This window comes from Cornus florida, unplaced genomic scaffold, assembly GCF_030987335.1.
Source record: "Cornus florida cultivar Cherokee Brave unplaced genomic scaffold, ASM3098733v1 CherokeeBrave_3.0.0_Hap2_Chr10, whole genome shotgun sequence".
Classification (NCBI taxonomy): domain Eukaryota; kingdom Viridiplantae; phylum Streptophyta; class Magnoliopsida; order Cornales; family Cornaceae; genus Cornus; species Cornus florida.
This window is the reverse complement of record NW_026775580.1, coordinates 34,550,105-34,622,193: the sequence shown is the minus strand read 5'-3', so window position 1 is coordinate 34,622,193 and position 72,089 is coordinate 34,550,105. Positions and strand designations below refer to the sequence as shown.

The 72,089-nt window shown below is 37.1% G+C and overlaps 2 protein-coding genes across 4 annotated transcripts; both read right to left on the bottom strand.

Moving 5' to 3' along the window:
• Positions 1-25,513: 25,513 nt before the first annotated feature.
• On the bottom strand, positions 25,514-30,857 carry LOC132278595 (NAC domain-containing protein 96-like). Of its 3 annotated transcripts, none has more exons than XM_059780424.1 (6): positions 30,773-30,857; positions 29,540-29,702; positions 28,603-28,829; positions 28,320-28,493; positions 27,500-27,833; positions 25,514-26,243 (listed from the first exon to the last, which is right to left on the bottom strand). In XM_059780424.1, exons 2-6 carry the CDS (start codon positions 29,694-29,696, stop codon positions 25,816-25,818), a joined length of 1,320 nt encoding a protein of 439 aa, XP_059636407.1. In that variant the 5' UTR covers positions 29,697-29,702; positions 30,773-30,857; the 3' UTR covers positions 25,514-25,815. The 3 variants fall into 3 exon arrangements, with proteins under 3 accessions (XP_059636407.1, XP_059636406.1, XP_059636408.1); XM_059780423.1 differs by having other exon boundaries at positions 29,540-29,788; positions 30,773-30,853; XM_059780425.1 differs by having other exon boundaries at positions 29,540-29,754; positions 30,773-30,838.
• A 5,138-nt stretch (positions 30,858-35,995) lies between these two features.
• Positions 35,996-41,982, bottom strand: LOC132277481 (uncharacterized). The gene is made up of 3 exons (XM_059779334.1): positions 41,839-41,982; positions 41,201-41,742; positions 35,996-36,398 (listed from the first exon to the last, which is right to left on the bottom strand). Exons 1-3 carry the CDS (start codon positions 41,980-41,982, stop codon positions 35,996-35,998), a joined length of 1,089 nt encoding a protein of 362 aa, XP_059635317.1.
• Between the last annotated feature and the right edge of the window lie 30,107 nt (positions 41,983-72,089).

Genomic DNA, 72,089 nt, shown 5'->3' with positions numbered 1-72,089 from the left:
TCAACTTAATCAGTCGATCCGACTACACACAAACACAATTAATCCAGATAGTCTTTCAACTTAATCAGTCGATCTGACTAAACAAGGTTTAGGATTCAATATTTTACAATCCATCCCTTTCATCCGATAGGTTAGGTATTAGCATTTTGAGCTAAACCGTCCCTAATATGCCACCGTCCCGTACCGGTGCATACAATCCTCCATAACCATATAATTGACAGAATATATTAATTCAGCAATTAAAATTCCACATATATATAATCCAAAACCAATATCCAAGCAATTGCAGGAAAACAGTTAAAGTTCCAGCAATTAAATCCAAGCATTAAACCATATAGTTGCAGATTGTGATTTCATAACTCAACAATTAACATCCAGATATGCATAGATCAAATCTAATATATCATTAACTCTATCACGTATTTAAAATCCATTCTATAGTCATATTATGGTCCAATAAATTGTTAAAATTATTTTAAGCAATTTAGTTCCTTCCATCCGGTAACAGCGAACTAAGTTGTATACTTGTACTCTGTTTTATTCCTTTCAACACAGGGCCATCCACTAATCCATAAGTCTAATTTATTAACTAAAATACTTCTTCATGAACCTAAAACTTAATTTAGAATCATGTTTTAGCATCCTAAACTGTCAAATTAAAACTAGACAATTTATTACCTTCCAGTCGTTAACCGCACGTAAGGTTGTTAATTAGTGCACTGTTAATTCCATTAATACAAAGAGGGTATTTTATGTAATCCAAGACCTTGATTACATGTCAAATTATTTATTTAAAACCCTATTAAAGTTTCAAAACTGTTCTAGAACCCCAAGTACCCAAACAATACCTTAAATCATAACAGTACGCACAAAAGAATGGAGCCTGCTCAAAAAAATAAAGGAGCAGGCTCCTTCCCCACTTGGAGCCGCCTCCAAAAGGAGATGGAGCGGGCTCCATCCACATGGAGCTGCCTCCATGTCCTATAGAGCCGGCTCCATCCTCAAATGGAGCCGCCTCTCTCATTAAGAGAGCCTGCTCTCTTCCGTTCAGCCTCGCTTCAGCACCTGCTTCGTCTCCGGTGAATCCCATTGATTTTGTCCCTCTCTGATACAGTCCCTAATGGTTTTAACTATGTCCAGTATACTCCCGAAGATGTACTTATAGAAGTTAAAAACAAATACAGAGTCTACAATTTATACAGATTCCCAATGCTTTAAGAACATAACTAAAACAAATATGGACGAACCATCAATAACAGATTTCCAACACATCTAGGTTATCAACATAGCATCTAAGATACATGTAAAACTCAGTCCAGTATAGTCCCAAGATGTGTTTACAGAACTTACAAACAAATTACAAATCAACAAGTTCCACAGACCACGCATGCTTATAACACAAGTACTGTAATGAACTTTCATAAACCCATCATCGAATTAATTCACGGCAAAGATTAGGTTAATTTGACATATAAAACATGCTTGATTCAATTATTATTCCATTAAAACCCTAGAGTATATCTAGGTGCACAGAACACAAGCCAAAGGGAAGGAGAAAGAGAAGAACTTGCCTGTTCAGCCCTTGCTTGTTCCGGCAACACAACCCTCTATCCAACCTTCTTCTGGTTCTAGGTAGTCCACCACCACTACACCTCCTTGGTCCTCCCTATTCTTCCGTTGACAACCTTACAATGCTCTGTCCTTACAAAATCCCTCTCTGTTTTCACTCTGTAACTTTGAGACGTGACAGAGCTTTTGGAAAATTTAAGACCCTAGGCTAAGACACAACAGAGTATTTATAGGCTTACCATTAAAACCCTAATCCGTGTATAATTATAGACAGAGCCCTAATGTAGTCGGCCCATAACAACACCTACGTTTTAAAATAGTGTCGGCTACATACGTCAATTCCATTATACAATTAAAACTATACCCTAATTTAATAACTAAAATCTTTAACTTAACTTCCTTAAATAAATAAACGCCAAATAAAAATACAACTAAATAATTAAAGACAGAAAATATATATCATAAAAAAAATAATTTACCAAATAAATCAACTAAAATAACAAAATCCAATTAGGTCAAATAAATCAAACAAAATAAGCAATTAAACAATTAATTTAAAAAAATGCACACAAATAATTTAAATTAAGAGCAATCAATCAATTAATCAAATAAAAACACAATTTAAACAATTAATTAAATTAAAATACTATTTAAATAATAAATTAAATACCAGGAATATCCTTTTAAATCTAGGGGTATTACATTCTTCCCCCCTAATAAAAGGAATTCCGTCCTCGGAATTCGCTCTGACCTTCTTCCAAAATTTCTGGAATCTGCCAGCGAATGACATCCTTCCGTTTCCTCCTCTCTATAGAACAAACAAGTGCTGGTGCCCCATTAGAACGTGGTACAGCGACTACCTACATATCCTGACCAGGTATGGTGAACACAATAAACCTCTTAGTAACAAAAACTTGAGCATGGTGATGCGATAAGTATCCCGTCAAATATGTGCATGTCCAGGACCATTAAATTAGTTAGAAATCTGAGTCTACCAATATCTAATGTCACAGACAAATCATTCCCAAATAAAATGACAACATTGCCTAAAGGTGTAGAAATACCCCGAGGTCTTGTGCATTTCCTCGTCCTCATCCCAGATAAAAATAAAAGACCGGAATATAAACGAGTGTGGGGCACTCGTAACAAACAAAACACGTCCTAGTAAACATGAATAAGAAACTTACCCTCAACAGCCTAAGGTGCCTGCATATCCTGTGGCATGGGGTTATACACCCTGCCATAATGTAACTGCTGCGGTGCCTGTCCCTGAGGCTGCGGCGGTGCTGGTAAAGCTAGATAAGTCTGTCCCTGAATCAGTGGAACCTGTGGAGCGGATAAAGGTATTGGCGCCCTCTGCCCCCGCTGCATATGTTGCCCCTGTCCCTATCCTGCTTTAGGACACTGCCTGGAGGTATGACCATACTCTCCACAAGTGTAGCAACTACCTTAAAAAGTACCAAATGGCCTCCTCTGTCTGTTAGCCAGTGGCTGACCTTGTCCTGTCTGTGGTCCCCCATTCTGCTGCCCCTGAATAGGTGACACATCCCTGTTATCATCTGAACCACCCTTGTGTTTCTTCCAAGGCTGCTGTCCCTGGAACTTGCCCTTGTCATTATGTCGATGACCATTTCCATTTCCCTTCTCAGCTGACTGATTCACAGAGTCTTTATCACCCCGCTTCTCACCCTTGGCCTGTCTGATGTCTACTGTCAGCTGATACTGCTGCAAAGCGGCGTCTACCACCTGAGCATAGGTAGTGTAAGCTGGACTGCCTATAATAGCTCGCTTAATCGACCACATTAGCCCCTTCACAAAACTATTGCGCTTCTTTTCTTCCGTATCCACCTCCTCCGGAGCAAATAGAGATAAGCGTGTGAACTGCTGCTCATACTCTGCCACCGTCATGTTCCCTTGTTGCAGATTGAGGAACTCCGTCTTCATAGCTGCCCTGACTGCATAAAGGAAATACTTCTCATCAAAGCGTACACTGAACTGCTTGTAAGTCAATTCCATTCTCTCCTCTGCGGTGGTAACTGATTCCCACCACTGTAATGCATCTCCGACTAGCTTGAAGGTAGCAAGCATCTGCTTCTGAACCTCCGTGCACTGAACCAACCGAAGATGTCGCTCGGTGTCCCGTTTCCACTGGTGAGCTACTTTCGCATCGGTGGAGCCTGAGAACTCAGGTGGACTCCCCTTTATGAAAGAACCCCTGGCCTTCTCCCAAGTATCAGTCTGAACAACCGGTGCTGGTAACGGTGCCGGCTGTACCTGAGGCTGATTCCGAAGTGCAGCTGTTACTCCTGCTTCTATGGCCTGAGCAACGAGGTCATTGATGTGAGGAGGAAATTCTTGATCTCTGACCTGATCCTGAGCCTGTTGAACCATCCCCTGCTCCTCCTGAAACTGACCCATTTCCTCCTGAAACTCAGGCCTTAGCTGCCCTTCCTGCATCTGTTGTTGCCGGAAGAGAAACTGTTGTTTCCTACATGCCTCTCTCTTTTGCCTGCTGTTCTGTCCTCCTCTCCTAGCGTTAACCAACTGTTAACACGGAAAGACAAACCTCAGTACAATCAAAACGGACCGTAAAGGAATACAATGAATCCTAAATTTAAGCTCTAATAAAGAGTAAACGCTACGCGGAAGTCTTAATACAAACACCCTAGAGACACTTGAACCTGGAGTGCTCTGATACCAACTGTGATACCCCTCGGATCCGAGACACGGATTGATCAGGCCCAGGCCCAAACCCAAGGGAAATCAAACAATTAAAGTATTTTAAAACGAACACAGATGAAAAAATGAAATAAGAATAACTATTAAAAGCTGAACAGAATACTAATATAAAATCCTCAATAGCCGGATAAAACTTAATAAAATCCAACTTCCAAAACTTCCATGAATTACAACTCGGGAATCCATCTAGTAGACCCCTAAATAAAAATCTCAACTGAAACGTAAACAATAGACATAAAACCAAATACTAAAATATGGAAGGACATCCTACGTCGTCGGTGGAATGAATGAAAATCCCTGCACAGCATGATCAAGCCTAAGACTGGAACCGTCTGATACCTAAAAAATAAGAGTGGGTCAGGCCCACGAATAAGTTCTAATCTAAATGCAATCCATACAGTGACCCGATACGCAGATACACCTAAATACCTCACAATATCAATCTAGTCCATACATAAATATATCCACACTAGAGGACCTTCACTGGACTATAATGGGGTCTCAACCTGAGTAGAAGGCAACATGCAAAAACGCACCCAAATGTGGGCATGAATACCTAGACCTAACAGGGTACACCTCAACCATCATATCCAGCTATGCATCCCAATGCATATACGCTCCCTAACCAACGACTCTGAGACTCATGCCCATATCGTGGTGCCATAACATATATATAAAGTCCGTCTAACCCAAGGTATGCCATTTTATTGTTTATTGAATTAACATAAGAATTTTAATCCAGTTTAGTCATTGAACTTAATCAGTCGATCTGACTTAAACACAACCAACATTTAATCCAGATAGTCATTCAACTTAATCAGTCGATCCGACTACACACAAACACAATTAATCCAGATAGTCTTTCAACTTAATCAGTCGATCTGACTAAACAAGGTTTAGGATTCAATATTTTACAATCCATCCCTTTCATCCGATAGGTTAGGTATTAGCATTTTGAGCTAAACCGTCCCTAGTATGCCACCGTCCCGTACCGGTGCATACAATCCTCCATAACCATATAATTGACAAAATATATTAATTCAGCAATTAAAATTCCACATATATATAATCCAAAACCAATATCCAAGTAATTGCAGGAAAACAGTTAAAGTTCCAGCAATTAAATCCAAGCATTAAACCATATAGTTGCAGATTGTGATTTCATAACTCAACAATTAACATCCAGATATGCATAGATCAAATCTAATATATCATTGACTCTATCACATATTTAAAATCCATTCTATAATCATATTATGGTCCAATAAATTGTTAAAATTATTTTAAGCAATTTAGTTCCTTCCATCCGGTAACAGCGAACTAAGTTGTATACTTGTACTCTGTTTTATTCCTTTCAACACAGGTCCATCCACTAATCCATAAGTCTAATTTATTAACTAAAATACTTCTTCATGAACCTAAAACTTAATTTAGAATCATGTTTTAGCATCCTAAACTATTAAATTAAAACTAGACAATTTATTACCTTCCAGCCGTTAACTGCACGTAAGGTTGTTAATTAGTGCACTGTTAATTCCATTAATACAAAGAGGGTATTTTATATAATCCAAGACCTTTATTACATGTTAAAGTATTTATTTAAAACCCTATTAAAGTTTCAAAACTGTTCTAGAACCCCAAGTGCCCAAACAGTACCTTAAATCATAACAATACGCACAAAAGAATGGAGCCTGCTCAAAAAAATAAAGGAGCAGGCTCCTTCCCCACTTGGAGCCACCTCCAAAAGGAGATGGAGCCGGCTCCATCCACATGGAGCCACCTCCATGTCCTATAGAGCCGGCTCCATCCTCAAATGGAGCCGCCTCTCTCATTAAAAGAGCCTGCTCTCTTCCGTTCAGCCTCGCTTCAGCACCTGCTTCGTCTCCGGTGAATCCCATTGATTTTGTCCCTCTCTAATACAGTCCCTAATGGTTTTAACTGTGTCCCGTATAATCCTGAAGATGTACTTATAGAAGTTAAAAACAAATACAGAGTCTACAAGTTATACAGATTCCCAATGCTTTAAGAATATAACTAAAACAAATATGGACGAACCATCAATAACAGATTTCCAACACATCTAGGTTATCAACATAGCATCTAAGATACATGTAAAACTCAATCCAGTATAGTCCCAAGATGTGTTTACAGAACTTACAAACAAATTACAAATCAACAAGTTCCACAGACCACGCATGCTTATAACACAAGTACTGTAATGAACTTTCAGAAACCCATCATCGAATTAATTCACGGCAAAGATTAGGTTAATTTGACATATAAAACATGCTTGATTCAATTATTATTCCATTAAAACCCTAGAGTATATCTAGGTGCACAGAACACAAGCCAAAGGGAAGGAGAAAGAGAAGAACTTGCCTGTTCAGCCCTTGCTTGTTCCGGCAACACAACCCTCTATCCAACCTTCTTCTGGTTCTAGGTAGTCCACCACCACTACACCTCCTTGGTCCTCCCTATTCTTCCCTTGACAAACCTTACAATGCTCTGTCCTTACAAAATCCCTCTCTGTTTTCACTCTGTAACTTTGAGACGTGACAGAGCTTTTGGAAAATTTAAGACCCTAGGCTAAGACACAACAGAGTATTTATAGGCTTACCATTAAAACCCTAATCCATGTATAATTATAGACAGAGCCCTAATGTAGTCGGCCCATAACAACACCTACGTTTTAAAACAGTGTCGGCTACATACGTGAATTCCATTATACAATTAAAACTATACCCTAATTTAATAACTAAAATCTTTAACTTAACTTCCTTAAATAAATAAAAGCCAAATTAAAGTACAACTAAATAATTAAAGACAGAAAATACATATCATAAAAAAAATAATTTACCAAATAAATCAACTAAAATAACAAAATCCAATTAGGTCAAATAAATCAAACAAAATAAGCAATTAAACAATTAATTTTAAAAAATGCACACAAATAATTTAAATTAAGAGCAATCAATCAATTAATCAAATAAAAACACAATTTAAACAATTAATTAAATTAAAATACTATTTAAACACTACATTAAATACCAGGAATATCCTTTTAAATCTAGGGGTATTACAAAATCCTTAAGGTCAACATCATGTTTACTGGTTAGCCAGTAAATCCTATAATAATACACTAGGGAAGGTTCAAGGCCAAAAGTTACATATCCTGATGTTGTAACTTTTTAATTATACTCTCTTTAATGTTTATATTTTCATCATTTGCCATTGACGCCAATTTTCATTCATGTGGGGGATTGTTGGTGTTGACCTTGAATCTAAGGCTTTTGATGATCATAATTCATTAATGATGTTCTATATACACTAATGTCTACTTGAGTGAAATTACAGATCAAAGCTTTCATCAAGTCGAGACACTATAATAGAAAAGCAAAACTGAAAAAGCAACACCAAGGCATGAGAAAAGGACTAAGGAATCAAGAGTCAAAGACAAGTCTTTAATATCTTATCAAAATGGGGTTAGTTAGGATTGTGAGCTCTTTAGGAAACCTTGTTAAAGTATATATGAACATCTTGAAGCTCAATCTCTCAAAATCATGCATAGAAAATCATTCATCAAAGTGAGGATCATTGGACCAAACTCAACTCATCAAATCATATTCCTAAGTTATATGTTCCATTTCGGTCGACCGAAATGGAAGGATACCTTAAACCGGTCGACCGATTCTATCAAAGAGCATAGGTTAAAATTTCTAAGAAATATCGGTTTACCGAAACTCAGGGCCATTCTAGTTTAGTCTACCGAACCTAGCAAATTTAAAATACACACTTGAGTTTCAGATGACCAAAACTAAAGAGGTCAATGAGTCAGCAGAGCCGATTCTCACAGAATGTTTTAGAGCTTTTGAGGAAGGAGTTTCGGTTGACCGAAACAGATGGAAGTTTTCATCGGTCTACCGAAACATGGCTAGTAATCAACTTCGAACCAAGTCGGTTGACCGAACCTCAAGAGAGTTCTATTTCGGACGACCGAACCTGCGAAAATTCAAATTTCAAACGGCCATTTTTCCTCGAAGTGTGTGTCCAACAGCTAGAATTCATATCAGATAGTTCTGAAAGTCTACATAATGACTGGTAGCCTTCATAAAAGGTCGTTACATTTATTGAGAAAGATCTTTTTGCAATCATAAAGCCTTTCATTATCATATACACACTTCTCATCATCAAAAGAGTATTGAGCTTTAATTTATTGATACATACTCTAGAGTGAGCTGAATCTTGTACTTGTAAGGGCTGGTCTGGCCCAAGAAAGACTAAGAGAAGGTGTTTCTCTTAGCACTTAGAAGTAAGGAAGAGCTTCTTATAAAAGGTTTACTCTCCACCAGCAAGGAGAAGCCATAGTGAATTGGGAAGTCTCAAGAGGGGTCTTGAGCCGAGGAGTAGGAGTTTCCAAACCTCGCTAAAATCGTTGAGTATATGTTTGCAATCTCTATCTCTATCTCTTATATTTATTGCTATATATTTTGTTTGATAAATATTATCCTTTGAAGTTCAAAATTCAGATTATTTTCTTCAATATTTATCAAGGAAGTTAAGCTTTGTTCTAGTTGATTAATTAAAACCCAAAATTGACCTTAGTTTGCTTAGACTCTATTCACCCCCCCCCCCTCCCCCCCTCTAGAGTCTATATCTGGGCAACAATTGGTATCAGAGCCAAAACTCAATTGAAAAAGCTTAAGTGTATTAGAGAACGATCATGGCAAACTTAAATGGTCATCTTTATCAAGAAGGCCAATCTAATACTAGACCTCCTTGGTTCGATGAAACAAACTACGGCTATTGGAAAAATAGAATGATAGACTTTCTTCAATCTGTAGACTATCAAATTTGGCTAGTTATAGTTAATGGACCTTTTGTTCGAAATGAAAATTGTTGACATAAGAAGATTCCCTAAAACTGAAGCTGAATGGGATACCGAGGATTATAAACTTATTTCTTTAAATGCTAAAGCCAAAGTCAATCTAAATTATGCTATAAGTTCGAGTGAATATTATAGAGTCTCTACTTGCACCACAGCTAAAGAAATCTCAGATAAACTTCGGGTTACTTATGAAGGAACTTCACAGGCCAAGGAATCCAAAATTGATATTCTTATGCATCAATATGAATTGTTTCGTATGAATGAAAATGAGTCTATTAGTGCAATATTTGTGAGATTTACTGACATTATTAATGGGTTGAAACATCTTGGCAGAACTATGACTAACTCTGATCTTGCAAGGAAAATTCTAAGAAGCTTACCCAAAAAATAGGATGCAAAAGCAACGGCAATTAAGGAAGCTCACAATCTCAACACACTTGAGTTAGATGAACTTCTCGGCTCTCTTCTCACATGGGAGATCATTCTAAAAGATAGAGAAGGAGATCATCATCCGAAGAAAGAAATTGCTCTCAAAGTCTCTCAAATAGAAAAGGAAGTTGCCGGCAACGAAAGTGAAGATGATGACTTGGCTCTTATCACTCAATCCTTTAAAAGATTTCTTCATAGGAAGAAATTCAACAAGGGAAGGTTCAAAAAGGGTGAATCATCTAATGAACAGAGCAAATGAGACACCTCTACCTGTCATTATGGAAAGCCGGGACACTTCAAAGCTGATTGTCATGTTTACAAAGAGGAAAAGAAAAAGAGAAGAGCAATGCAAGCCACTTGGGAAGATGACGACTCAAATGGCTCCGAAAGCAATAATGAAAAGGCAATCCTCTATCTCATGGCAAATAGGGATGAGGTAAACTCTAATTATGACTCTTCCTCTAAATGTGAAATGTCCTATGATGATTTAGTTGATGCATATAATAGATTACTTGATGGTTTTAAAGAATTGCATGATGAACTAGGAAAAATGGTCAAAAAATGTGCCTCTCAAAGAAAAGAAAAACTTATCATTGAAAGCAAATTTCAAACTCTTCTAAATGAAAATGAGTGCTTGAAAAAAGAATGCACTTTGCTTAAAGAAACGGGATCACCTAAACGCATCTCTAAAAATGCATCCTTGAAGTTAATCATTGAAGACCAAATTGGTGGTCTAGCAAAGTTTACTCAATGTAGCAAAAATCTAGAACTTATGCTAAGTGCTCAAAGAAGTGTCTTTTATAAAATTGGATTAGGATATGACCCTTTTGACAAGAAAGCATGTCTATTAAAAAAGAGAAATCCTTTGGCTAACTACTTTATTAAAAGCAAGAACAAAAATTCTAGATGCAATTATTGTAAAAGGATGGGTCATCTTATTCAAGAATGCTCAAAGAGAAAGCCTAAGTTCATAAAGAAGTGGGTTCTTCAAGGAACATATGTGCTCTTAGCTAACTCCCATGGACCCAACAAGATTTGGGTACCAAGTAAAAATACTTGAAATCTCTTTTGTAGGATGGTTTCAAAGTCTCTACATCTTCCAAGGACAAATGGTTTCTAAATAGCGGATGTTCAAGACACATGACGGGTGACCGCACAAAATTCTCCTCTCTAGAAGCATACAAAGGAGGAAGCGTAACATTTGGAGACAACTCTAAAGGCAAGGTAATTGGCATTGGGATCATAGGTATTTCTCCTTCTTTATCAATTAAACATGTCTTACTTGTTGAAGGTTTAAAGCATAATCTATTTAGTGTTAGTCAACTTTGTGATAATGGATTTGATGTGATATTAAATCGGATAAATGCATTGTTAAAAGAAATGAATCTCAAATATCTTGTGCTCCTAGACATGGTAATGTATACACCTTACTCTTAGGTGAACTTCAAGAACAAGATGTTAAATGTTTCATGTCATCCAATGAACATAGTTGGTTGTGGCATAGGAGGTTAGGTCATGCTAGCATGGATTTAATTTCAAGATTGTCTAAAAATGAACTTGTCAAAGGTCTCCCCAAGACAAATTTTTCAAAAGACAAACTGTGTAGTCCTTGCCAAATTGGTAAGCAAATTAAGTCCTCCTTCAAAAGGAAAAAGGATATAACCACTTCAAAACCACTTGAATTGATTCACATGGATCTTTTTGGACCGGAGAAAATTGCTAGTCTTGGTGGTAAACTATATGCCTTTGTAATCGTAGATGACTACTCTAAATTCACTTGGGTATTCTTCCTTGCACGTAAAAATGAGGCTCATTCAATTCTTTCAAAATTTTGCAAAAGAGTCAAAAACGAAAAGGAATGTAAAATTAAAACCATTAGAAGTGTTAGGGGTAGAGAGTTTGACAATCAAGAAATTGAAAGATTTTGCGATGAAAATGGCTACAATCACAATCTTTCGGCACCTAGGACTCCCCAACAAAATGGTGTTGTTGAAAGGAAAAATAGATCTTTTCAAGAAATGACTAGAACCATGCTAAATGAGCATAATTCACCTAGATCTCTATGGGCCGAAGCCATAAACACTTCATGCTATGTTATAAATAGAGTTATTATTAGAAAAATTCTTAACAAAACACCTTATGAGTTATGGAACAAAAGAAAACCTAATATAGGTTATTTCAAAGTCTTTGGATGCAAATGCTTTGTCCTCAATGACAAGGATAATCTAGGAAAATTTGATGTTAAATCCGATAGGCATTTTTCTTGGATATTCCTCTAGAAGTAAAGCATGTAGAGTTTATAACAAGAGAACCTTAGTTGTGGTTGAATCCATACATGTTGTGTTTGATGAATCCCCAACCTCTCTCATAAAAAGTGTGATGAGCAATGATGAAGAAGTTGAACTTGAAATGGGTACCAATGAACTTAATACAAATAGGTCCCCTATAGAGCTAGAGAAGAGTATCAATGATCTCAACATAAATGAGTCTCCTATTGATATCTATCAAAATTCCAATTCAAGTGATGATACCTCTCAAAATAAAACTATTCCAAATGAATGGAAGTTAGTTCATAATCATCCCATTGACCAAGTTATTGGTGATCCATCCAAAGCTGTTAGTACACGGTCACAATTAAGAAATATATGCAATTTTGTGGCATTTGTTTCTCAATTTAAACCTAAAAATATATGTGAGGCTAAAAATGATGAATCTTGGCTCTTGGCAATGCAAGAAGAACTCATTCAATTCAAAAGAAACAAGTTTTGGCATCTTGTCCCTAGACCTCAAAATAAAACAGTCATTGGCACAAAATGGGTCTTTAGAAACAAAAAGGATGAGTCGGGAACTATTGTTAGGAACAAGGCTAGACTTGTTGCAAAAGGCTATAACCAAGAAGAAGGTATAGATTATGAAGAGACTTTTGCTCCCGTTGCTAGACTTAAGGCTATAAGAATGTTACTTGCATTTGCATCCCACAAAAATTTCAAATTATTTCAAATGGATGTAAAGAGCGCCTTCCTAAATGGTTTTATAGATGAAGAAGTATATGTAGAACAACCACCAGGCTTTGAAAGTTATGATAATCCAAATCATGTTTTTAAATTGATTAAAGCTTTATATGGTTTGAAACAAGCTCCTAGAGCTTGGTATGAACGACTTAGTGGGTTTCTACTTTCATGTGACGGCCCAAGTTTTTGTAAACCAGGTGCGTCAGTGATGACCAAAAGATGACCCGATAACAGATCTGAAATGTGGAAGCGAAAGGTGAAACAACGGTCTCTAGAGATACAATGCGTCTCTAAGACACAAATGCGGAAGTGTCGTTTCAAAATGGACAAAAAGGAACCTAGGGGCAAAATGGTTATTTTGCAAAAAAGTGGATTCAGGTGTTATCAAGCACACCGCTGGGAATATAATGAAAAACTAATCATGATAGACTCAAGAATTGCATTATTCAGAGTCCGGACGAAGGAGAAAGGTCAAAAACAAAAATGATGTCGTGGCGGCCCGACGAGGACAACCCACCACTGCTCCAACTGAGAGTAAAAACGGGCATCTAAACTGACTTTTTTGGAAAAACTCAAAGAAGAAACCCCCCCTAAAATCAAGTTTTCTACCCCGAACCATAGACGGAAACAAAAAAAATGCATTGTAAAATACCCAAAATACCCCAAACAAGTTTGGCGCTAACCGGGGCCAGAAACCCTGAAACTGGAAAACAATGACCAAAAGGAATTTCTAAGAGTACACGACTTGATGAAAAGTGAAAATGAATCTTGTACGAGGATTCAGGCTCAAAACAAGGCATTTAGCAATAAATTTCATTAATTACACAATGGCCCCTCCAAAAAGTGAAAACTACACTGATGGCCCAGAATGAAAATATCTTCCAAAAATATTTTCTTTAAAACCCCTGAAATAAAATATCTTCAAAAGATATTTACGAAAAATACCCCAAGAAAAGAAAATAATTTCAAAGAACTTTGCATCCATGCCCTTATGGACACCGGGAGCAACCAGAGTACTTTCTTGCAAAAGTAAAGATACGTATTTCATGAAAACCACTCAAGATGGAGATACATGAAGTCAAAAACCAACTTCGAACACAAGAAGTGTGGTTATGCCAACAAAGTGTCAAACGGGGAAAAGACAAAATAGGGAAAAGGACGAAATAAGGAAAATGACGAAAAATGAATAGTGTCGAAAAACGAAAAATGTGGAAACGACTCGGTCCTCAAAGGAAGTTGTCAATCCACGGAAAAGAGTCTCGGAAATCACTCCAGAGCACTCGAGACGACACTAAGTGAAGAGGAACTGAACTTAGAAAGGAAAGACAACAGAAAAAAAAAAATATATATATATATATATATATATATATATATATATATATATATATCCGTGAAAATCCGGGTCATTACAACCTTCCCACCTTAAAGGGATTTCGTCCCCGAAATCCAGCCCCAACCAAAACAAAAAGGCGAAACCAAGATAACTACGGAGTACATCTCCGAGTATCCCACACAACGCGATACAAAAGCAATCCCAAAGCTGAAAGACAACGCACAGACCAATGTCATTCGCACCCACGTGCTAATAACAAGACAACCTCTCAAAAGGAAAGTGAGTAAATGGCCACCCAACAAGTCGGAACTCACACACAAAACCCAAGGTGAGACAAAGGAACGGAAGACAACAACCGTAAACATCCCTCTAGATGAACCATCATACCAATCCAAAAACGACCACCAAAAGATCTCCAAGATAACCACGTATCATATAAGGGTACCGAACAAGACGATGCGGCAGTACGAATAGCGACCAGAACCCGCCCACGACGTACTCAAATGTGTGGTAGCAATGATAGTGCCTAGTGTCCACCCACACTTACTTGTCAGTAAGGTAGCATCGACGGCAACTAGTACTCACCCACAATACACAACTTTGTACGGTAGCATGGCAATATAAGGTACTAATTCATAACCTGCCCCCCACTAGGTCTACCCAAGGAACCTCTCGATACAAATGACATCAATATCAAAAATGATCATTACCAAAAGCACTACGGGGACCAACATTTTATACTAGAGTTGAGATATGGTCCAAAGATGTCCGGCCAGACCATCCTAGCCAATCCCAAAACTCTGACAACAATGCTATAGGTACCGCTATGCTTAAGGCCTTAAATCCTCAATACAACAAAACCAACATCTCCAATGTCTCAAAATACCCCTATTAACAACATTAATCAGCAATCCAAAACCTGACAAGCAAATCAAGACCTCCAAAATAAAAACGAACCTCAACTCAAGACATTTCATCGAAAGTCCTACATTTCTCCCTGAAATAGATCAACTACAAGACCAACCACCATGACCAATCACCATGATCAAACATCAGATCCACATCCCTATCACGGATAACTAAATCCTCAAAATACAAATCCACCAAGTGGCATACACATCAAAATGCCAACAACTAAGGTTACAAGATGAATCTCTCAAAACCATGCTTGGCAACACCAAGCTAAATCAAAATTCCTCAATTTCTATCGATCCATAAACAACCACTGGAACTACGATTCCTTAAAACCATGCCTAGTTATAACTAAGACGAGAAACTCCACAACAAGCCATATCCAACAGCGATCCTCCAAAATTCTTCCTAAGAATCAACCACATCAAAGCCTCCAAAATGAAAACAAGTCTCCGGAAGACATTCTCAAAAGTACATCGAGCTCACCTCACGAATCAAACAAATCCTCAATGATATGGACACAAGTCCCCGTAAAATGACCTCACACCAATCAACTCACTCTGAGCACCACAACCGTCAATAACCACGGCAAAAACTCCCCAAGGGAAGACGCGAAAGAAAGGAAACCACCAATCCTAAGAAGGACAACACTATGAATCCATCTATGAAATGGAAGACAACAAAGTCAAAGACTTCACCCCCTACATGGAAGTAAGTCAACTAAAATCCCATCAAATCCTCACCAAGGACTCAAAACAACGATAGTGATCCTTACGGACCAACCAACCCCAAAACTCTGCACCACGCAATGAAGAGAAGAAACTCACTCCTTGTGAAATCCCTTACTCGAACCAAGAAGAGAGAAGAAACCCTATCCTCCCACAAGTGTCGATATGACAACCACGAAAATGGAGCATCTTTCCCACCTTACGGAAATGGACAGCTCAAGACAAAACAGATGTGACAACTCCTCTACAAGGAATCTCACAGCGAAACCCTTACGGAAACCCACATACACTCCACGTGCAACTGAGGGAAAACAAAAAGGAAAACCAACCCTGAAAATCATGCATATGACAAGGAATGCAACTACTAGAAGGAAAATCTACTCACATAGACCAAAATCCAAGGTACATGCAACACGTCTCCACGTAAGCACAAAAGCATGTCACTAAAGCGCAATAACAACATGGCGTCTCTAAGCATATAAAGAAGGCATGCTAATGCCACACGATAAGAAGGCAAATATGGATAGACCTCCACCTACTCAGGGATCACAATATCATGTATCAAACTACTAACATAGTAGAAAACGAAACTGCAGAAGATAAAAAAAATGATGCAATAATGAACCCTATGGACATCATGTCCTAGAGTGCCTAGGTAAAAAGGAAAGCAATTCCTAGCCATAAACTGTCTCCAAAAATCAGTGCGACAACAACCTGTCTCCAAACAAATGGGAGCCTTTACCACAATAGTAAGACTCTAACAATCCATCTTCGAAACTAGAGGCCACACTACAAGTGACACTAACAATGCAGTGCTCTCACTCTACCCGAAGGATCAATCAATCGACTTGATCCCAAAAGCGTCATCACGCAAGAACTCTTCAAAGAAAATGGCAACTACAGCCATACCAACAACAACCAAATCAATCACTACGACTGATCCTCAAAACAAACACCATCATCATCGATCAAAAGGACAACGCCTATCAAAACAAAATCGACACTAATTCCATCCAAGCTGCACATGTAGCATGCCAGTACGGTAGCATGACAGTGCCATGCACCCGCCTACAACGTACCCGCCCACGAAAAATGCAAGTTCCAGAGGAATCATCCTAAACAATTAAGGATCCTAAGAGGTCCATAACCTCATTATGGCCCCAAACCAACAAATCCAGCACTATGGTAACGCCAAACAACTCATCTCACGAGAGCCTAAACAAAAGGTGACCATCCACCTACCTTAAAACCAATACTAGGTCGACAACAACTTATACTACCACGAAACTGTGACTACAATCACCATCAACCTCAACTCGTGTCTCAATGACCAATCCCGTGTCATGCCAAATATACAACACAATTATGCATATACAATTCTAATCTAGCATACGTCACATGTCATGCTCTTTACATTAGAATAAAACAATGTTAAACGAACGGCATAGAACATGTAGCACGTAAGCACATAAATATGTTATCAACCAAAACATGTTATCATAAAGTATATCAACACATAGAGCATGGCAACAAAAGTATGATATGCACCTAAAACCCATCGTCCTAAGGTTTTCTAACCTAGGAGCTCTGATACCACTTGTGACAGCCCAAGTTTTTGTAAACTCGGTGCGTCAGTGATGACCAAAAGATGACCCGATAACGGATCTGAAATGCAGAAGTGAAAGGTGAAACAACGGTCTTTAGAGATACAATGCATCTCTAAGACGCCAATGTGACCCTCAATGAGGTCACGGAACCCAAAGGAAAACAAATGCGGAAGTGTCGTTTCAAAACGGACAAAAAGGAACCTAGGGGCAAAATGGTCATTTTGCAAAAAAGTGGATTCAGGTGCTATCGAGCACACCACTGGGAATACAATGAAAAACTAATCATGATAGACTTAAGAATTGCATTATTCGGAGTCCGGGCGAAGGAGAAAGGTCAAAAACAAAAATGATGTCGTGGCGGCCCGACGAGGACAACCCACCACTGCTCCAACTGAGAGTAAAAACAGACTTTTTTGGAAAAACTCAAAGAAGAAACCCCCCCACCCCCTCTCAAATCAAGTTTTCTACCCTGAATCACGGACGGAAACAAAAAAAATGCATTGTAAAATGCCCAGAATGCCCCAAACAAGTTTGGCGCTAACTGGGGCCAGAAACCCTGAAACTGGAAAACAATGACCAGAAGGAATTTCTAAGAGTACACGACTTGATGAAAAGTGAAAATGAATCCCGTATGAGGATCCAGACTCAAAACAAGGCATTTAGCAATAACTTTCATTAATTGCACAATGGCCCCTCCAAAAAGTGAAAACTGCACTAATGGCCCAGAATGAAAATATCTTCCAAAAATATTTTCTTAAAAACCCCTGAAATAAAATATCTTCAAAAGATATTTACGAAAAACACCCCAAGAAAAGAAAATAATTTCAAAGAATTTTGCATTCATGCCACTATGGACACCGGGAGCAAGCAGAGTACTTTCTTGCAAAAGTAAAGATACGTATTTCGTGGAAACCACTCAAGATGGAGATACATGACGTCAAAAACCAACTTCGAACACAAGAAGTGTGGTTACGCCAACAAAGTGTCAAACAGGGAAAAGACAAAATAGGGAAAAGGACGAAATAGGGAAAATGACGAAAAGTGAATAGTGTCGAAAAACGAAAAATGTGGAAACGACTCGGTCCTCAAAGGAAGTTGTCAATCCACGGAAAAGAGTCTCGGAAATCACTCCAGAGCACTCGAGACAACACTAAGCAAAGAGGAACTGAACTCAGAAAGAAAAGACAACGGGAAAAATATATATATATATATATATATATATATATATATCCGTGAAAATCCGGGTCATTACATTTCAAATGATTTTAGTAGAGGAAAAATTGATAATACACTTTTTACCAAAATCATTGATGGCAACTTGTTGATCATTCAAATTTACGTTGATGACATTGTTTTTGGATCAACAAATGACTCTCTAAGTAAAGAGTTTGATATCTCCATGCAAAACGACTTTGAAATGAGCATGATGAGTGAACTCAACTTCTTCTTAGGGTTGTAAATCAAACATACTCTTAATGGAATTTTTATTTCTTAATCAAAGTACACTAAAGATTTGCTACAGAAATTTGGCTCGGAAGACGCCAAACATGCTAAAACTCCCATGAGTCCTTCCTTAAAGCTTGATAAGGATGAGAAGGGCAAGGATGTTGATATTAAGAAATACAGAGAGATGATTGGAAGCCTTCTATATTTAACAGCTAGTAGGCCGGACATTATGTTCAGTGTATGTCTATGTGCTAGATTTCAATCATGTCCCAAAAAATCTCATTTAAATGCTGTCAAGCGTATTTTTAAATACTTAAATGGCACTATCAACTTAGGATTGTGGTGTCCTAGGCACACATCATTTGAACTTGTAGGATTTACGGATGCGGATTTTGCCGGTTGTAAAGTTGATAGAAAAAGTACAAGTGGCGTTTGTCACCTTATAGGTCAGTCTCTTGTATCTTGGTCATGCAAGAAACAAACTATCCACCGCTGAAGCTGAATATGTTGTTGTTGTGCTCAAATTCTCTATATCAAGCAACTGCTTAAAGACTTTGGTTTATTCTTCAACAAAATCCCTATCAAATGTGATAATACCAGCGCCATTTGCATATCAAAAAATCCCATTCAGCATTCTAAAACAAAGCATATAGAGATTCGATATCATTTCTTACGAGATCATGTTTCGAAAGGTGATATCGAGTTAATTTTCATCAACACCGAGAATCAATTGGCTGACATTCTTACGAAGCCACTTCAAGAAGATAGATTTTGCACTCTTCTTCTAGAAATCGGAATGGCTATAAAAGAGAGATTCATAATCACTAATATATCCTTCAAAGAAAATTTAAAAGATGTGCTTCAAACTCCAGTTCGGCAGACCGAAACTATGTTTCAGTCGACCGATTTAAAGATTTCGGTAGATTGAAACTAAAGCCTCCTCTATTTCGGTTGACCGAAATATGGAACTCGAATTCTCTTCAAAAGCCATTTCGGTCGACCGATGTAAACATTTAGTCGACCGATTCTTCGGGCGCCCAGATAAGAACAGGGCCAAATTCAATTTAAATGACCCGCGAATGTTATATCTTCTCACAAACCCATTAACCCTCTCTCCGTATCTCTCCAAAGGCGATTGGGACGCTCTCACTTCTCTCCTCCTCGTATTCAAGGTAAGTCTCACTTCTCCTTCCTCGAATCAATCACTTCTCTTCAGTTTTTCATTCTTGTGATTTTTTATCTCTGTTGCATCATCTTAGGGTAAATTTGTTGCACTCAAACATTGTTATCTTGTTATCTAGTCTCTCAAAATCTCTCATCCAAGAACTCATCTAAGAGATTTTCTCATGGCATCTCGAAAGAACCCCTCTAAAAACCCAAAAAAACGCACTAAGCACTCTTATGATATGGATGCCGGAGAAATCTGAGCATTCCGACTCCTATCCCGCTCCAAACATGCGTCTCTTCCAAGAACCTGAGTTCAAGGAGGTATATGAAACCCGATTCCTCCATAAGGTAGTTGAAAAAGGGAAGTTTTTTTGACAATAGTGAAAGTGAAGCTTTAATCCAACATACTTACTCTCTATTTGCTGCTATTGGGTTGGGTGATTTTGTATCGCTCAAAGTCCCTTTCTATCCCAAGCTTGTTAGACTATTTTACACCCATCTCGAGAAAGAACTAGGGAACAACGTTTACAATTCCTTTGTGGTAGGCTCTCACATTCACCTTACCGTGTCCAGTTTGCGACGCATTCTCAAACTTCCTCATGGTGATATCACCTACTTTACATCTTACAATTGGTATCATGGAAAAGAGTTTGATCCTCTCCAAGCAGTCCAACAAATGAGTCAATTCCCTACTGAAAACACTGACAAGATTTTTGCAAGTTAGTTAGCCGTCCAAGCCCGTCTCATCTATCATGTTATCATCCAAACCATTCTTCCAAAATTCGGTGGATGTTCGGATGTGTCGTATATGGAAGCCTTTCTCATATGGTATATCCTAAACAGAAAGCAGTTTGACCTCTCCTTCATAATCTTTCACCACATGCAAGATTGCATTAAAAAGGAGAAAACACACCTCTTTTATGCCATGCCTCTTACCCTCATCTTTAGAGCATATAAGGTGCGAATAGAAAGAGAGGACAAAAAGGAGATTACAAATCTCTATAGATTTGACAGAGACTTGCTAACTCAAATGGGTCTAAAAAAATCCGAAGCCAACATTTGGTATGACCCTAAGTTTAGAGTTCCTCAAAATGAAGGCCAAGATATGGTCATGGATGAGCAACAAGTAGGAGATGTTGAAAAGGGTGGTGATGGAGATAGAGAAGAGGAAGTTGAGGTTGAAGAAGAAGAGGAAGCTGAAGAGCAACAAGAAGCCACTGCTGTCCCTTCCTCAGAAGAGCAATCCCTTCGTGCGCTGCTCTTAGAAAACATTGCTCTTTCTAAGGAGCAAATTGCCCTTAGCAAAGAGAACAGGGAACACATTCTTGAGATGCGTGAACGCCTTGAAGAAGTAGCTAATGAAGTCGATCTTGTGAAACGCGACCTTGTAGACCTCCGAGTCACGGGACTTCCTCATTTCTGATGCTCTCAAACCCCTCCCATTCCTTTTTGATGCATGACAAAGGGGGAGAATGATGTTGATGTAGGTTGTGTTAATGTAGGTTGTTGTGATTAAAAATGTAGTTGAAATGCTGAGAATAGGATAATGGTGTAAAGGTGATCATTGACTGTACTGAAATCAAGTAGATGTGATCTTTAACTTGACTGTACTCTGAATTCCTAAATCAAATGAAAATACATGTTTTTGGTATCTATGAATTGCATGTTCTTGATTCTCTTATATATGATTTCATATGTATTACTAATAATGTTCAGATGAATGCACAAGGAAAGGGGGAGTTTTGTAAATCTCTTATATGTATGATCTTGCTTTCAAAATTATGCACATTGATAGAGGGAGAACTGCTCACATTCTTATTCTCATTTGACGAACACATAAATGAATTATCATCATCAAAATGGGGGAGATTGTTGACCTTGAATCTAAGGCTTTTGATAATCATAATTCATTAATGATGTTCTATGTAAACTAATGTCTACTTGAGTGAAATTACAGATCAAAGCTTTCATCAAGTCAAGACACTACAATAGAAAAAGCAAAACTGAAGAAGCAACACCAAGGCATGAGAAAAGGACTAGGGAATCAAGAGTCAAAGACAAGTCTTCAACATCTCATCAAAATGGGGTTAGTTAGGATGGTGAGCTCTTTCGGAAATCTTGTTAAAGTATATATGAACATCTTAAAGCTCAATCTCTCAAAATCATGCATAGAAAATCATTCATCAAAGTAAGGATCATTGGACCAAACTCAACTCATCAAAACATGTTCCTAAGTTATATGTTCCATTTCGGTCGACCGAAATGAAAGGATACCTTAAACCGGTAGACCGATTCTATCAAAGAGCTTGGGTCAAAATTTCTAAGAAATATCGGTCTATCGAAACTCAGGGCCATTCTAGTTCGGTCTATTGAACTTAAAATACACACTTGAGTTTCAGACGACCGAAACTAAATAGGTGAATGAGTCAGCAGAGCCGATTCTCACAAAATGTTTTAGAGCTTTTGAGGAAGGAGTTTCGGTCGACCGAAACAGATGGAAGTTTTCATCGGTCTATCGAAACATGGCTAGTAATCAACCTCAAACCAAGTCGGTCGACCGAACCTCAAGAGAGTTCTATTTCGGACGACCGAACCTGCGAAAATTCAAATTTCAAACAGCCATTTTTCCTCGAAGTGTGTGTCCAACAGCTAGAATTCATATCAGATAGTTCTGAAAGTCTATATAATGACTGGTAGCCTTCATTAAAGGTCGTTGCATTTATTGAGAAAGATCTTCTTGCAATCATAAAGCCTTTCATTATCATATACACACTTCTCATCATCAAAAGAGTATTGAGCTTCAATTTATTCATACATACTCTAGAGTGAGCTGAATCTTGTACTTTAGATCTAAGAGAGATCACTTTGTATTTCATCAAACTTGTTCAAATATTGTAAAGGCTGGTATGGCCCAAGAAAGACTAAGAGAAGGTGTTTCTCTTAGCACTTAGAAGCAAGGAAGAGCTTCTTGTAAAAGGTTTGCTCTCCACCCGCAAGGAGAAGCCATAGTGAATTGGGAAGTCTCAAGAGGGGTCTTGAGCCGAGGAGTAGGAGTTTCTGAATCTCGCTAAAATCGCTGAGTATATGTTTGCAATTTCTATCTCTATCTCTTACATTTATTGCTATATATTTTGTTTGATAAATATTATCCTTTGAAGTTCAAAATTCAGATTACTTTCTTCAATATTTATCAAGAAAGTTAAGCTTGGTTTTAGTTGATTAATTAAAACCCAAAATTGACCTTAATTTGCTTAAACTCTATTCACCCCCCCCCCCCCCCCTCTCGAGTCTATATCTAGGCAACAGTTGGAAACAGAGCATACAAAATAGAAACTTTGAGCGAAATTTTGATTAGTTCATGCTAAGAAATTCTTGCGGACCTATAGACGAATGCGTTCCTCTCCGTAAGGATATGAACATGGTATATTTACTTTCTTAAATCCGTTTCCGGGTGAATGAGAATTAGCCCCAAAGTAAGGTGTTGGATAAGCTTAAATGGGTATGCAAAATGTGGGAAGTGGTTGTCCCACATTGAAAATAAAGTGAAACCAATTGGAGTTTTGACAGCCCATGTTTGGAATTTGGGTTTGGGCCCAAGGGCATCCAAGTTTTTAAGAAAGGGAGGACCTAGGAAAGCTTGGGTCCAAGCCATTTACCACACATGCGCGCGCCCCGCCCGCCTGGCCTGGGCTTAATTGTAAAGTCCGGTTAATTTTTTATTAAACGGAATTTTTGAACTGGGCCTAGTGTTTGGGATTAATTTTATTTTGGGCTGGGCTTACTCGGGTGGGTTTCACTGTTTTGAATTGGGTTGGGCTTACGAATGGTTGTATCTAGTCCACCCAAGGGTTGCACCTGGTGTGAACCAGTGCACCCAATTTGAATAAGTGCTTTTGGTGATGGTTCAAGCTGAACCATTATGTCCCATGGCTGTTCGGGTCAACTGAAAAGGCACATGCATGCTATAAATACCTGCCTTTGGTCATTTGCAAAACACACCAAACTCAGAAATCTTCTTCTCCACTTTTGAGTTTTCCTCTCTTCTTTCATTCTCCCATATTTGCATACATATAGTATTAATGTGTCAGTTCGAGCCTAGTTCAGAGAGAGAGTACTTTACTGAGCCGGTTCGCCCATTTCTCCGGTTTGCAGTGCTGCTACTAAAGAAAGAAAGGTCGTTGTATCCTGAGAGATAAATGCTACAGAGTCTGCCAGCACTATAGTGGGACGAATCTATCTTAAGGAAATATAATCCAATTCTAAACTCGGCCTATTAACAAGTTCTTTATTTATATAGTTCGGTTTTATTATCATACTAATATATAAATATATTTTATTGGAGAATAATATATATGATTATTATTATAAAATAATAATCATATATATTATACTTGTTCATAGTATTTAAATAGTAACACTATAGCATATAAGACATATGATACATCTATACACAATATTGAACAACAAAATGTTCCTTGACTAGGGAGCTTGACCAACCCAAATTGATGAGAAGCACAAACAAGTGAGTGACCAACAATTAGGTCCAGGTCAGTTCTGATTTCCAAATACTATAATTTTTTTGGTATGGTGGGTATGGTTGGTTAGGGTTAATCATTATTTAATAAGAATTTGATTGTGCTATTTCGGAAAGAAATGATGGACAATATTTTAAAGGCCGTTGGCTTTACCCCAAAATGGTTTTTACATATTCATGAGCTGCTATTTTCTTTTAAATGCCTTGATTTTTTTTTTTTTTTTCACATGCAGTCTTGTCATTTTACATGCACCAACATTTATTAATAACAAATAAAAAAATTTTGGTTGCCTCAAGGAATTCGACACCCAACATGAATTGGAAATCTTTGTACATAGTGAATAACTTAATTTTAATTTAAATAAAAATTTTAGATGTAAAATATTTTTCAAAATATATATATATATATATATATATATATATTTAATTTTTTGATGTTTGGTTATCGTAAAATATTTACGAAAATAAAACAATATTAAAAGTAATAAAAATAACTTACTCGTCAATTTTCGACAAATTATTTTACACGCCACGTCTGATTGACTCGACGTCAACTTGGATCTAAACTTTTTTCAAATATTAAATTTTACCTTCTTTTTTTAAAAAAAAAAAAAAAAATTTCAAACAAAATATTTTAAATTGAAACAAATGCAGCCTTAATTAGAGTCGAAGAAAAAAAAATCTTTTGTGCTTGTCAATGCCGAGTGGAATGTCTGTCACTCGACAACAACATCCTAAGGTGAAGGCAATATGTGAGTTGTCCTTCCTTCAATTTACTCTGGCAACACATCCTTTCAGAGTGAGTGTATGATTAACACTAAAGGACTAACAACACCGGAAATTTATAAACAATTTTTTTTTTTGGTGAATTTCATATCTTGAAATGCATAAGAACTTTATTTCACTTGGGGTTTTGGCATTTTCTCTATAGTAATTCATGAGTCAAACCATCCAATTGTCCAAATCATTGGAAAACAATCTTGGATTGATCCTTACATTGGACTACTTGCAATCAATTTATCGCCTATTTTAGGCAACAACACATAGATTTTCTAAATATCCAGTGATCAATTCAATCCCTGACAAAGCTTTCCAAGAAATTCAAGCTCAACACACACACACACACACACACACACACATATACACACACACATTTATTAAAGCACAAAAATTGGTACATTAAGGAGATTTAAGAGGAAACTTAAAAGACTTCCTACTATTATAAAATGCAGTGCTTGATCCAGTCAGAATAGGGATACATCCGCCACAAAGTGCATTTTCTATCTACTTATACTCCTTTTTATACACAGATCAGGGGGTCATTGCTTGATGTAATTGTAAATCTCGGACTAACAATCGTGGGGATGTGGCAGAACATACATCTATAAATATAAATATAAATATATATATGTGTGTATATATATATGTTACATGGGTAACATCAGTAAAGAAAATCTAGAATGGCACGAAGCACAGGTACTTATCCTTAAGCCTTTTCATTCTGCCAACAAGAGCCTTATTTTCTGCTCTCGAAACAGCTTTAGGTCTTCTGGATGATGCTTCCACTTTATGTGAATTTGATGTACCTTCACTCTTGGGTTCTGCTTTCTGGCTTTCAACAACAACTATTGGGACTCTTTTAAGCCTTTTCATTCTGCCAACAAGAGCCTTCTTTTCTGCTCTCGAAAGAGCTTCAGGTCTTCTGGCTGATGCTTCTGCTTTATGTGAATTTGATGCACCTTCACTCTTGGGTTCTGCTTTCCAGCTTTCGGCAACATGTATTGGGACTCTTTTGTCAAGGAATGTTTCCTCAGAAGCTGAACCATCAGATTTCGGGGTTCTTTCAATTGGTAAATTGCTCCATTTGCCACTAATTAGAGATCCTGTGGACAAATGTTAAAATAACATACTTGTTACAGCCTACAGCAAATAAGTACCATGTGCGGATATTATCGAAAGATAAAGTATCAAAAAAACTGTGCAAAACAGTGCAGTATAATTTCAAGGAAATGAAGATGCGATTCCATTTAGTACTAAGACAAAGAAACTAGCCTAAGCATAGGTCCCAAGACCAGTCTCAATGCTGGTCTCAATTCACAACCCAAAGGTATCGGGATGACATATACTGCTTCAGATTGACATCACATCCACACAGCACCGGATAGGGTACAAAGATGACGGGTTCAATTTTGGCAACTATGAAATTGAACAATTAAGCAACCAGTACTATGATGATTAGCATAACAGAAGCTCACTAAGACTTCAATAAATAATGAAACCAAAACTAAACAATTACACCAACAATCTTCCCACCTTATAGATCAACATAAGATCGATAGTTTCACTTCCCAATGCAACTCTGCTACTTATAATTTACGGTTAATTTCATACAAAACCTCTATAACATCTATTGTCATTTTACACTCCTATATTATGAAAGTCGTCAAATCACTCCCTTCCCGCTAGTCTAGTTTTCAGTTAAAAAATAACGGAAAAGCACCTTGTGAACCATAAGTGAGACCAAAAATACTCATTTATTGAACCAAATACATTTGAATCCCAATTATAAAACACCCGAGCAGCACATATCCCACCCATAACGGTCATCTCTTTCCTCTGTGTTGCTCAAGGATCCAAAAACCTTAGCAGGATTTGCTATCATGGATGAAACACAAAAGCCCTTTCGGCTCAAATTGTACCACCAACTCTGTTTTGTATCAATCGGTCGTGGTGTTTTCATTTTCATTCATTCTTTTCCTCAAATATGGACGAAAGGAGAGGATAATGAAAAAAAGTAAGGCTGTTATTAAAAAATTAAATTACAATACCACCCTTCATAATCAAGCCCAATTTCAGAAAGTAATTGGACAACCATTTCTCCACTGTTGTTCAGAATATACCCAAATGAGTAAAAGTAGGCAACCATTTTTTTCATGAAAAAATCTTATTCTACTTTCTTTTAATAATTAAATAAATAAGACAATAGACAATCAATATTAGCACGAAACAATAAGAGATGATAGAAATGAAACAATTCATGTAAAAACAGGAAAAATGAACTTGGAACATCTTTTACTAGGAAAAAAAAAAAGACTTGGAACATGATAATGAAAAGGACTAGAAAGAAATCTTGACATACCTAAAGTGGGTGGACGCATAAGCATCTTGTTTGGTCTGCTGATAGATGCTGAGACACTGAACTGAAAATTTGCATTCTTCCCCTGCAACTCTTGGTTAACTTCATCATCTAGCTGTTGTAACAGAGACGATGAATCAAAACGTTCATCTGAGAAGAAGGACAGACAACTCGAATTATCTGAACTAGAAGAAGGTGATTCTGGACCAGCAAGATCATCCAGTTCCAAAAAGTCGCCTCTTAAAATATAATCATCTTCAGCCAGATTTTCTAGAGGAAGCTCTTGAAGTCTCTCACCCACAGTCAATGATCTTCTTGTCCCATCCCTACTCTTAACCTACAAGTTATTGAAATTAAAATAAGAATGTATACTATTTTATTTCAACTTAACTAACAGACAAATGGACAGTGGGCCAATCCCATGTTCAAGGAACCCTTCCACACTCGTATTATCATTATCAAAGTTTTTCCATGTCATGCAAGATCTTATTATAGATCTAGTTCTTGTTGGACATATAATTCCATATATCCAGCAGAATCTAGTCATCGGAAATCAAAAAATCAGGGCACAAATGAAATAAATCTTTCGCAACCCACTATTCCATTGGAAAATAACTAGTTAATTTTTTAAGAAACCAGCAACTCATGCATGAACTGAAGAAGCATTCAGAATCAGTTGACTTATTTGGTAAGGTTGGGACATATATGCATATCAAAACTCTGTATAAAGTAATAGCGATGAAAAATCCAACCCAAGCAGCCACATTAGAAAGAAAGGGGTAAAAGAAGTGCAGCAAGTGATTTTGAATGGAAATTGAACTACCTGGGATTTGCTTATATGACCTTCTCCAGAGTAGTTATCAGCATTTGGAACAGCTGATGGTATTGAATTGAAGTGGTTTCCACCAGCATTCTCTACACCCCCCTTCTTGTCGCGTGTTTCATGCTTTGGACTTTGTCCATCACAAAGAAAGACTCTGCACAGTGAAATGGATTCCTGCATGTTGTCCAACCAAACCGGCAATTGACTGGTAGGTTGGTTTGAGGATGAAAATAAAGTAATTGTCAGGAAATAAGCATATAGCGTAGCAGCTTGCATTAAATACCTTTGGTTTGCTACTCTCGCAAGCTCCCTTATGAGTTATCCAATATTCTTGCATCACCCAATTAGTTTTTTGTCCAAGAGGAGCACGGCCTTCATAGAATTCAAGAGTAGTTCTCCAACCAGCAATAGAAGAATTCGTGAATATCACACAGGCCTCCCCTTTGGTCCTCCAGAATCCAAATTCCGCATCTTTTTTCTCCTCTGAGCGTATAAGGTACCAGATGCCATCTGCATACACAAAATACCATCATAAGCTTTCTTCACATTTACTCAAGCTGGACCTTCAATACTACAGTTTCTCTGCAGCATACCATTAACAGACGTGAGGACGCGGTGAACCTCTAAAACAAGCATTGGAACTCTTAAATGTGTAAATTTCCAACATGATTGAATTAGAGAGGCGTTTCACCTATACATCCGTAAGGCATTGACTCAGAGATCAAATCAATACGGTTATCGTATTTGTATCAAAACTGTGATTGCAGTTAATCAACTATTAGATTAGGTACCAAATGTTTTGCCAAAAAATATATTATTAATCAGATCAGAGTCAAAATTTTCAATAGAATGTTGGCACGTTTGACACTTAATAGTTCAAAAAAACATATGTTAATAAAACTTCCATTATGAATCAGAGCGAAAAAGAAATCATTCTTCTCTCAATAAGCAAATTGGAATAAATTAAGCTAACAAGTCACTTATTAATAAGATATAGCAGCACATACCTCCATATATTCCATTCTATAATACTAAAACTTCAAATTGGGAAGGTCTCTTCTGGATTATATGAAGTAAGAATCTTATATAATCAGGACAAGGGAGTTCAACTAGGAAACTCAATATTAAATCAAAGTGGAGAGACAGCAAAAATATTGAGAGAGTAGAACACTAAATAGTACAAACCATTAAGGACTTAAAATAACAAAACTTATACTAACCAGGTAAATCTGAGGGCATGCACTGGTAAGGATTTACATCAGCAAACACATTGCCGGGGAGAGGGCATCCGCGTATGATCTCCTCCAAAGACAAAATAAGCCCCGCATCAGTCCAATAAACAGCAATATCAGCAGGAGAAACAGCTGGAGGACACATTGCAACCTATTCAAATGGAAAAGAAACATAGTGGACATAGTGGTTATCGAACACCCATCTCCGGACAGATCAAAAGAGAATCGTCAGTCAAACTGGGAAAATAGAAAAAAATTGAAAGTAGTAGTCAAATGTCAAATTTTAAATTGTAAACAAAATAACTTGGATTATAAAAGAATAAAAGAAGAACGAACTAAGAAATGGTATGACAATTTAAGATAATAACAATGACGTAAATATTAGAACAAATTGGGTTTAATTTTATTGTTAAAACAAATTCAATTTTATCCTCTTAAACCAGAAGTAAAACCAAATCCTAATTACAAACATCTAGTTCGTGAAGCTATGTATTTTGTCAAAATATCAAATGAATCCATCGCTCGAACAAAATAGCAATACATGACAACATAAATAAAAGCTTCACAAGCAAATATTATAGATCACACACACAGCACACACAAATAGAGGCAGTGAACACAAGTGGTAAAAAAAACATCTTGGCAGAATTCATATTCATGCCACAATGCCCATGAACACTTGACCCGCAACGCAAAAACCATTAATTAGTACAAAACACACAACAACCCAACAATAGAATACCTAAATGACAGAACAAAGCTCCAATCACTTCAAATGATCAGAAATGCCCAACACATACACATGACCCACTAGCCTTGAGCTTTTACCTAAAAGGTTCACTAATAATAACATGATAACTAGCCACAAGAACCAATTTTGGGGAAATTAACTAAAATTCAGTAGTTTTAAGTGAATAAAAAATCAATATCACTGAAAAATGAAGAGATTTCACCGCAATATTAAAGAATTAATGAACAAAAACAAAAACTACACAGCAGAATTGCATGAATAGGATTGAATCTAAAAAACTGATCATATATTCACCATGGAGTTCCACATATTACAATAACCTGGCATTTTCTTCACAAAAACAAGAACTTAAAATCAACTCCAATGAAATATGACAATCAATTATAGCTAATACATGAAAATTGATAATTAGGGTTAATAGAAAAGATAAAATTGAATTGAAAAAAATGGGTATAGAGGATTTTTCGAACCTTTTGGAGACAACCCAGTTAGTCCCTCTCTTAAGAGCTTCAAATCTTTTGCTTGGTCACTGCTAAAATGAACCGACCAGGTGGAGGGAATTTATAGGGGTTGGTAAAGGTCGTTTAAGTAATCTAACCATGGTTAGTTCTTTGCCCGCGCACACAATTAACAGAGTGTAGCTCTCTTTTTGTACGTGGTGATTGCTTAGTGGTTGAGCTTATGCATACTTGTGGAGCCCACTTGTAATTCACATAGGACTAGTAGTAATAATCTGACTCAGAGAAGGGCCATGCTCTTTTCTTGGAAGCTTCATTATCCAACTCGAGTTAAAATTATTTGCAATTGGAGCATCAATTCAGCCTCTGTTACATCAATTCAGCCTCTTACAAGGTCAAAATTCGTGAAGAACTCGTGGACACCTTTTGCTGGAATATGAGTATGTATATGTGTCGGATAATTTTAATTGAACATGTAAGACATATACACAATTATTTAATTATATTATATTATTATTTTAAAATAAGTTAAGTATTTATATTGAGTACTATATTAAATAAAATAATTATTTAGCGATATTTGTGTATTTTTTTATTTAGAGATTTGACGCGTTCTATACATGGATACATATTCGTGTCCGACACCTGTACCTAGATCTATGTAACATATAATTTCGCGCTTTAAGTTTGGATTGGAAATAATTAGTACAAATTTTCATTTGATATTTTCAAGCATAATATAAATTAAATAGAGTTATATAATCAAGAAAGTGAAAGATTATGATAAAAACTGGTACAAAATTTTCATTCCATATTCTGAAATATAACATAAATTAGATATAGTTACATAATCAAGAAAGAAAGGACAAAATTATGATATCATCCGGCGAATCACAAACTGACATATAGTCCCATTTAACGATTTCTCCAAAGAAAGTAGTTGGAAAAAAAAAATGTTGGAATAAGGATACAGTGACAAAAGGCCATCTAACTAGCAGCAACGGATCCCCTACTTTTTCCTGCATAATAAATATATATAAAAAACTTTGGATTGTTGATTAAACAAATTGTACATTCTTCCTCCTGCTCACATGGTATTTACATTATATATATAGTAGTGTTCAACTATTCCCTGATAAGTAGGGAGTAGTATGCTCATTTTTAATTGTAATTTTTGGATTTAATTTAACGAATGTCCTTTATTTGTAATAATTTAGATAACTTATAAATCTTTTTATTACCATTAAATATAATTGGAATGAAAAGACAAAAGGGTACAACTTTATTGAAATAAATAAAATTTAAGAAATCATGGTTCCTAATAATAAAAGAGTGTCGTGCCGGTTGATGATAGGAAAGTCATAGTTGATCGGAAATATAAAATTTAAGAAAATCATAGTTGATCGGAAATACAAAATTTAAGAAAATCATACTTGATCGAAAATATAAGGTTTAAGAAAAATCACAATTGATTGGAAGTCACTAGTTCATATCCTCAACAAAAAAAATTAAATAGTTGTGACCCAAAGCTATCTTTATTTTTAATTAGCATGCCCTATTTAATTTTTTTCCCCTCATGTTTCGGAGTATAAATCAAGAACAATTTGGGGACTGATTTTCTTAGACTGACTTAATGCATATTGCTTTCTTATATACTCCTTTTGGTTTTAATAGATTGTGGTATCAGTAGTTTTGTGCATCTAGGTAAAAATTTAGATCCTTGTTCTAGATGTTTGTAAGCATGGTTCTATGTAACGATTTATTTGTTTGTCGAGAAAAAAAAATTAAATAAATAAAAATTTGTGGATTCAGTAGAAGAGCGTGCTCAGATTATGAACGACCTATCAATCCAATTGACCACTTTCTAGGACTTCCCTAAAGATTGAAGGTGACTAATTGAATTTATGGCTCCAAGTAGGGCACTATTGTTGACACAATAGACTACATCATTCAGAATTGTGCATCATCATTTTTTTTAGTTTTTTTATAAGGTGCATCATCAGTTGAGGAAGGTTTAAAACAACTGTAAAAGGTCTTCCTACTCTTTCTTTCCCTATCCCCTCCTAAGAGCATCTCGTTTTTCTCTTTGTACCGCAAAACACTTCTCTTTGGACCACAAAACATAATTAATCATAGCTAGTCGAAAAATCAGAGTTGATCAAAAATATAAAATTTACAAAAAATAATCAAAGATGTGAGGGAAAGAAAATCAATAAAAATGTGGCAGACTAACTAATAATAAAAAGAGCTTTATTATTAGTTAGTGTGCCACATTTTGCGTCAACATTGAACAAAATCAAGTTTGTGTTCATGTTCATATTCATATTCTTGTTGTAGTTGAATTTGATGTCTTAAACCTCAATCTGTGCTTACTTTTACTAGTTTAGCTATCTGATATGAGTATACATATATGATATCTTGCTGTGAATTGAAATCTTATCATTTGAGCTAGTTTATATAGCTGAATCAAGGTTATTGAAGTTGAGTTTTGCAAAGGAATATGGTCATTTGTGAATTTGACATTTGAAGCCCTAGGTTTTAGGGTTTTCGACATAATAAGTACTTATTGAGCTGCGATTGAGACATACCTTGCTTATACCATTGGAATTATCATCTAAGCATGTGTATAATACTGATATAAGACTGTGGGAACTAAGTTCTATTCTGTGTTGAAACGATATTCCAGATTTACCACAGATTCAGTAGAATGAGGTCTTGCTGCTGTTGTCTGATACTTTAAGTTGTATATTCAATATTATCTTGTGTAATAACTTAAGTATTGTCATAATACATCTTTCATTATGTATTTGGTGAGCTGTGAGAGCTCATATAGTCCAAGCAGAGTTGCTTAGGACAGGAGGAGTGTTGTGTGTGTTGACACCCATTTTGGTATTTGGGTCGTGGATGGTATTTGGGTCGTAAGCACATTTTAATATCTGGGCCGTGGAACATATTTGGGTTATAGATTTATGATTGGGATGAAAGTGGTTTGGATTAGCAATTTAGTTGGGATGAAACTCATCAGTGTTATACATGGACATGGACTACAGGTAAAGAAACAATGACGTGGCAGATTTTATACAGAGCAAAACTACATACAACATGAAAGGGCGCCATAGATCGGATAGAGTATTTTTGAACTTTAAATACAATTGATAAGAGTTATGTGTAATATCCTTTATTTCAACTTACTTAAAAAGTAGTATTTATCTAGGATTGTTTAATTTGAATAATTATTCAGTTGTATTATAGGGTTATGTTGCCCAGATATAGACTCTAGAGGGGGGGGGTGAATAGAGTCTAAGCAAACTAAGGTCAATTTTGGGTTTTAATTAATCAACTAGAACAAAGCTTAACTTCCTTGATAAATATTGAAGAAAATAATATGAATTAAGGATAATATTTATCAAACAAAATATATAGCAATAAATGTAAGAGATAGAGATAGAGATTGCAAACATATACTCAGCGATTTTAGCGAGGTTCGGAAACTCCTACTCCTCGGCTCAAGACCCCTCTTAAGACTTCCCAATTCACTATGGCTTCTCCTTGCGGGTGGAGAGCAAACATTTTACAAGAAGCTCTTCCTTGCTTCTAAGTGCTAAGAGAAACACCTTCTCTTAGTCTTTCTTGGGCCACACCAGCCCTTACAATATTTGAACAAGATTGATGAAGTACAAAGTGATCTCTCTTAGATCAAAAGTACAAGATTCAGCTCACTCTAGAGTATGTATGAATAAATTGAAGCTCAATACTCTTTTGATGATGAGAAGTGTGAATATGATAATGAAAGGCTTTACAATTGCAAGAAAAACTTTCTCAATGAATGCAACCACTTTTTATGAAGACCTCAACTCATTATATAAAGTTTCAGATGAGTCTGATATGCAATCTAGTTGTTGGACACACACTTCGAGAAAAATAGGCCGTTTGAAATTTGAATTTTCGCAGGTTCGGTCGTCCGAAATAAAACACCCTTGAGGTTCGGTCGACCAATTTGGTTAAAGGATAGCCATTAACCTTGGTTCGATAGACTCTTGAAAAAGCTCTCTTTGTTTTGGTCGACCGAAACTCCTTTCTCCTTTGTTCTAAACTCTCTGTGAGAATCGGCTCTGCTGATTTATTTGCCTCTCTAATTTCGGTTGCCTGAAACTCAAGTGAGGGTCTTTCAAATGCTAGGTTCGGTAGACCGAAAAAAAAAGGTCCTGAGATTCGGTAGACCGAAATAGTTTAGAGGTTTTGATCCAAGCTCTCTTCTTGTATCGGTCGACTGATTTAATATGCCCTTTTAATTCGGTCGACCGAATTGGTTTATGTTTCAGGAACCTGTTTTGATGATGTGTTAAGCTTGGTCCTTTGATCCTTAGATATTATGAATGAGTTATTTATGCATGATTTAGGAAATGAGCTTCAAAATGTTCATACAAACTTTAACAAAGTTTCCTAAAATAACTCACCATCCTAGCTACCCCATTAATGAGATCTTGATAATTTCTCTTGAATCTTTATTCCTCTTTGTCATATCTTGGTGATGCTTTTTCCTTTGAGCTTTAATATGTAATGACTTGTCTTGATGAATAGTTTTGATCTGTAATTTTGCTCAAGATAAACATTAGTACACATAGAACATCATTAATGAATTATGATCATCAAAATCCTTGGATTCAAGGTCAACAATCTCCCCCTTTTTGATGATGACAATTCACTGATGTGTTCGTCAAATGAGAATAAATATAAGGATAATGATGTGAACAATTCTCCCCCTATCAATGTGCATAGTTTTAAAAGTGAGGATATACATATACGAGATTTACAAATCTCCCCTTTTCTTTGTGCATTATGCAAGACATATTTAAGTCATATATGCATATATATATAAAATATCAAGACAATGTATTTGAAAGCATGCAATTCATAAATACCAAAAACATATATTTCCATTTGATTTCAAGAATTTCAAAGTACATTCGAAGGATAGCATGGTCAATACATCTACTTCATTTTACTACCCCATTCACAAGATCTCAACTTCATTTTCAATCACAGCAATTAACATCCTACATTTCATTCTCATTCACAACCTACCTACATCAACATCAATCTCCCCCTTTGTCATGCATCAAAAAGGTTGGGGGGGGGGGGGGGGAAAGGGCCTCAAAAGTGAGGAAGTCCTGTAGCTCGAAGATCAGTGAGGTCGTGCTTGATAACGTCAACTTCGGTTGCTACCTCTTTAACTCATTCACACAAGGCGAGAATGTGGTCCTTATTCTCCTTCTCAATGGCAATTTGCTCCTTTAAAAGAGTAATACTCTCAAGGAGAAGCTCTCGGAGAGACCTTTCTTCGGAAAGAGGGATATTCATAGATTCCTGTTGATCTTCCTCTTCTTCCTCTTCTCCTTCTTCTTCCTCTTCTTGTTCTTCTTCACTGTCTGCATTTCCACCCACTTCAGCACCTTCAGCTTGGTGCTCTGTCATGACAATATCTTGGCCCTCATTTGTCGGATTTCCAAACTTAGGGTTATACCAAATGTGGTCTTCAGATTTTTTAAGCCCCATCTGATTCAGCAAGTCTCTGTCTATTCTGTAGAGATTAGTAAGCTCCTTTTTATCCTCCCCTTCTATTCGCACTTTGTATTTTCTGAAGATTAGGGTAAGAGGTATGACATAGAATAGGTGTGTTTTTTTCCTTTTTAACGCAATCTTGCATGTAGTGATAGATTATGAAGGCAAGATCAAATTTCTTTCCATTTAGGACACACCATATGAGAAAAGCTTTCATGAACGACACATCCGAGCGTCCGCTTGATTTTGGAATGATGGTATAGATGATGATATGATAAATGAGGCGTGCTTGAACGGTTAACTGACTTGCTATGATTTTGTCAGTGTTTTTAGTGGGGAAATGGCTAACTTGTTAAACCACTTGGGGAGGATCAAATTCTTCCCCATAGTACCAGTTATAGGATGTGAAGTAGGTAATATCACCGAGAGGAATTTTGAGAATACGCCGAATGCTGGCCATGGTAAGGTGAATGTGAGTGCCTACGACGAAGGAATCATAAGTGTTTTGCCCTAGACTTTTCTCCAGATGAGTGTAAAATAACCTTACAAGCTTAGGGTAGTAAGGGACTTTGAGTGATACAAATTCACCTAAGCCTATTGCATCAAACAGTGAGAAATTATGTTGAATCAGTGGTTCATTTTCAGTATTATCAAAAAAAATTCCTTTTTTAACAATCTTGTGGAGGAATCGAGTTTCATAGACTTCCTTGAACTTGGGTTCACAAAAGAGACGCATATTTGGAGCGGGATATGAGTCGTGATTTTCAGGATTTGGTAGGTTAGACCCTCCGGCATCCATATCATGAGAGCTCCTAGGGTGTTTTTCTAAGTTCCTAGAGGGGTTCTTTCGAGAAGCCATGAGAAGTCTCTTAGATGAGTTCTAGACAATTTTCTTAGGTGGTTTTCTAGTGGATGAGAGATTTTGAGAGACTAATGATAGAGATGATGTGAAGGATTGCAATAGAAATCTAATCTACAATGCTATAACAGAGATACCATCAAAGATTAATAATCGAAGGAAATGAAATTGATTGATCTTTGAAAGAGGAGTGGAACTTACTTTGAATATGAGGAGGAGAGGAGTGAGAGATTCGTAATCGCCTGTGGAGAGATACGGAGCGAGAGGGTTAATGGATTTGTGAGGTGAGATAGGTTGGCGGGTCATTTAAATCTAATTTAGCCCTGTTTGTATCTGGGCCCCAGAAGAATCGGTCAACCGAATGTCTACATTGGTCGACCGAAATGGCTTTTGAAGAGAATTCGAGTTTCTTATTTCGGTCGACCGAAATAGATGACATTTTAGTTTCGGTCTACCGAAATATTTAAATCGGTCGACCGAAACATAGTTTCGGTCTGCCGAACTGGAGTTAGAAGCACATCTTTTATTTTTCTTGAAGGATTCATTAGTGATCATGAATCTCTCTTTCTATAGCCATTCCAATTTCTCGACGAAGAATGCAAAATCTATCTTCTTGAAGTGGCTTCGTGAGAATGTCAGCCAATTAATTCTCGGTGTTGATGAACATCAATTCAATATCACCTTTAGAAACATGATCTCTTAAGAAACGATATCGAATTTCTATATGCTTTGTTTTAGAATGTTGAGTGGGATTTTTTGATATGCAAATGGCGCTAGTATTGTCACATTTGATAGGGAGTTTGTTGAAGAATAAACCAAAGTTTTCAAGTTGTTGTTTGATACAGATAATTTGAGCACAGCAGCTACCAACAGCAACATATTTAGCTTCAGCAGTGGATGGTGCGACTGAATTTTGTTTCTTGCATGACCAAGGCACAAGGGACTGACCTATAAGGTGATAAGCGCCGCTTGTACTTTTTCTATCAACTTTACAACTGACAAAATCCGCATCCATAAATCCTACAAGTTCAAATGATGTATGCCTAGGATACCACAAACCTAAGTTAGTAGTGCCATTTAAGTATTTAAAAATACTCTTGACAGCATTTAAGTGAGATTCTTTGGGACAAGATTGAAATCTACCACATAGACACACACTAAAATAATGTCCAGCCTACTAGCCGTTAAATATAGAAGACTTCCAATCATCCCTCTATATTTCTTAATATCAACATCCTTGCCCTTCTCATCCTTATCAAGCTTTAAGGAAGGACTCATGGGAGTTTTAGCATGTTTGGTATCTTTTGAGCCAATTTCTTTAGCAAATCTTTAGTATACTTTGATTTGGAAATAAAAATTCCATCAAGAGTTTGTTTCATTTGCAACCCTAAGAAGCAGTTGAGTTCACCCATCATGTTCATTTCAAACTCGTTTTGCATGGAGATAGCAAACTCTTTATTTAGAGAACTATTTGTTGATCCAAAAATAATGTCATCAACGTAAATTTGAATGATCAACAAGTTGCCATCAATGATTTTGGTAAAAAGTGTATTATCAATTTTTCCTTTACTAAAATCATTTGAAAGTAGAAACCCACTAAGTCTTTCATACCAAGCTCTAGGAACTTGTTTCAAACCATATAAAGCTTTAGTCAATTTAAAAACATGGTTTGGATTATTATAACTTTCAAAGCCCGGTGGTTATTCTACATATACTTCTTCATCTATAAAACCATTTAAGAAGGCGCTCTTTACATCCATTTGAAATAATTTGAAATTTTTGTGGGATGCAAATGCAAGTAACATTCTTATAGCCTCAAGTCTAGCAACGGGAGCAAAAGTCTCTTCATAATCTATACCTTCTTCTTGGTTATAGCCTTTTGCAACAAGTCTAGCCTTGTTCCTAACAATAGTTCCCGACTCATCCTTTTTGTTTCTAAAGACCCATTTTGTGCCAATGACTGTTTTATTTTGAGGTCTAGGGACAAGATGCCAAACCTTGTTCCTTTTGAATTGAATAAGTTCTTCTTGCATTGCCAAAAGCTAAGATTCATCATTTTTAGCCTCTTGTATATTTTTAGGTTCGAATTGAGAAACAAATGCCACAAAATTGCATATATTTCTTAATTGTGACCGTGTACTAACACCTTTGGATGGATCACCAATAACTTGGTTAATGGGATGATTATGAACTAACTTTCATTCATTTGAAGTAGTTTTATTTTGAGAGGTATCATCACTTGAATTGGAACTTTGATAGATATCAATAGGAGACTCATTTATGTTGAGATCATTGATACTCTTCTCAAGCTTTATAGGGGACCTATTTCTATTAAGTTCATTGGTACCCTTTTCAAGTTCAACTTCTTCATCATTGCCCATCACATTTTTTATGGGAGAGGTTGGGGATTCATCAAACACAACATGAATGGATTCAACCACACTAAGGTCCTCTTGTTATAAACTCTATATGCTTTACTTCTAAAGGAATATCCAAGAAAAATGTCTTCATCGGATTTAGCATCAAATTTTCTTAGATTATCCTTGTCATTGAGGACAAAGCATTTGCATCCAAAGACTTTGAAATAACCTATATTAGGTTTTCTTTTGTTACATAACTCATAAGGTGTTTTGTTAAGAATTTTTCTAATAATAACTCTATTTATAACATAGCATGAAGTGTTTACGGCTTCAGCCCATAGAGATCTAGGTGAATTATGCTCATTTAGCATGGTTTTAGCCATTTTTTGAAGAGATCTATTTTTTCTTTCAACAACACCGTTTTGTTAGGGAGTCCTAGGTGTCAAACGATTGTGATTATAGCCATTTTTGTCACAAAATCTTTTACATCTTGATTGTCAAACTCTCTACCCCTATCACTTCTAATGGTTTTAATTTTACAGTCCTTTTTGTTTTCAACTCTTTTGCAAAATTTTAAAAGAATTAAATGAGCCTCATTTTTGCGTGCAAGGAAGAATACCCAAGTGAATCTAGAGTAGCCATCTATGATCACAAAAGCATAGAGTTTACCACCAAGAATAGCAATTTCTCCGGTCCAAAAAGATCCATATGAATCAATTCAAGTGGTTTTGAAGTGGTTATATCCTTTTTCCTTTTGAAGGAGGACTTAATTTGCTTACCTATTTGGCAAGCACTACACAATTTGTCTTTTGAAAAATTTGTCTTGGGTAGACCTTTGACAAGTTCATTTTTAGACAATCTTGAGATTAAATCCATGCTAGCATGACCTAACCTCCTATGCCACAACCAACTATGTTCATTGGATGACATGAAACATTTAACATCTTGTTCTTGAAGTTCACCTAAGAGCAAGGTGTATACATTACCATTTCTAGGAGCATAAAATATTTGAGATTCATTTCTTTTAACAAAGCATTTATCTGATTTAAAAATCACATCAAATCCATTATCACAAAGTTAACTAACACTAAATAGATTATGCTTTAAACCTTCAATAAGTAAGACATGTTCAATTGATAAAGAAGGAGAAATACCTATGATCCCAATGCCAATTACCTTGCCTTTAGACTTGTCTCCAAATGTTACGCTTCCTCCTTTGTATGCTTCTAGAGAGGAGAATTTTGTGTGGTCACCCGTCATATGTCTTAAACATCCGCTATCTAGAAACCATTTGTCCTTGGAAGATGTGGAGACTTTGAAACCATCCTACAAAAGAAATTTCAAGTATTTTCACTTGGTACCCAAATCTTATTGGGTCTATGGGAGTTAGCTAAGACCACATATGTTCCTTTAAGAACCCACTTCTTTATGAACTTAGGCTTTCTCTTTGAGCACCCTTAAATAAGATGACCTATCATTTTACAATAATTGCATCTAGAATTTTTGTTCTTGCTTTTAACAAAGTAGTTAGCCAAAGGCTTTCTCTTTTTCAATAGACATGCTTTCTTGTTAAAAGGGTCATATCCTAATCCATTTTTATAAAAGACACTTCTTTGAGCACCTAGCATAAATTCTAGATTTTTGGTACCATGAGTAAACTTTGCTAGACCATCAATTTGGTCTTCAATGATTAACTTCAAGGATGCATTTTCAGAGATGAGTTCAGGTGATCCTGTTTCTTTAAGCAAAGTGCATTCCTTTTTCAAGCACTCATTTTCATTTAGAAGAGTTTGAAATTTGCTTTCAATGATAAGTTTTTCTCTTCTTTGAGAAGCACATTTTTTGACCATTTTACCTAGTTCATCATGCAATTCTTTAAAACCATCAAGTAATCCATTATATGCATCAACTAAATCATCATAGGACATTTCACATTCAGAGGAAGAGTCATAATTAGAGTTTACCTCATCCCTATTTGCCATGAGACAGAGGATTGCCTTTTCATTATCGCTTTCAGAGCCATTTGAGTCGTCATCTTCCCAAGTGGCTTGCATTGCTCTTCTCTTTTTCTTTTCCTCTTTGTAAACGTGACAATCAGCTTTGAAGTGCCCCAGCTTTCCACAATGAAAATAGGTAGAGGTGTCTCGTTTGCTCTGTTCATTAGATGATTCACCCTTTTTGAACCTTCCCTTGTTGAATTTCTTCCAATGAAGAAATCTTTTGAAGGATTGAATGATAAGAGCCAAATCATCATCTTCACTTTCGTTGCCGGCAACTTCCTTTTCTATTTAAGAGACTTTGAGAGCAATTTCTTTCTTTCGATGATGATCTCCTTCTCTATCTTTTAGAGTGATCTCCCATGTGAGAAGAGAGCCGAGAAGTTCATCTAACTCAAGTGTGTTGAGATTGTGAGCTTCCTTAATTGTTCGTTGCTTTTGCATCCCATTTTTCGGGTAAGCTTCTTAGAATTTTCCGTGCAAGATCAGAGTTAGTCATAGTTCTGCCAAGATGCTTCAACCCATTAATAATGTCAGTAAATCTCACAAACATTGCACTAATAGACTCATTTTCATTCATATGAAACAATTCATATTAATGCATAAGAATGTCCATTTTGGATTCCTTGACCTGTGAAGTTCCTTCATAAGTAACCTGAAGTTTATCCCAGATTTCTTTAGCTGTAGTACAAGTAGAGACTCTGTTATATTCTGTAATACCCCTAATTTTAAAAGGCTATTCCTGGAATTTAGTTTATTGTTTATTTGCATTTTATTTGATTATTTGCAAAATTGTTTTATTTAATTATTTGCTTCATAGTTTTATTTGTTTAATTAGTCATGTTAGGTAATTATTTGCTTAGTTGTTTTTATTTAATTGTATTTATATACTTGTTTATTTAATTATTTTTATTTAATTGTGTTTAGTTAATTGTTTAATCGATTTTATTTAATGAAAATTTAAATTTAATGGAATTTAGTTTTTCTGATTTACACGTGAATTTAGGGTTGCAATTTACATGGGTGGCCGACGTAGGTATATATCCTAGGTTGGTTTATGGGCCGAGATGGGCTCTGGCTTTAAGGTTACAAGGATTAGGGTTCAGAGTTAAGCTTATAAATATATCACATGCGATAAGCCTAGGGTTTTTGTTTCATAACAGTTAACTCGTAGACGTAAATTGAGTTCTATCAAAACACGAAAACTGTAAGGTACAGAGGGAGAATAGAGAGAGATAGGAGAAGAAGGCTAGGTGGGAGCATGGAGGAAGGAACGTGGTTTGTGGAACAGCAGTGGGGTGTTGAACGGACAATACAGAAACTGGGAATTAGAGTTTCAAGTCTGAAACTCAAAGACAAGTTCTTTTCTTTCTCCTTCCATTTGCCTGTGTACCTAGATAGCCTCTAGGGGATTAATTGGATAATAAGTGAACCATGTATGATTGTTGTATGATGTATTTGATTTCCTGTTGTCAGTGAAAATAATTTGAAATTATAATGTCATATATGGTTTTGTATGTCTCTGTTTCTGCATAAAAAGGTCCATCTGTTTTAAATCTTTTGTTGAACCTTCTGCACTAAACCATGAACTTAATCATCACTAGATGTAAAATAAGACCTGTAAGCTCAAAGTAGAGGAGGAACAGTAAGGTTCAAGTAGCCGGAGACGGAGGGGATGAGCTAAAACAAAGCAGTAGGAGGTCGGAGGCTCTCAAAAAGGGGTGAGAGTTGGCTCCATAGATATGGGAGCCGGCTCCCATACAAGTAGAGCCAGCTCCAAGTACCTTGGAGCTGGGTTCAAGTATTCTAGAGCCTGCTCCCACAATTTGGAGCAAGCTCTCTCTCAAATACACTTTCTGAATTTTTTTTTTTACGAGTAATTTGAGACTGTAGGAGTTGGGGACTGTTTAGACTAAGCCTGGGACTTCACAGAATGTTTAAAAAGGTAGTCTTAGGTCTTAATAAGACCTTTAGTTGATGAAAGTTTAATTCTAGTCAACGGAACAACGGTATAAAATTATTGGGTTGTCTATACTGTTAATGGATAAAAGATGGATTAAATTGCTTAATTAAATTTTAGCAATGTATTAGGAGGTAGGATGTTTATAAAACCTGTTTTAAATGCATTATAAGGTCTTTTATTTATTTCTTGTGATCTATACATGCTTTGGGATGCTAATTGTCGAAATAGTAAATCTTTTCTACAATTAAGTGGATTACTGTTAATTTTCAATTGCTAGTATAACGAAACCATTTATGAAATTATTTGGATACTAGTTGGGACTGTAAATTACTCAGTTATGATTTATATGTTGTAATTTACATGGATATAGAGGATTGTATGCACCGGTATGGGACAGTGGCATACTGGGGACGGTTTAGCTCAAAACGCTAAGACCTAACCTACCGGATGGAAATGATGGATTGTAAAATATTGAGTCCATCAATGTGTGCAGGTCAAATCAACTGACTAACTTGAATGACTTTCTGGATTAATTGGTTGTAGTTAAGTCACATCAGCTGAATAACTTTGGTGCTTATCTGGACGGTAGTTTGTATGTCTCCTTATTGAATAATTGAATGACATACTATGGTTTCGGACGGACTTTAGATATATGATTATGGTACCACGATATGAGCTTGAGTCTCAGAGTCGTTGGTTAAGGTGCGTATATGCAGTCGATGCGTAGCTGGATATAGTAGGTAGGTGTACCCTGTTAGGTCTAGGTACTCATGCTCACCTTTGGGTGCGTTTTTACGTGATATCTTCTATTTAGGTTGAGACCCCTACTGTAGTCCAGTGAATGTCCTTAGTGTGGATATATATGTATATTTAAGGATTATCTAGATATGTTGAGGGTATCTAGGGTGTATCTGCGTATCGGGCACTGTATGGATTGTAGTTAGATTAGGACTTGCATGTGGGCCTGACCCACTCTCTCATTTTTTAGGTGCTCTCCAGTTCTAGGGTTAGAGCTTGGTCGTGTTGGTCATGCAGAGCAGATACAGACTTCCATTCCACTGACTACGTAGGACTGCTTCTTTATTTACTTTGGATCTTGCTTTAGTTATTTTAGTTTTTAGTTTGGATTATTATTAGGGGTCCACTAGAGATAGATTCCCGAGTTGTAATCATAGAGGTTTTGGCAGTTGGATTTTATTAAGTTTTATCAGTTTGAGGATTTTACATTAGTATTTTTTTCAATTTTTAATATTTATTCCTATTTTGTTTTTATAATCTGTGTTCGTTTTAAATATTAATTGTTTGATATTCCCTCGGGTTTGGGCCTTGGCTTGATCAACCCGTGTCTCGGATCCGAGGGGTATCACATATTCACTAGGACTTATAGTACAATTTAGATTGACTTTAGCTTTAGCATTTAAAGAAATAAGTTTATAATCCTCGGTGTCCCATTCAGCTTTAGTTTTAGGGATTCTTCTTGTGTTAATAATTTTCATTGGAACAAAAGGTCCATTAACTATAACCAGCCAAATTTGATAGTCTACGGATTGAAGAAAGTCTATCATTCTATTTTTCCAATAGCCGTAGTTTGTTCCATCGAACCAAGGAGGTCTAGTATTAGATTGGCCTTCTTGATGAAGATGACCATTTAAGTTTGCCATGATCGTTCTCTAATGCACTTAAGCTTTTTCAATAGAGTTCTAGCTCTGATACCAATTGTTGCCCAAATATAGACTCTAGAGGGGAGGTGAATAGAGTCTAAGCAAACTAAGGTCAATTTTGGGTTTTAATTAATCAATTAGAACAAAGCTTAACTTCCCTGATAAATATTGAAGAAAATAATCTGAATTAAGGATAATATTTATCAAACAAAATATATAGCAATAAATGTAAGAGATAGAGATAAAGATTGCAAACATATACTCAGCGATTTTAACGAGGTTCGGAAACTCCTACTCCTCGGCTCAAGACCCCTCTTGAGTCTTCCCAATTCACTATGGCTTCTCCTTGCGGGTGGACAGCACACCTTTAACAAGAATCTCTTCCTTGCTTCTAAGTGCTAAGAGAAACACCTTCTCTTAGTCTTTCTTGGGCCACACCAGCCCTTACAATATTTGAACAAGATTAATGAAGTACAAAGTGATCTCTCTTGGATCTAAAGTACAAGATTCAGCTCACTCTAGAGCATGTATGAATAAATTGAAACTCAATACTCTTTTGATGGTGAGAAGTGTGTATATGATAATGAAAGGCTTTATGATTGCAAGAAAAACTTTCTCAATGAATGCAACCACTTTTTATGAAGACCTCAACTCATTATATAAAGTTTCAGATGAGTCTGATATGAAATCTAGCTGTTGGACACACACTTCGAGAAAAATAGGCCGTTTGAAATTTGAATTTTCGCAGGTTCGGTCGTCCGAAATAAAACACCCTTGAGGTTCAGTCGACCGATTTGGTTAAAGGATGGCCATTAGCCTTGGTTCGGTAGACTGTTGAACAAGCTCTCTTTGTTTCGATCGACCGAAACTCCTTTCTCCTTTGTTCTAAACTCTCTGTGAGAATCGGCTCTGCTGATTTATTTGCCTCTCTAATTTCGGTCGCCTGAAACTCAAGTGAGTTTTTTTCAAATGCTATGTTCGGTAGACCGAAAAATAAAGGTCCTGAGATTCGGTAGACCGAAATAGTTTAGAGGTTTTGATCCAACCTCTCTTCTTATATCGGTTAACTGATTTAATATGCCCTTTTAATTCGGTCGACCAAATTGGTTTATGTTTCAGGAACCTGTTTTGATGATGTTAAGCTTGGTCCTTTGATCCTTAGATATTATGAATGAGTTTTTTATGCATGATTTAGGAAATGAGCTTCAAAATGTTCATACAAACTTTAACAAAGTTTCCTAAAACAACTCACCATTCTAGCTACCCCATTGATGAGATCTTGATAATTTCTCTTGAATCTTTATTCCTCTTTGTCATATCTTGGTGATGCTTTTTCCTTTGAGCTTTAATATGTAATGACTTGTTTTGATGAATTGTTTTGATCTGTAATTTTGCTCAAGATAAACATTAGTACACATAGAATATCATTAATGAATTATGATCATTAAAATCCTTGGATTCAAGGTCAACAAGTTATAATACAATTAGACTGCTTGTATTTAGAAATTTATTTCACAGTTTATTCTATAAATAAACAAAGAGGCATGCTGAGATCAGGGTCTAGCACCCTCATAATCATTTTTTTATTATTGTTGCTTTCTTAAGCACTTTCCTCAAATAGCATCCTTACTATCTATATCTCTCTCCCTCTCTATTTCAGTCTCGTTCTATTTCTCTCCCTATATTTTTGTCTCTCTATCTCTTCTCCCTATCACTTTCTAAATCTATATTTTCTCCCATTTCTATTCTCATATTATTATATTCACTGATAAAGTCCTTTTAATTAAGGCAATTAGACCTCAAAGAGGAGTTATATTTGTTCTCTTTCTCCTCGAATCGCCTTATAGTCAATATTCTCAAAGAGACTAGCATTGACAACTCACACTCGAACCATACAATTGGTTTTGGCACACCCGCACAACATCAATTTAGAATCAGATCTTAGGAGCCAATTTTAGCGTCAACATTCTTGGCACGCCCGATGGAACCCCATCAGGTGAGTAAATTATAGTAAATATGCCTCCCGGGCTAAAAAATTCGAAAGGTGTGGCTACAAGTGACAACACTGACGAAGAGAACCAGCAACTCGGCTTAGGCGATGAAGCCGATTCATCTGTTCCATCTGACGTTCCTTTGGGTCGAGTATTGGAATCGATTATGTAGAAAATAGATACCCAACAAGCTCAGATCAGTGAGGTAAGGTCCCAAAATGGGAGAATCAAATCAAATTTTGGTTTCTCAAATACATGAGATGAGGTCAATGGCCGGGGAGTTAAATCAAATGATGTATGCTCAAATAGAGAAGATAAGTCAGAAACTTGAAACCAGTATATCGGCTAATCAAAGCCGATATGATCAAGCCGAAGCATCCCATGCCAATGAATCCATATTTTAGCGTATGTCAGCACCATTGATACATATATCCCAGGGGCCTCGAGCAGCATCAACAGGCATCATACCGCCAAATACAGCTCTCAGCATCATAATCGGTAATGTGTCGAACCCTACTCTCGGCATGCCGATTGGTAATCCACCAATATTATCAAATCCGCCGGCAATGACTATTGTGTCGGTGTATCAACCACCAGTAAATAATCAACAGAATCAAAATGTGTAACGCCAACATGTACAGCCGATTCCTCTGGTGAGAGATCATCAAGAGGTGGTGGAAAACCAAAACCAAGATAGGGCTAATCTATTGACACCTCCAGCGGCTGCCGGGAGACATGTAAATGCAAATCCACAATGAGAGTGGGTTAACCCATTTGCTCTGCTCCACCCAAATGATCCTCCAGGTCAAAATGCGGGGATTGATAGGGCTCAGATTCTAGCTTTAATACAGGCCGAGGTGGCACAGGGACGCGGACGTGCTTGGCCAGTATACAGAAATCCTTATCCCGATCATGTCGATGCCCATGAGTTACCTAGAAATTATCACTATCCCGATTTTTCTATGTACAGTGGTGAAGAGAATTTTTCTACAATGCAACATATTTCGAGGTTCATAGCACAATGTGGTGAAGCAGGTCCTAATCCTTGGTTGAGGATGAGGTTATTCTCTAGCTCTCTTGCTGGGGCGGCGTTTGAATGGAACAGCAACTTACCAGCCAATTCTATTCAGACATGGGAAGAGATGGAAAAAGCCTTCGATACTCAATTCTACCAGACAGAGACAGAAGCTACGCTGGTAGACATATCCCAATTATCTCAGTTCCCGAGCGAATCGGTTGAAACCTTTGTTACCAGGTTTAGAAAAGCTAAACTCAAATGCCGAGTAAGTTTACCAGAACCAGAATATATCAAGTTGGCATTAAATGGTTTAGACATTGAACATCGTAAGAGGTTTGATGGAGTTGAGTTTCAAGATCTCTTCGATTTAGCAGACAGGGCTACTCGGTATGAGGAGATACTTAAAGAAGAGAAAGAGAGGAAGAATTCCTCTAAGGGTACTTATTACAAAGACCCTAATTATGAGGTGTTTTCGGCAGAAGTTGGAGATGAATTAGAAGTTGACATTGCAGAGGTCAATATCAAGAAGCCATACATCTGTGAGGCATTGGTTAAACCTAAGCCGACCACGGGGGGCAATGCAACATCAACATCAGCAGCAAGGAAAGGAGCTGCCGATACCGGGAAAAGCTACTCTTTTGACTTGTCAAAAATAGATCAAATCTTTAATCACTTGATGACCGATAAAATGATATATTTGCCTAAGGGGCATAAGATTCCATCAGCAAGTGACCTGAAAGGAAAAGAGTACTGTAAGTATCATAACTCTTGGAATCATTTTACTAATGATTGTACTGTTTTACAAGGTGTATTGCAGAAAGCTATTAATGAAGGTATTCTAAAATTCCCAGAGAAAACTTCAAAAACCATGCAGGTGGATACCAATCCATTCCCTACAATCGCATCTACTAATGTGATAAGCTTGGCCAAGCAAGAAAATCGGCAGGAGGCTAAGAAGATGTCAGACCAGGGCTGTTACCTAAACTGTAAGGGAAAGCAGAAACCTAAGGAAGAGGAGCCAATAGAGTTTCAACCAAAGAAGAAAGAAATTCTTGAGAGGCTTACCTTCCCAATTAAGCCTAGTGAAGAATCTCGACAGTATAATTCTAGCAGCAGTCATGTGAAGGCAGAAAAACAGAATCGACAAGTATATATATCTAGCCGATTCCATCCCCAAAATTGGCATCCTAGTTTTAAAAGGCAGTCACCAGTTCAATAAAAAAATTGGGTTCAAAAGGGAGCCGATTCATATAAAGTGCGAACCGTAAAACCAAGGATAGACTCAGCGGAAGACAGATGGACTCAAGTCAATCACCCAAAATTTCCTAAAGTTTAATAATATCAGAGAAGAGGCCTTACTAGATCTCAGAAACACAGAGAACAAAGGAGAAGGGCTGTGATATCCCTCGGATCTGAGACACGGGTTGATCAGGCCCAAGCCCAAACCCGAGGGAATATCAAATAATTAATATTATAAAAAGAACACGGAATACAAAATGAAATAAAAATAAATAAAAGCTGAAAGAAACCAAATATAAATCCTTTAAAAATTGAATACTGGAAATCTGACAATCCAAAACTCCATGAGTTTAACAACTCGGGAATCCAACTCTAGTGGACCCCTAATAAAAATCCAAACTGAAATAGAACAACTGAAAGAACATCCTGATAAGCTATGGAGAGAAATCCTACATCGTTGGTAGAGTGAGTAGAAACCACTACTCAGCACAAACAAGTCTAAGTCTGGAACTGTCGTGTACCTGAAAAATAGAAGTGGGTCAGGCCCACGCACAAGTTCTATACTACTACAATCCAAATAGAGGCCCGATACGCATGTACATCCTAAACTATTCAACAATAGCTAATAGTCCGTAAATATATATATAGTCACACTAAAGGACTGGACTACAGGCCGGTCTCAACCTGAATAGAGGTAACATGATAAAACGCACACGAAGTGGGTATGTGTACCTAAACCTAAACAGGGTACACCTCTAACCATCGTATCCAGCTATGCATCCCAATGCATAACAGTCAATCCTGACACTCAAGCTCATATCGAGGTACCATAACAATATATTTAAAATCCATCCTGAATCCTAGTAGTGCCGCTCAACTAGTCGTTGCCATGACACTACAATCAATAGGACTTAACTTTTAGTTAATCCAATTCCTAATCCAGAGTAGGTAGGTTTTGGTATTTTGAAACCAAACCGTCCGTAGTATACCACCGTCACATACTGGTGTATACTATTCAACCATCCAGCAGTTGATAATATCAACAATTAAAGTAAACATCAACTAAATCCATATCTCCATTACTGATACTAACAGGCATAGTGTAAGCATCAATAAACAAAATCAGCTATATACATAAACAGGTTCAGTTTTATATCCAACCCTGATACTAATAGACATAATGTAAGCATCAAGAAAGATAGTCACTGTATATACACAAACCTACTCAGTTTAGGTTGTTTCCTAAAATCAGATATAATGATAAGATTTTTTCAAATTATCATTCAACACTCAGCAGTTGATATTACAGACATTTAAAGTAACCATCAACAAAATCCATTCCTCCAACAGTTGATACCAATAGTATTAATGCAAGCATCAAGACAGAATTACAGTATGAATATATACATGCTTAATCCATGGTATTTCCCAGAATCCAGGTGAGCTAAGTTGTCTGAGTCTTAATATTATTGAACACTAACTCTTCCAAAACAGATGTAATTCAGCAACTAATCATGATACATGGTGAAACATGTTCCAGTTATATTAGTCATTCCAGAAAAATTACTAACATAACTGTTTAAACAATTTAAATCTTCTAGCTCTAAGCAGTGCATTAATTTGTTTAAACTATCTACTGTCCAAGCTACCCAGGTATTTAGTTTATTAATACACCTCTTGGAACCGTAACACAGCCATGAGCCTCATTTAAACCTTCCACTCTCAGACCTAAACTCATCCAAAAATCCCAGAAAGCACTCTACTGCATAAAAAACCTACATAGAACGAAAAAAAAAAAAACAAAAATTCACCAAAGGAGACGTCTCCCAAAATGTGGAGCCGCCTCCTTTAGACCTTGGTGCCGGCTCCACATGTTGGGAGCTGCCTCTAAACACAAAGGAGCCGGCTTTCTCCCTCTCTGCCGGTCTCTTTGTCTTCCCTCCTCTTCAGACGACTTCTGCAGCTTCTCTACCCTACGCTACAGTTTCCAAAGGTTGTAACTCAATTCCAGTAGGTTCCCAGTCCCAGTCCATGTTTAATGCTTAATTACATTCCATACATAGGTTTAAACAAAGAATTAAACAAGCAAATATCACCTTTTAACAGTTATAGCAAGCATGCAAACATACTGTTTCAATTCGAGTTTTAACATAAACAGATAACGCTTTTATTGATTCAATCAACCCTAGAATTATTTAGGAATGCAAAGAACACGAAACCTAAGGGAGAGAGTAAGGATAGAACTTGCCTTACACCGACGTCCGTCTATAATCTCCGACGAATCTATGTTTCCTCACTTGGTTGATTACTCAGACGTCTCCAAAACTTCTTACCACCTTACTGTGTCGTAATGATATTCTAAAACCCTAGGCAAACCTCTTAGATGAGTATTTATAGGCCACCCCAATCCTAGGCTCTCTTAAACCCTAATTTAATTTACTCGGCCCATAAACAATTTAGGTGAAAATCATGACGGCTACTTATGTGTATACTACTGTAACATAAAGCTACTGTAACGTGAAGCTAGAAAACAATTACCTTTAATTACATTAAATCAATAATTAACACAATGACATAAAATAAAACACAATTACATAAAATAAAAATAACTAAATAAGTAAACAATTAAAGCACAGTAAAAATAATTACACAAGTAAAGCAAAACAAAAAGCCAGTTAATAGACAATTAAATTAATCAATTAAATAAACTAAAAAACCAATTAAACAATTAAATAAATTCCAGAACTATCCTTTTTAAAATTAGGGGTATTACATTCTTCCCCACTAACAAAAGGAATTCCGTCCTAGGAATTCACTCTTACCTTCTTCCCAAAATTTCAAGAAACTGCGAGCGAATAACGTCCTCCTGTTCCCAAGTAGACTCAGCCTCATTGTGATGACTCCATTGGACACACACTAAAGGAATAACCTTATTACGAAGGATTTGATTTTGCCAGTCAACAATACGACACGGTGGCTCCAAATAAGTTGCATCCGGCTGCAACTCAATTTCCCCAATATCGATATGCTGATACCAATCCTTATCTCATAGAAATTTCCATAACATGGAAACATGGAACACGTTGTGCACCCGATCCAAATTATCCGGAAGTGCCAACCGATAAGCGACAGCTCCAACTCGATCCGTAATCATGAATGAATCGACAAACTGCGGTGACAACTTCCTTTTCTTTCCAAAGTGCATGACACCCTTCATAGGCGACACTTTGAGTAGAACCTGGTCCCCAACCTGAAACTCCAAAGCACGAGGGCGACGATCAGCATAGCTCTTCTGCCTACTTTGAGCAGTACGCAGGCGATCTCTAATAAGAGTAATCTTCTCAGAAGTATCCTTGATGAACTCAGGACCCAAGAATCTGCTCTCGCCAACCTTCATCCAACAAACAGGCGATCAACATGGTCGGCAGTATAACGCCTCAAATGGTGCCATCCCAATAGTCTTCTAGAAACTATTGTTATAAGCAAACTCCACAAGCGGTAAGTAATCCTCCCAGTGGCCCTTGAAATCAAGAACACACAACCGGAGCATATCCTCCATAATTTGATTTACCCTCTCAGTCTGTCCATCAATCTGAGGATGAGAAGCAGTACTAAGGTGTAATTCTGCACCCAAAGCCGGCTGAAAACTCTTCCAAAATCCTGACACAAAGCTCGAATCCCTGTCCGATATAATAGACAATGGAATGCCATGTAACTTCACAATCTCTGAAATGTAAAGTCTCGCCAACTGCTCCGAAATAAAGTCAGTGCGAGTAGGCAAGAAGTGAGCTGATTTTGTCAGTCTGTCCACGATAACCCAAATAGAGTTGTGATCCTTGAAGGAATTTAGCAACTCTTCCACAACATCCATAGAAATACTCTCCCATTTCCACTCCGGTATAGGTAGTGGCTACAAAGCTCCTGGTGGCCTCTAATGATCAATCTTGACCATCTGACAAGTACTACATCGCAAGACAAAAAAAGCAATATCCCTCTTCATACCTGCCCACCAAAACTGCCACTTCATATCCTGATACATCTTGTCGCCTCCCGGATGAACAGAAAACTCAAAATGGTGAGTCTTAGTCATCACATCCTTCCTCAAATCATCAGCCGAAGGTACCACTAACTGTCCCTTGTACCTCAAACCTCCATCAGCCCCAACATAGTAGAATGGAACCTTTCTAGAAGCTATCTCTACAACCTTGTCAATGCACTGCTGATCCGTGAGTTATGCCTTCAAAACCTTGTGAATGATAGAAGGTGTAACTACCATACAATCCATGAACACATCCGACAATTTATCTACCTTCTTCAATGCATTCCACTCAGTAGTGAATAGGGCGAAAAGATTACCAACAGGTCGGCGACTGAGTGCATCCGCCACCACATTCGCTTTCCCTGAATGGTACTGTATAGAGAAATGATAGTCCTTTACAAACTCCAACCATCTGCACTGTCTTATATTCAGCTTCCGTTGAGTGAACAAGTACTGCAGACTCTTATGATCGCTAAACAACCTGAAGGATTCACCCAACAGATAATGCCTCCAAATGCGTAAGGCAAAAACCACCGCTGCCAACTCCAAATCATGCGTTGGATAATTAAGCTCATGCTACTGAAGCTTCCGAGATCTATACAAAATCGGTCGTTCCTCCTGCATCAAAACACATCCAAGACCTTGCAATGAAGCATCCGTGTAGACCAGATACTCTATCCCACTCTATGGGGTAGACAAAATAGGTGCAGAAGTCAACTTAGTCTTCAGCTCATCAAAAGTTTTCTGACAATGTTCATCCTACACAAACTGTACACCCTTCTTAGTCAAATGAGTAAGTGGTCCTGCTATTTTTTTTTTTTTTTTTTGAGTACCACCTGGATGAACCGCCTGTAATATCCTGCCAACCCGAGAAAACTCCGAATCTCGGTAGGTGAAGTAAGCTGTCCCCACTCAACCACCGCTGAGACCTTGGCTGGATCCACCGCTATTACCCTTTCTAACACCACGTGACCCAGAAACTTCACCTCCCGTTGCCAAAATTCATACTTCTCGAACTTAAGCCCGGAAGACTCTGTTCATTAAGTCCATGAACACTGCTGGTGCGTTAGTCAACCCAAACGGCATCACCCGAAACTCATAGGATACATATCTAGTGAGAAACGCTGTCCTCGGAACATCCTGCTCCCGAACTCGAAGTTGATGATACCCTAACCATAAATCAATCTTAGAGAAATATGTAGCTCCCTTCAACTGATCAAACAGATCATCAATCCTTGGCAAAGGATACTTGTTATGAATCATAACCTTGTTCAACTCTCTGTAATCTATACACAGGCAGAGCGAACCATCCTTCTTTTTCACAAATAACATTGCGCTCCCCAAGGTAAAGTACTCCGGTGAATGAAACCCTGGCTAAGTAACTGCTGAATCTGATCCCTCAGCTCTCTCATCTCCACTGGTGCCAACCTATAAGTTGCCCTAGCAATAGGCGTAGTGCCTGGAGCAAAGTCTATCACAAAGTCAATCTCACGACTAGGTGGCGACCCTGGAATCTCCTGAAATACATCCAGGAAATCCTGTACAATCGGTATGCTATCCAATGATACAGTAGTCCCCTCCTGCGTTTCCTCCTCCATATGAAACAAATAGGTGTTAATGACTCCACTAGAACACAGCATAGCGACCACAAAAGATATCCTAACCAGGTATGGTGAACACAATAAACCTATCCAGAACATATAACTTGAGCATGGCAGTGGTAACTAATCCATCCCAAGTATCATGACATAAGTATGCCAGTCCAAGACCAAAAGATTTGCTAGCAATCTGAGTCTACCAATATCTAGTGTCACAGGTCCATCCTTTATGGTAGTATGCCTCAAAACAAATATTCTAAGGTCTATTGTATAAGTGTATCACCAACCGGCCTATGAAAATTTCCTGTTTCTGAATACTCCGTAGAGGAGAACACACTAAGAAGACAAAAATATTCCGCAATCTTCCCTTTTAGATTTTTATTCTATCCTGGGAATTCCTCGTTCTAAACCAAACCTACTATATTGATTTACAAGTTCTTTTATAAACTCCTTAGTAATCGTTCCGTTTTAACACCACGAACCTATAAGCAAAGCTTTGTGTGTTTGCTCAGATACAAATCACTCTACTGTGATTTTCCTTCCTGATCACAACGTACACATTCCAGCATAGTTTAATAAAACCATTAATCTACACATCACACACATGCCATCACAAAACAAAATAAAATAACCAAAAACCATGAGTTCACTTTATTAAGAACTTTTCCAAACCAAAACTGTCAAACCAATAACCGTAAAGTATTTTAACATAATCCTAATGCACGTGATTAAATCCGTACTACATTCTTATTAATACCTCCTCCACTACTAGCAATTAAAAGTACTCTTAAAAGAGCAGTCATCCTTGAACTCCGGTGCCCTCCATCTCGGATGCTCTGGTATCTCCTCCATCCTGATCTTCTTCAGGGTCTTCTTCTCTGCTTGGCTTAGCTTCGAGCACCACCGAAGTTGTGTTAGGTCCACAGTATGGTGGCTAATCCCGCACACAAGAAACTTTCCTTGACTTGTACTCTGATGCAACACCTATTGGAATCAACTCCCTGGTCTCTAATTCCGCCTTCTTGGTCGTCCTTCGTAGGGGAATCACCGGAGTAACCTTCATTGGCCTTGAGCCCTTCTTTGCTTTCATCGCGGCCCTCATCCTTTTCCTAGTGCCAAATATTCTACAATTACTGAATAAACTTGACATCAGTAACTTCTAAACGAACCGTAAAGGAATACGACGAATCCTAAACTTAAGCTCTAATCAAGAGAAAACGCTACGCGGAAGACTTAATACGAAACATCCTAGAGACACTTGAACCTGGAGTGCTCTGATACCAACTGTGATACCCCTCGGATCCGAGACACGGGTTGATCAGGCCCAAACCCAAACCCGAGGGAATATCAAACAATTAATATTTTAAAACGAACACAGAATACAAAATGAAATAAAAATAAATAAAAGCTGAAATAAGCCAAATATAAATCCTTTAAAAATTGAATACTGGAAATCTGACAATCCAAAACTTCATGAGTTTAACAACTCGGGAATCCAACTCTAGTGTACCCCAAATAAAAATCCAAACTGAAATAAAATAACTAAAAGAACATCCTGATAAGCTATGGAGAGAAATCCTACATCGTCGGTAGAGTGAGTAGAAACCTCTACTCAGCACGAACACGTCTAAGTCTGGAACTGTCGTGTACCTGAAAAATAGAAGTGGGTCAGGCCCATGCGCAAGTTCTATACTACTACAATCCAAACAAAGGCCCGATACGCATGTACATCCTAAACTATTCAACAATAGCTAATAGTCCACAAATATATATATAGTCACACTAAAGGACTCTCACTGGACTATAGGCCGGTCTCAACCTGAATAGAGGTAACATAATAAAATGCACACGAAGTGGGCATGTGTACCTAAACCTAAATGGGGTACACCTCTAACCATCGTATCTAGCTATGCATCCCAATGCATATACGCTCCTTAACAGTCGATCCTGAGACTCACGCTCATATCGAGGTACCATAACAATATATTTAAAATCCATCCTGAATCCTAGTAGTGCCGCTCAACTAGTCGTTGCCATGACACTACAATCAATAGGACTTAACTTTTAGTTAATCCAATTTCTAATCCAGAGTAGGTAGGTTTTGGTATTTTGAAACCAAACCGTCCGTAGTATACCACCGTCCCATACCGGTGTATACTATTCAACCATCCAGCAGTTGATAATATCAACAATTAAAGTAAATATCAACTAAATCCATATATCCATTACTGATACTAACAGGCATAGTGTAAGCATCAATAAACATAATCAACTATATATATAAATAGGTTCAGTTTTATATCCAACCCTGATACTAATAGACATAATGTAAGCATCAAGAAATATAGTCACTGTATATACACAAACCTACTCAGTTTAGGTTGTTTCCTAAAATTAGATATAATGATAAGATTTTTTCAAATTATCATTCAACACTCAGCAGTTGATATTACAGACATTTAAAGTAACCATCAACAAAATCCATTCCTCCAATAGTTGATATTAATAGTATTAATGCAAGCATCAAGACAGAATTACAGTATGAATATATAAATGCTTAATCCATGGTATTTCCCAGAATCCAGTAGAGCTAAGTTGTCTGAGTCTTAATATTATTGAACACTAACTCTTCCAAAACAGATGTAATTCAGCAACTAATCATGATACATGGTGAAACATGTTCCAGTTATATTATTCATTCCAGAAAAATTACTAACATAACTGTTTAAACAATTTAAATCTTCTAGCTCTAAGCAGTGCATTAATTTGTTTAAACTATCTACTGTCAAGCTACCCAGGTATTTAGTTTATTAATACACCTCTTGGAACCTTAACACAGCCATAAGCCTCATTTAAACCTTCCACTCTCAAACCTAAACTCATCCAAAAATCCCAGAAAGCACTCTACTGCATGAAAAACCTACAGAGAACGAAAAAAAAAAAAAAAACAAAAATTCACCAAAGGATACGTCTCCCAAAATGTGGAGCCGCCTCCTTTAGACCTTGGAGCTGGCTCCACATGTTGGGAGCCGCCTCTAAACACAAAGGAGCCGGCTCTCTCCCTCTCTACCTGTCTCTTTGTCTTCCCTCCTCTTCAGACGACTTTTGCAGTTTCTCTGCCCTACGCTATAGTTTCCAAAAGTTGTAACTCAATTCTAGTAGGTTCCCAGTCCATGTTTAATGCTTAATTACATTCCATACATAGGTTTAAACAAAGAATTAAACAAGCAAATATCACTTTTTAACAGTTATAGCAAGCATGCAAACATACTATTTCAATTCGAGTTTTAACATAAACAGATAACGTTTTTATTGATTCAATCAACCCTAGAATTATTTAGGAATGCAAAGAACACGAAGCCTAAGGGAGAGAGTAAGGATAGAACTTGCCTTGCACCGACGTCCGTCTATAATCTCCGGCGAATCTCTGTTTCTTCACTTGGTTGATTACTCAGACGTCTCCAAAACTTCTCACCACCTTACTGTGTCGTAATGATATTCTAAAACCTTAGGCAGACCTCTTAGATGAGTATTTATAGGCCATCCCAATCCTAGGCTCTCTTAAACCCTAATTTAATTTACTCGGCCCATAAACAATCTAGGTGAAAATTATGACGGCTACTTATGTGTATACTACTGTAACATAAAGCTACTGTAACGTGAAGCTAGAAAACAATTACCTTTAATTACATTAAATCAATAATTAACACAATGACATAAAATAAAGCACAATTACATAAAATAAAAATAACTAAATAAGTAAACAATTAAAGCACAGTAAAAATAATTACACAAGTAAAGCAAAACAAAAAGCCAGTTAATAGACAATTAAATTAACCAATTAAATAAACTAAAAAACCGATTAAACAATTAAATAAATTCCAATTAAATAATTAAATAAATTCCAAAACTATCCTTTTAAAAATTAGGGGTATTACAAGGGCTGAGGAGAAAAGGAATGCAGAAGAGGTTGGCAAAGCAGAGTTGGTTAAGGAGGTTAGTATTCTAGATAAAGATCAACTGGATGAGGTAGAGGAGCATCAACCGACATGGCCCAGATGTAAAAATAAGTTCAGAATTCAGTTTGGCAGTTTCCTAGATGAAATGTCATGTAATATAGCATTCATATTACCAGTAATGTTCCAGGCCCCATCGGCATCAAATGCAAATACTAAAAAGAATAAGGAAACAGAAGATAAAAGTAAGGCCGAGGAGCAAGAAACTCAGCCAATTTAGAATTATCAATTCTTTCTTCAAAATCGGTAAAGAAGGTAGTCTTTGAGAAACCTTTGTTAGCAATGACTCAATAGCCAAGACCTTTGTATGTTAAGGTATGGTTAGAAGGCCAACCTATTAACCGAGTCTTGGTTAACAATGGCTCAGTTCTGAATGTTATTCCAGTTAACACTCTGAAGAAACTCGACAAGAATATGGAAGATGTTATTCCCATTAATGTAGCAATTTGTGGGTTTAACAGAGGTTCTACTAGCACTAAAGGAATTCTTCCCTTAGAGGTCAAAGTTGGAGGAAGAACATCATTTATGGCTTTTTTTATTATTTAATCTATGGCCTCATATAATTTGTTGTTAGGTCGTTGACTAGATTCATCCAAATATGTGCATCCCATCGTCATTACACCTGATGCTGATCTTTTGGGATAGAGATAAGGTAAAGATAGTGAATTCCGATGAGAAGCCATTTGTGGTAAAAGTGTACTCAGCAGATGCTATTTTATATGACAAAGAGTGTGTTCCTATTCAATTTGTGGGAACAGGAGCCGATGGAAGACCTACATCAGCAACCATGAGAAGAAGTCTTGCCGAATGTGAAATCGGCAAGTTGCAACAAGAAAATTCTAAGCCGAAGGTAAGCCATTTATGGTGAAAGTGTACTCGGCAGATGCTATTTTATATGATGAAGAGTGTGTTCCTATTCAATTTGTGGGAACAATAGCCGATGGAAGACCTACATCGGCAACCATGAGAAAAAGTCTTGCTGAATGTGAAATCAGCAAGTTGCAACAGGAAAATTCTAGGCTGAAGGTAGAACTCCCTCGGCTTACTATAATTGAAAAAAGGGTTGTTAATGGTGGCGAAACTTGAAAGAGAAGTAGCTTGGCAACAGGCCTATAGGGCCGCTTGCATTAGGTTACAAGCATACATAGCTGAAAAACGACTGGAAAATGAAGCAAAAATAGAACCAGGACTATTGGCTAATATTGTGGAAGTTGATCAAATTGATAACGAAAAATTAAATGCTATTCAACTAGAAGATTTGGAATTGGCACCAGCTAAACTTGATGATCTTAAAGCAGAAACTCAAGATCCATTGAAGGAGGTGAATTTAGGTACTGATGCAGAGCCTAGACCAACCTACATCAGTGCACTGTTAGAACCAAAATTACAAGCCGAGGTGATCGGCATGTTAAAAAAATACAGTGACTGTTTTGATTGGAATTATGAGGAAATGCCAGGTTTATCCAGAGATTTGGTGGAACATCGGTTGCCCATTAAAGATGGCTATAAGCCATATAAACAGCTGCCTCACCGAATATCTCAAGAGGTGGTAGATAAAATCAAGGTGGAAATTGAACGATTGTTGGATACTGGTTTCGTTCGAACTACAAGGTATGTCAAGTAATTATCAAATGTAATTCCTGCTATTAAGAAGAATGACAAATTACGAATATGTGTTGATTTTCGAAACATAAACTCGGCAACCCCAAAAGATGAGTATCCTATGTTGATAACCGATCAATTAATTGATGCGGCTGCCAAGCATGAAATCATGTCTTTTATGAATGGACACTCAGGCTATAACCAAATTTATATAACCGAGGAAGATATCTCAAAGACATCCTTCAGATGTCCCGGATCGATTAGAACTTTTGAGTGGGTGGTGATGCCTTTTGGATTGAAAAATGCTGGTGCTACATATCAACAAGCTATGAATTCTATTTTTCATGATATGCTTGGCAAGTTTATGGAGGTATATATTGATTATGTGGCAGTGAAATTAACAACAAAAAAAGGAGCACTTAGTTCATCTCAAAGCATCTTTTGAAAGGATGAGGGCTCATAAGTTAAAAATGAATCCAATAAAGTGCGCTTTTGGAGTATCGGCAGGAAATTTTTTTGGCTTCTTGGATTATCAAAGGGGTATAGAGATCGATAGGAATAAAGCTAAGGCAATTATTGATGCCAGTGTGCCAAGAAGTAAAAAACAATTGCAGAGGTTACTTGGTTAAGTGAACTATCTCAAATGATTTATTGCCATTACACCTGGTAAGTTACATGTGTTTTCCCCTTTACTCAAGTTGAAGCCGATAGAAGAATTCAAATGGGGTGACACACATTAGATGGCATTTGACCAGATTAAGAAATACTTGTCGAGTCCTCCTGTCATGATGCCACAGAGGAAGAAGTGGCCAATGAAGTTATATTTATCAGCTGCTGAAGAGTCCATCCCAGGTATGCTGGCATAAGAGAACGAAGCAGGAAGTGAACAAGCAATATACTATCTTAGCCGAGTTTTAACCCTAGTCGAGTGTAGATATACGCTGATTGAGAAATTATGTTTGGCTTTGTATTTTGCAGCAATGAAATTAAGATTATATATGTTACCTGTGTTGGTTTATATTATTTTTCAAACAGATCTTATAAAGTATATACTATCAAGACCATTAATCACAAGCCGAATCGGCAAATTGGCTCTAGCACTAATGGAGTTCAACTTTGCATATGTTCCATAACAGGCGATTAAGGGGAGAGCATTGCAGATTTTCTTGCCGATCATCCCTCACCTGAAATTGAGTCATAAGTATACGATAAACTTAACTCGACAACCATATTCATGACTCCTTGAACTTTAATGTTCGATGGGTCGAGTACCATTGAAGGCTCAGGAGTTGCTATAGCCATAATATCCCCATCAAGGAACCAAATTTCGTTTAACTTCTTTTTAGATTTCAGGTGCTCAAATAATCAAGCCAAGTATGAAGCATTGATTATCAGCTTGGAAATTCTGCTAGAAATGCCTGTCAAAGACGTCCACATTGTGGGGGATTCAAGTTTGGTGATTAATCAAATCTCAGAAGACTTTAGATGCTTAAATTGGCAATTAAGGCCATTTCATTCATTGGCAACCCAATTGGTCAACCAATTTGGAATACAGACCAAAGGCCATGAATAAAATAGCTAATGATTTAGCACAAACTACTTCAGGAATTAAAGTGCCGAGTGGTATGAAGGAAAGGATAATTAAAATCACACGCTGATCTCTTCTATCGGCTGAAACAAGAAATCAAGTTATGGAAGAAGTCTTTGCCACTGATGTTGCCGAGTTAGATGATGATGATTGGCGGATCCCTTACATCTTGTTCTTACAGCATCCAACTCCAAAAGCCAATCGGAGAATAAAAAGAAATGCAGTCGATTATGTACTTATGGATGGAGATCTTTATAGGAGATCGGCTGATGATGGTTTACTATTTTAATGTATTAGCAAGTTTGAAGGTTTAAAGATTATGGCAGAGGTATATGAAGGAATATGTGGAGCTCACCAAGCTGGCATAAAAATGAGATGGTTAATACGTCGATATGGATATTATTGGCCTGGAATGAGAAAAGATTATATGACCTATGCAAAGGGTTGTACAGATTGTCAAAAGCATGTCCCAATGCAGTGGGTTCCAACAATAGAGATGCAGTTATTAGTCAAACCATGGCCTTTCAGAGGTTGGGCCATGGACCTAATCGGCAAGATTAATCCTCCTTCATCAAATGGTCATCATTGGATTATTTTGGCTACCGAGTATTTTACGAAATGGGTAAAAGCCGAAGAATACGTCTCAGTAACTCAAAGTACTATGATACAGGTTTTAGAGCGACACATCATTCACCGATTTGGTTTACCAGAAACAATTGTTGCCGATAATGGATCTATGTTTCGGGCAGGAGAAGTGTTACAGCTCGGCCGTGATATGCAGGTAAAAACATTAACTTCAACACCATAATATGCTCAAGGGAATGGCCAAGAAGAAGCTTCAAATAAAATTGTAATTGAAATTATTGAGAAAATGATAAAGGATAAGCGAAGACATTGGCATGAAACCCTTTCAGAAGCCTTATGGGCTTATAGAAATTCAAAAAGGACAAGTACAGGAACAACTTCTTGTCGGCTAACATTTAACCATGATGTTGTGTTGCCGATAGAGTTAAATGTAAAATCAGCAAGGGTAGCTTTGCAACACAATCTAATACTTTCTGATTACAATGAAGCTATGGTTGCCGAGTTGGAAGACTTAGATGAAGTTCGGAAACTTGCTTTAGACCACCTTATAGTCTGTAAAGCAAAAGTAATGAAGGCTTACAACAAAAAGGTGAAGTTCAAATCATTTGCAGAGGGTGATATGGTTTGGCAAACAATCCTTCTACCTGGAAAGGTAGATAGAACTTATAGCAAATGGTCACCTACCTGGAGGGGACCATATTTGGTTCACCAAGTGTTGCATGGGGGAGCTTACAAGTTGAAAGATTTAGATGGTGAAATTCACGAGAGGTCAATAAATGGAAGGTACCTGAAGAAATACAAACCAACTATTTTTGAACTTATGGAGGAAAAGAAAATCTCTACTAAATCAAAATAGTTTGGATTGTATTAAGTTTCATCTGTTGATTTTCATTTGATTTTTGCAAGTTGTTTTGATGCCATAAGTAGTCAATTAGATAAAGATATCATCAAAATAAAGTTCCAAACATATTTGTTCAAAATATCATATTACAAACCCATAATTGTTCAAATTTTGTCAAAGTTACTGTGAAATTCTTCAAATTTGGCCTTGAAATTTGCCCACGAGGCCCGAGACTGGTTAAGGATTATTTTTGCCTGCTTTTTGTTTTGTTCCAACTTCGGCATCTGAGCTTGCAATGCTTTGAATTTGGGGGCTGCAATCTCTGTTTGAGTCTTCAATTCCACCACTTTATCACCAAGTTGACTCTTATCCAGCTGTAGCCGAGCAAGTTCAGCTTGAAGCTTCTTCTCTTTAGCGTCCAACTTGGCAGCTTCTTTCTTCAAAGACAAGTGCAGTTCTCTTCCCATCTTCAATGTTTGGGAAAGCTTTTCTTTTTCTTGACACTAGGTAGAGTACTGGTTGATGGTTTGATCCGATTTAACATAAGTAGTGGCCATAGAAGGAATTTGAAGTTGGAAATTCTTAAAAAAGGCTTGGTTACTCAAATAAAATCCTGGGAAGCTGCTGAAAAAAGAAAGTGTCTTGGTTAACTCCTCTTTGAAAGTAGGGGTCAGAGATACATCCTGTTACAACATCTGGGACAAGATTTGCACAGCTTTGATTATTTCTAGAGGGATTTCAGTAGTTTTGCCAGGGGGTATCACAGGGGGTTCAGGATCTAGGGAGTCAAACACAAAATCAAATAAAGAATCCAAAGTGGTGAATGGTGAACTTGGGTTGGATCTTGCAAGCACAATAGGAAAAGTAAAGTTTTTCTGTACCTGAAATGTTTTGAATCAGTTTCAATCATCACAAATAAACAAATAATATGTGTATTTTAGCTACTTACTTCATCAGTATCTCCCATTTGTTCGGTAATAGGGGTATCAACTGCCAGGTGTTGAGATGAAACAAGAGATATGGTCCTTTCAGGAGGAAAGTGTTCTTGTTCTGTCAATAATTCATTTCTCTCTTTTTTTTCACCACTTTCTTGACTCAGTAGTTGTTTTGCTTGGGGAGTCTTTTCCTACATACAAAAGTTAGTCCAAGTTTCATATACCAAGGGTATTACAAATTTAGTTTTAAATAGATATACCTCAGGGGTTTCAATGGAGCCTCACATTTTATTTGTAATGACCCGGTCATTTTTCTTCCTTTCCTTTTCCTCAGATTTTCACGGATATTTTTTTTTTTTTTTTTGTTCTTTTCCTTTCTGAGTTCGGTTTCTCATCACTTAGTGTTATCTCGAGTGCTCGGGAATGGTTTCTGAGACTCTTTTCCTTGGATTGACAACTTCCTTAGAGGCCTACGTCATTTCCACATTTTCATTTTTCGGGCACTATTCATTTTTCATCATTTTCCCTGTTTTGTCTTTTCCCGGTTTGTCACTTTGTTGGCATAACAACACTTTTGATGTTCGGAGTTGGTTTTTGACTTCATGTATCTTTATTCTAAATGGTTTCTACGAAATACGTATCTTTACTTTTTCAGAAAAGTACTCTGGTTACTCACGGTGTCCATAGGGGCATGGATGCACAGTTCTTCAGAAACTTTTTCTTTTCTTGGAGTGTTTTTCGTAAATATCTTTTGAAGATATTTATTTCAGGGATTTCAAGAAAATATTTTTGGGAGATATTTTCATTCTGGACCAGTTATGCAGTTTTCACTTTTTGGAGGGGCCATTGTGCAATTAATGAAAGTTATTGCTAAATGCCTTGTTTTGAGCCTAGAGCCTCGTACGGGATTCATTTTCACTTTTCGTCAAGTTGTGTACTCTTAGAATTTCCTTCTGGTTATTTTTCTCCAGTTCAGGGTTTTTGGCTCCGGTTGCCGCCGAACTTGTTCAGTGCATCTCTCTGTTTGGGACTTGGTTTTCGACTTCGTTTCTTCCGTTGTTCATATTTTCTCATTTTGCTTCTTTTTCATTCATAGAGTTTTGCCGTTTGAGCGTGTCTGCTCGAATTCCACTTTTCCAGACCCGGCGGGACCCGTTCGAGGCACTTTTTGAGTTTTTCTATAAATAGGGGGTCTTAGAATGAAAAATTAGATTTCACTCTCTCTTTCCCCTCTCTTGGCCGGATTCCATGGCAGCCATAGCTGCCACCTTCTCTCTCCTCTTTTGAACTTCTTCCCTTCAGTAAAAAGTTATAATGCCTTAGTGTTTTATGTTCGCCTTAGTGAGGCCTTCGATTCTACCAATTGGAATCTCGTTTTGGCCATTTCTTGAGTTCGGGTTTGAAGTCAAGTTATGATTTTGATGGGGCTTCCTTAGGGTTCTTGTTCACCGTGTTGTCCCCGACGAAACCTCGAAGTATTGTCGAATTCGGATCGGTTTCATTTTAGTAGGGATTTGAGATTTCATCTTAAATAGAGGTAGGGGCTGTTTTAGGATTTTGTATATGTTGTATTGAGTGTTTTCCGTGATTATACAACTTGTTTGCATGCCTTGTATCAAATCTAGAAAATTAGTAATATTTATTTCTTTGTATAAGATTTAATTTACAAGGATGTATATAGCTTAGAATTGAATTATGGCATAATGATAAATTATGTTTTGATATGTTTGTTAACATATATTAAATTGGAATTATTTGAATAAGAATTGCACTTTTTATTTAATAATTATCTTTTGTGAAAGTTTAATTCTCATGGATGTACCTTGTATGAAATTAACTTGTGATATGCTTTTAAATTAAGTCTTGGCATGTTCTTTAACACACTTTAATTTGAGAGCATTTGGATGAGTATGAAAATCTAAAGATTTTAATTAAAAGGATTAATTAAAATATATTTTAAACGTTCCATTGACTTAATTGTGTTTTTAACTTGATAATTGTGATGACTATGACTTGTATACTAGCATATGTTACTTTGGGACCATTTGATGTTTTTTAGAATTTAGGGATTTGATTATCATGATTTAGTTAAATTCCATTTTTATTGCTCAAATGGCCTAATTAAGTTTTTGATTTGGTATATGTAATGACCATGCTATGTTGTATAACATGTATTAATTAAGGACCATTTAGTTGAGATTTGAAACTTAGAGAAATTAATTAGTTTACTTGATTAATTTTCATTTCTATTGCATTATTGATTTAAATCATGTGTTTGACATTGGTAGTATGTTTAAAGCATGATTTTGGACTTATATTAGATTCTTCAGTTCATGTTTTCAATATTGAATTATATTGTTATAGCGTGTAACGAATCGCACATTGAAGATTCAACATGTGATGTTATTATATCGTGTAACGAATCGCACTCTGAAGATTTGACATTGTCATCCTATAGTAGTTGTGGATTTAGAGCATGTATTGTGTGGTTTTAACCTACTTGCGCATGAAGGTAGTTTCGTGTACTATTTAATACGTATATAAGTTGTTAACTTATTTATTTTGGAGTCACTTGGGACATTGTTACTGTGATATGACTAGAGTTTGGCCCTAGTGCGGGAGGTATGAGTTCTCCCCGTTGAGATAGTGCGCACTAGGGTGGTCTTCCCAATGGGTTAGTGCCCGAAATAACCATTTAGGTCTTGGTACTCTGAGATTTGATGTCTAAGTATTCCACTATTTGATTTCGCATTAAATTCTAAGTTGACAACCAATGTTTAATTGTGACTTGTGGTTTTGGTTATTGGCGATTTAATGTTGTTAAGTACATTTATGCGTTATGATTTTGAATGAATCATAGCATGCCTTTAATGTTGTTAAGTACATTCATGTTTTATGATTTCTAATGAATCATTGTAGGTTTTGATGTTGTTAAGTACATCTATGCTATATTGTTCAAATGTGACTTAGAAATGATTTTATAGATTCATTTGGAACATAGACGTTAGGTGGCATGACCTACTTTGGTTGTTTTCACATTTTAGATTTCAAGTTGATGACTTTAAGAATCTATATCTTGTTGCTTTGTATAGCATACTTCTATATGGCTTGAATTGCATGGATAATGTGATTTATGCTATAAATGATTTAGGGTAGCTTAGGATGCTCCCTGAGTCTCACCTTTGACATAGACATAAGGTTGCATGAGCCCTTTAATATGTTTCACCTTAAGGTAATAAAATTGTAAAATGTTAAGTCGATGCATGCTTATTTCCTATGAGTAGCTTTATGTTACTTACCCATGTAATGGGGACATTTTTCAGGTACAGGAATCAAGGTTAGAGATTCTCATTATGCTTGGATGATTTGTGCACTTTAAGGTTTCCATTATTGTAAAGGTTGGCTAGAAATGCCATTTGTAGCCTTATTTGTCAAATGCGTATATTTGATTCTAAACTTGTAATGTGTACCTAAGCACACTTTTTAATTCTCATTTTATATATATGACATGAGGCCAAGGGCCAAACTTCTTTTGGAATTACATATATGCCATGGATGTTAAATCTTGCCTTTAATGAGAATATATGAAAAATCATGCGTTTTAGTATGCTATTTTGCACTGAAGCGTGCATTGTGTATGAAATTCATCCATTAGCATTCATTAATCATGTATGAAGTGTGGCCAAGGGCCAAACGGTGTTTTGAAACCATTTCATAATTTTGAGTTCCAAGTTTTCATTTCAAGCTTCATTTTTGTCATTTTGGCCGTCGGGGGGTCGGATTTTGCATCGGCGGTATTTTTAAGATATGGACCATTGTAGCGCATCTTAATAGGTAAGTTACGTTTGCGTGCATGATCGTTTTCATGAAAAACTTCTTCTTTGGTGAAATGAACGTCCTATGGGCTCATTTTGCATTATTATTTCATAATCTGGTTTAGGGGCATTTTGGAGTTTTCTTTCAGGAAATAAATTCTGATCTTGATATGGTCACTTAGAAAATGTGATTTTAGGAGGGGTTTCTTCTTCGTGTTTTTTTAGAAAATGTCGTCTTGGTATTGGGAATCCATCGCAAAGTTCAACTTTCAATTTTGCATTTTAACAGCTTTTTGACCTTCATGACCTGATTTCATGGAGGGGCATTTTGGGCATTTCATAGTGAGTTTTTTTCACTTTCTTCCCTAATATCACATAAAAAAAACTCAATTTTGAGGGGGGTTTCTTATTTGTGTTTTTCTAAAAAATGTCATCGGGGCCCTCAAAAACCCCTGCTGTCAACTTTTTGCTGACTTTCAGTACAAGTGTGCGAGTAGTAACCTCCTTATAACCGGTTAGATGTGCATGGGCAGAATTGAAAACTCTCTGTTTTGGCCTCCTAACCGGTTAGGAAGGTCTCCTAACTGGTTAGATGACCTTGAGTTGACCATTTTGACCTTTTTACCCCTATTTCTTCCGTTAGCCATATCTTCTTCATTCGGGCTCCGAATCAAGTGATTCTTGAGTCTAAATTTATTGATTTTTTGTTATCTTTCCAATGGTGTGCTTGGTAGCACCCACTCTCATGTTTGAAATTCCTTTTTGGCCCTAGGTTCATTCTTGTCTGTTTTCGAAACGCTGCTTCTGCATTTGTTTCCTTTGGGTTTCGTAACCTCGTTGAGGGTCACATTGGTGTCTTAGAGACGTGTTATATCTCTAGAGACCGTTGTTTCATCTTTTGCTTCCACATTCTGGATCTATTTCGGGTCATCACAGGACACACTAGCCTAAAAACAACGGCCGTCACATTATTAGTCACAGTTCCCTCTTCATCTGTGTCTTCATCAACCAAAATAAAATTTCTTTCGGCCCTTTGTTTCTTTCCAGGCTTCTTACCAACAATTTTGATATTTTTTCTTTTCTTTTGTCCCTATTCAGAGAATTTATTAGACAAATTAACTTAAAGTTAAACATAAGTTGATACAAAATTGAGCAACTTACCTTGGGGGTTGAGTTCTGGGGTATACTCTGAAAAGGAACATAAGGATCCAAAGGAATGTCTTCTGCTTTGGTAAGAATTGTCATTTCTGGAATGGTGGAGGGTACACCTATAATTAAGATGGAATGAACATCATACGATGAGATCGGCATATTATTTGAAAAATAATATCAATCAAGAAAGTGATAACTTACTTTGCCGAGAACGAGACCTTGTCCTACCAGCAGGAGCTGTAGAAGGTGGTTGGCTTACTGATTTTGTGGGAATGCTCTCTGGTGTAGGAGGTGGGGTAAGCACAACAGGTGGAATGGTCTCTCCACCTTGAAAGGACAAAGATATGAACATGTATGATCCAAAGAGGGTATAAACAAGCTAGGTAGAGTCTTTGGTTATGGTAAAAGTAATGTATGATGACATATCTTTTCTTTGTAAACAGACAACACCTACCATGGAACAACCCTCCCACATAGCCATTCTAACTAGTCCAGCGATGGGTCATCTCATCCCACTAGTCGCCTTCGTGGTGCGACTAGTTCAACACTACCACTTCACGGTCACTCTTATCGTCCCTAACACGGGTTCACCATCCGAAACCCAACTCGAGCTCCTCCAAGCCCTCCCCGAAACCATAAACCATATCCTCCTTCCACCGGTGAGCTTCGAGGACTTTCCCGTGAAGGACATTAATGTTGCAACACTAATATGTCTCGCCATAACTCGTTCTCTTCCTTAGCTTCACGACACTTTGAGGTCACTGAAAACAACCACCAATTTGGTGGCTTTGATTGTTGATCACTATAGGACGGACGCATTTGATATAGCTCATGAGTTTCATATCTCACCATACTTCTTCTTCCCAGAATCAGCCATGGCTTTATCATTTTTGATTCATTTGCAAGAGCTTGATGAGATGGGTTCGGGTAAGTTTAAGGACCGACCCAAACTGTTAAAGGTCCCGGGTTGTCTTCAAAGCTTGGGTCAGTGCAAGGTTCTGTAGTAAATTCTTTATATTAAAAATTATGTATAGATTGCTGAAACTTGTTGGCCACATCCCTGATTTGAGCATCATCTGAGAGTTTTACACTTTTGTGATAGTTCTTGTTGTATGAAAAATGAGGTGGCGCAGGAATCAATTGAGTTAAACCAAATTGTCTTGCCAATTGCGAAGGGTTATAAAACTCCGCCCTAATTCGACTTTTGGCAATACAGGGTATGACAGTGTTATAAGAAATGTCCCTCGCAATTAAAAAGTGGCCCCAGGAATTTTTGTAAGCCTTTATTTATTCAGTTGAAGACTCAGAATTGGGAGGAAATAGCCAAGAGGGGGCAATTGGCAGTTAGCAAATGGAAGAAACTGAGCATTGGTTCGATTGTTACATTGATGATAGAAGAAATGGAAACAATTCAAGAAAGATTGGTCTTTGGGTTTAGCTCTGGCATAACCAAATGATATCAAAGGATTATTTGCTGCAAGTCGAATGGTGGGTGATAATTCAGGGAAGTAGGCATGTAACCAAAATTGGTAAAGCCAAAATGGTCCTCCCGACCAAGAGAAGTTTGATACAATGAGATCTGAAAGACCTGTATACAACGATGCTAAGAGAAATGGAGCCAAAGCCATTAATTTACCTTTAGACAAAGTTATTCCTAATTGGGTAAGGTCTTTGGTAATTTGAATAGCAGGAGCACACAAAAAATGTCTACACAACCACAACAACAAGAATCCTATGTGTTCTTGTTGAACTACTTCAGTACCAAACTCACCAGGCATTTCTTTCAAAAAAGGGCCATGCGATTGAACATGGGGTTTTGATCCTTCTTGCTCAGGAAAGGTAAAAGTCGTTTCTGAATCTTGCAGGAGATAATTTATATCGTCTCCCCCAGGTTTCAGACCTATTAGAAAACACACATCCCTAAGGGTAAGGGACATCATCCCACAGTTCAAGTGTAAAGAATTGGTCGTAGGTGACTAGAAATGAAGAAAGGCGAAAAATAGTGGCCTGTCTAGAGTCAAAGAAAGCTTACTGAGTTAGATGATGTCCAAAATCCCCATGCGCTTCCACAAATCACCTTTAGCTACAGATATACGGTCTACCCACTTATTCCATTGAAGCATAGGAGGATGCCAATTTCTAATTGACAGTGTTGGTCATTCGCCTTCTGCGGTTTGGTAGATCAGCTTGGAAAAAGGAAGATTCTCTTCTATTTGGGGGTACAAGGAGGACAATGATGGGGGAAATCGAGTGATGAATGGTAGGCCAAGGCCTTTAGCATCATTTGGAAGAACAATAACAATTTGAGGCATCGATTTCAGAAGCAGTTAGGGTTTTGATTGCCTTTTTTGTTATGTGCGTATGAGAAGTAGATTCTGGTATAGGGGTTTCTAAGGTAAGCCCAACATGTTATTTTTGTGTTTTTGAAGACATAATGCAAAAGAAAGAAAGAAAAAAAAAAGAAAGAGTGGTTAATTTGACGAAGAAGATGAAGGTTGCAGGAAAAGC

Excerpts from the sequence above, each read along its gene's own strand:
- LOC132277481 (XM_059779334.1), bottom strand. The coding sequence starts at position 41,982 with ATGCAAAAGCAACGAACAATTAAGGAAGCTCACAATCTCAACACACTT. Across the intron at positions 41,743-41,838 it reads AGAAAGAAATTGCTCTCAAA|AAATTCAACAAGGGAAGGTT; the intron begins GTCTCTTAAATA and ends CTTCATTGGAAG. Across the intron at positions 36,399-41,200 it reads CAAATTGATGGTCTAGCAAA|AAAATACAAAGTGCGAATAG; the intron begins GTTTACTCATGG and ends CCTAATCTTCAG.
- LOC132278595 (XM_059780424.1), bottom strand. The coding sequence starts at position 29,696 with ATGTGTCCTCCAGCTGTTTCTCCTGCTGATATTGCTGTTTATTGGACT. Across the intron at positions 28,494-28,602 it reads GCGAGAGTAGCAAACCAAAG|GAATCCATTTCACTGTGCAG; the intron begins GTATTTAATGCA and ends GACAACATGCAG. Across the intron at positions 27,834-28,319 it reads GTCATATAAGCAAATCCCAG|GTTAAGAGTAGGGATGGGAC; the intron begins GTAGTTCAATTT and ends AATAACTTGTAG.